Below are 72089 nucleotides of genomic sequence, written 5' to 3'. Positions count from 1 at the left end.
ATAAATAAAAAATCGCCTTTTGAACTCTGCTGGATTCCCTGCATTTTTTCACCTTGGTCAATACAAGCTGACATTGGTTCGGCGAGGCAGTGCCACAAATACCCTAACTGCCGGAAGTAACTACAAACACTAATTAATACACTAATTAATAGCCACTGTTTAACTCCACAGCTCGGCTCAGCTTGTTTGTTTTTCCGCCGCTTCTGAGTCAAAGTCTCATATTTGTAGAACATGTAAGACTAACACATATGGTGGAGGAAGCTTAATGTTAATTCGGCATCTGATCCAACTGGTACTGATTGGTATCAGGTGCTCCAGCTGATCCAGCCAAAGGACCAAAAAAACATTGAGTGGTCCATCTCTATTATAGACCAAATTATTGAGGAGCGGTCAGATTTAAGGGTTGGGGCTACTTTTATCTATTTTTAAGTCATTATCTTGGTGAAGTAATAACACTTTTACACAAGTACAGGTTCAGGTTACTCTTTTCAACTCATCACCTTGTCATCGAGGCATCATCATCATGTACTGCAGGGGTCTGCAATTAATTTGGCAGCGGGCCACAAAAAAAAATGTGTTTTGGAAAATGAAGTGTAATGGGATGGAGTGCTACAGATTAGGGTTGTTGAACCCAATTGCAGAACAGTTGATCTCAAAGCAGGTAAACCAAAGAAGAAAGGAAAAAAAAAAAAACACACACACAGCGCTCCTTACATGGGATCCAACCTGTGTCGTCAGGTTCAATATACTACCACTGCCACAGCTAGTGAATTGAGACATGGCTGGGAAAAAATGCCCTTATAAGGAGATAGGGAGCCCAAGAACGGGTGGAAAAACGAGAACAGGCGGAAACTAAAGTCACGCCGAGCGCAACAGAGAGACAGGAACAGGTGAGGCATGTAAACAAAAGCTCACCAGAGAAGCATTTTATATATTTTTTTTATTTTATTATCGTTCATTATAGTTCAAACAACCTCTCAAGGCCAGATTGCCGACCCCTGATGTACTGGATGAGGTGAGTTTAGGACAGAGCATGCATGTAAATACGCAGGAACGTCTCTGTCCACAACTGGAACTGCGAGACCCTGCTCCAGGGCAGAACACAATGCTGTTGCCACTGATGGAGACAGCAAAATCAGTCTGACCTAGACATGACATTAGCTCAGCGTAGAGACTAGTGCTGCCTCACGTAGGTCTCTGCCAGATCCACGCCTGCTTAGGAAAGCTGGCACTCGTCCAGAAGCCGGGCCCGCTGTGTTGTTACATAAAAGGAGCTGCGGAGTTGGGCTACTTTTGAGAAGATTATGATGCTAACAGGGTGGCGATGATTACAGCTATTTACGTCACCTCAGATATGGGTTTGGGGGCCAACGGCTTAGGCTGCGGAATAGAATCATTATTACACATCATTATTCATTATTACAGAGGGTTATTACACATCATCATCATCATCATCACTAATGTCACTTCAGTTTGCTCTCCGAGAAGCCTGGGACGTCACAGATGTCTGTCTGCATTGAAAGCCAGCGCAAGCAGGGCTATGCCAACACAACAGTACCAGTATTGACAATGGCATTGTGTAATAAAGCACTGCTGGGAAAAAGGTCACAGTTACAGTGATCTCAATTGTCTCTCTCGTTTTCAATCTCTCTCTGTATCTTTATCTCTGTCTGTGCGTCTTTTTTTCTCTTTCTTTTCCTACCATAGTTACGAAGCAAAGCTAATAAACCTACTGCTGATGATGTGGCTGAACCTAACGTGATGTTGTAGGAAGTCCACAGCTGTGTCTAACTAGGTCTTAAATGCAAATACATGATCATATTTGCAAATGCATAGAAACCGGACCTTAACCACTGGGCAACAAACCCATCTGAGGTGACGTAAAGAGAGGAAATCATCACAATCACCCCATTAGCATCGTAATCTTCTTGAAAGTTGCATTACCCTGTGGACTGCTTTACGCATCAACCCAGCAGGCCCAGCTTTTGGACGAGTTCCAGCTTTTCTAGGCAGGCGTGGAGCCGGCGGAGGCCTACGTGAGGCAGCACTAGTCTCCACTCTCCCCCAAGGCAGGCCGCTAAGCTAATGTCATGCCTTTGCTAGTGGATGTTGCATATAATAATGGAGAAGAGCATGCTTCAGCTCAAGAAATGTGAATGAAATATATTAATATAGTCTGTTCAAAGATGAGTCAGATTAAGATATGAGAACTACATTTTGGCACTGCAGCCACGTCCTGTGATGTCGTTTGGCCATTTTATTAGAAACACAGAGCAGTTATACAGTGATACAAGCCTTTCCATTTTGTTTATAGGGAAGATATACCCAAAATATGAATGAATGAAGATACACTTACAGTATATGGCATATATAACATAGAATAATATATATAGCATACTCTTAACCAGAAATGACTGTCCATCTGGAGGACTGCATAGGGGCACTGAGGAGGACCTGATATCTGGAGTCCATTTCAGGGCGTATATTGACACACACACACACTCATGCACCAGGACAATTCAGAGTATCCCATTTTTCTGGCCAAATTAGAGTGTCCAATTAACCAGCATTACATGTTTTAGACAGTACAGGGACTTGATGGAGACTTGAACCCAAGACCCCAATGCTGGGAGGTGAACGTGTTAGCCACTAGGCCACCATGCCACCCATATTGGGCCTGTTACCTATAATGAGGTTGTTAACCTATGTGAAGTACTACACTACAGAGTCATACTCACAAATGTCACTTAAACAGTTACTGTGCAAAGCAGAAACTTTATATTAACCATGTCCAGGATCAGCTTTATCTTGTCTGGGCTTTATCTTATCTTGTCATGAGGCAGGGTTATCACACAGTGGAAATGTGTATTGTGGTCAGACTAATCAGTATTCCTGTATTTTTTTTTCTTTTTGGAAAAAAATGGGCTCAGAATAAAACTTTTTTTTTTTTTGCAATTAAAAAACACATAGTTAAACCAGTTAATAAAGTATATTTTAAATACCCTAAAACTAAGCTACAGCATGATGACCAAAGACATACAGTTTTCCAGAACGGCCTCCTCAGAGTTATATCCAAATGTTGGCTTAAAAAAAAAAACAGGCTCATGAGTTCTGCCAGCATTGCTGCAGAGCTTAAAGATGCAGGAGGTCAGTAAATGTTTTTCTTCTTTATTTTGTGTGATGGGGTAGTTGTTAGTTGAGCTTGATAACATCTAAAAAGAAAAAGCAGCAAAAAATGTATGCAAATTGGATATGGGTCTGTACAGACAGGTACAGATGGACAATTATGGAAACTAGTTGGTTAAACTACAAGTTTAAGAATGTTACTTTAAATGTTGGTTTCCCAGACAGGGTTTAAGCCTTGTCGCACTCTTTTTTCCTTTCAATGGAAAATCTCCATTTAAAATGGTAGGAAAACCACCCCTTAAAGTATTTCCTTACATATCATATTAACAAGAACACTTCAATGAATAGCTTTAAGCTTTGGCGGCAGTTTGCATTGTTCTCGTGGAGAAGAATAAAACACAAAACACAAAGAGTTCAGAATTCATTGTGCTTCTTCCTTCAGCAGTTACATAATCAGTGAAGACAATGAGCCAAGTACTGGTTCCAGACCCATTCAGACCCAGGCCATAACACATGCACCAAAAGTTTGCATCTGTCCACAAGACCTTTCAGCATTACAGGCTATTTTTTTGATAGTTAGTAGTAGTTTTAGTAGTATCACTTTTTTCCTAGTATCACTTTTTAGTAGTATTATAGTAGTATGTCTAAAGCACTTTATGCCTATTTTAACAGATTCAGCTACTGGCAGCATTGAGATGTATAAAAAATACTGAAAGAATTTAGTTAGAATTTGCAGTGTGGAGCTATTTTAACTGTGAAGCATGAATATCACATATCAAAACAAAAAATCATTATACTATAATATCTGAGAGTATATAAAACTAATCACAGAAATGCATGCTTCTTATTGTTTTTGGACCACCACTAATCAGCTTGTTTAGAAGTATGTGGAGGCTGCCATCAGGTAGGAGACTGAGGAGTCTCGGGGCGAGGACCAGCAGACTGCAAGACAGCCCCATCCATCAGGCTGTGAGGATGCTGAACTCTCTTCCTGCTTTACCCCCATGCCAATCCTGCCCCCAGCACACACTCACTCAGCATCCTGAACCCCCCCTGAACGATTTAGACATGCATGAATTATTTGAGTAGAAACTTAACAGTGTGCAGCACAGAGGCAAACAAAAACATTACGGAGGGCACTGTGACCTGCGGTGACCCAGTGACATGCGTCACACCTGTACATCCTATAGGGAATTTCCTCTATTCTGCCCTTTTGATTTATTTTCTGGGAACTGTTTGTATCCTGACATCCTCATAAGGACCAGAAAGCACAGAAAGCACAGACACATGACCGGAGCTTCAAAATCACGGGCTGCGTCACACTCCGGCCCTTGTGTGAGAGATTTTGGGAACATGGAGTCTCCAGGACAGCGGGGAGCGAACAAACAGAGTCTATTTCTTCCTGAATAATGCCAGTGTAACACAATTATCCTGCCCCTGCACTCAAGGCAAAACTCCTGATAATCCTTTTGCGTCAGCAAACTTTGTAGGGCTGTTTTTGAGGTGATTCACAGGCATGAAGTGAAGCTGAAGGAGAAGGCCGCCCCCTGTAGGCTGGAATGAGCACTGCCTGATTCATTGTCTAATGAATGAATCAGGGAACATACTGGGTTTGTACATCTTAGTTTCATACATAATTAGGTATTTATGATTTTTCATACTGTTTTGGTCTGGAATCTATTATTAAAATGGATTTCAACCAAAATCTGTTTGCTCACAAGTTATTTTAATAAAAATACAATTATAATTTTTTTTTCACAAATAAACACACCAAACACACCAGAACAATCTAATTTCAAGGTTTTAAGTGGTTAAAGTGCATAGCATCTACTGCTTTGGAATTAGTGATAATGTGTGTTTGGAATAACTTCTAACATTTTTATAATTGTAAAGAGTAACAAATCAGCACATAAACAATGCATCACAGTAAAAGTATTAAACTCATTCAAAATATGTAGTGAAGTAAAAGTGGAAATAGGAGTAAAAATAATACTCCAGAAGATACAGATACAACATTATAGGACTTAAATACAGTAGTGGAGCAGTTCTACTTCCTTACTATATATCTCTGATTATCACCATGCTGGTAAAGCTGGTTTAACAAGTTTAGCAACCAGAATCACACTAATAAAACCCTAGTTTTATACAGTATATTCAGGTTAACACTGTCCAAAACAAACTGTTAAAGCTGTGTCCCCCTGTGATCCAGCCTGGCTTGACTCGTTTCAACTGAACTCTGAAAAGTTGGCAGCCCTGAACTGCAGGATGACCCGTAGAGAATGTTATGTTATTACAGGACTCAATTAGATGCTTTCCAGAGAAAATGTTAAATTACAGTAATTCAGTGAATATTAAACAGTAATAATAGCTCCCGAGTCGCTTGCCTCCACCTCGAGGGGAGCTGTGACTGATCAATGAACTAAAACTCATTAAAACACTTCTCTCCAACAGCACTCAGCTAAGACCTTCTCTCCTACTCTGCAGAACAAGCGGTCGTTCCCTTTTTATAGCTGTTTGATGAAAAGAAGTTTAGTTACAGTGTCTTTTTAACAGGATTGGGGTCAGTTGCTTCCTTTGTTATATCACAGCCTAATTAAAGTACTATGAGCAGCACTGATGTGTCTAAATAGTGACGTTATTAATGATTTCTAACAATGCTAATCATGGCGTCTTTTTTTTTTACAGAGAAGATGTCAGGGATCACAGCAGGGAGGACGCGAGGCAGACCTAAATGCAGGTTTACAAATTTATTTACAAGAAAACAAACAATAAACCAAAACTAAAATCGAAACAAGATACAAGAACAGACAACTACTAGAATTAACACTGAATAAACTAAGAAAACAGGAAAACAAAGGAACAGCAACCTGACTGACGTATAACACGCACAAGACCAGACAACCTAACACTGAAAACACAGCGGCTTAAATACACATGAAGGGAACAGAAAACAGGAAACTCCTAGGGGCAGGTAATAAGGGGCGGAGCAACAAATAAACACAGGTGGGAGCACTGAAGACATGGGCGTAGACATGGAGAGACACAGTAAGCCCATGGCTAGGACAACAAAAAAAAGAGGGGAAAAATGGAGGCTGACAGGGGACATAAAATTATAAAACAAGGACGTGACATAAAATCCTAACTTTCAGCAAAAAGTAATGTAGCTGAGTGTGAAAGAGGTTCAGACCTTCCACACCAATCATTTTAATATTTAAAAAACTAAGGTTTTGAATCTGCTTTTTTCACTAATAGCAGTGTTTTCTAAAATATCCCAGTCCACACAGAAACGCAATACTACGGAGCCCCTGAAGGGACATAAAGTAGTTAACGTTAGCTAACCTAGCTACCTAGCTAACAACTATATTTACTGTGAAACATCTACTTAGCAAGGCAGGTTATTGTATGTAGCTGAAGTTGTCTGTCAGTTTAAACTATAGCTTGCTAGCTAACATTATCTGGTGCTCACCACTTAGTATGTGGTGCTCACCACGCAGTATCTGGTGCTCACCACTCAGTATCTGGTGCTCACAACTTAGTATGTGGTGCTTTGTACCACTTAGTATGAGGTGGTTATCATTTAGTATGTGGTTCTCACCACTTATATATGGTGGTCACCAATTAATATGTGGTGCTTATCACTTGATATGTGGTGCTCACCACTTAATATGTGGTGCTCATCACTAAGTATGTGGTGCTCACCACTTCGTATGTGATGCTCACCACTTAGTATGAGGTACTTATCACTTAGTATGTGGTGCTCACCACTAATATGTGGTGCTTATCACTTAGTATGTGGTACTCACCACTTTGTATGTGGTGCTCACCACTTAGTATGAGGTGGTTATCATTTAGTATGTGGTGCTCACCACTTATATGTGATGGTCACCAATTAATATGTGGTGCTTATCACTTGATATGTGGTGCTCACCACTTAATATGTGGTGCTCATCACTAAGTATCTGGTGCTCACCACTTTTTCATGTAAAAAAAAATATTACACAACATGTCCCTTTAGGGGCTCCATATCACCTTTGCTGTGTTTGCTTATGACTAAATTTCCAAATCACTTTTGAGATCTTTTTTTGAGATTTTTATTTATTTTTTTAACCCATTGAATTAATAATGTCAACATGTCAATCATATCTTCACTGCTTTGTTTCAGATTCATTAAGAAACTATATGTGTGCAATACATATGGATCATCCTACAGAAGTGGTAAATATATTTTTTGTTGATGTGGATATGAGGTTAGCTCTTTTCTGTCTGTGGTTTGAAAATGTAAATGTTAATAGGTTAATGCCTGCCTGCCCCTCCATGCCACAACACACAGACACACACACACAAACACACACACACACACACAGAGACACTTTCCTTCGATGCTAGAGAGTGGTGTGCTGGCAATGACGTTAGTAAAAGGGGGATATTTACCGCAGTCGTTTGTTTCTCTTTCTCTCCCTCCCTCTCCCATTTTCCCTTCTCCCTGCCATGCCCTGCAGCGCCGCATATTTAGTTATTCCCATGAAATACAATCTTTAACTTCTCTATGTTTAATGCAGTGATAGATAGCACAATACTGGTTATTGTATACGTCAGTAACTCTGTATTTTCGTTGTTTTTTTTTTTAATAAAACAGCTAAAGAGTTAAAATACAGTATTTATAGAATTTACAGTGTTCTGACAATGATCGGGGCCTTCTGCTACCCACCTCAGACCCGCTGCCCACCGTCCAGCTACTGCCAACTGCCTTGAACTAGTTGCCACCATTACTCCATTACCAAATATGATTAATAATATTGTTATTACTTTGGCTTCATTATTCTTAATATTCAGCTTCCCTGAAATATTTGTATTTGGTTTTCCAAATCTACCACAAAGAGGGTGAGCATATGTCGTAATTAAGCACTGGCTGAATTAATAAAATAGTAATTTATAGACATTTATGTGGACATTAATGCAAAACTAAAACTGACTCTTGCACAGCAACATTTTTTTAAATATGAAGGCAGTAAACACAGCACATAAAAGTATACTGTTTGTGATAGCAGAGTTACACAAAAGAAAAGATGGTGCCATGTTCGATGTACACTGTTTTAGTGTTGATCTATTTGCCAAGAGAACACCAAGAGAAATCACTTGTTTTGATTAGAGCATTTTATTCAGCTAAATATTGCAGAAAAGATGTCAAAAACAGACTTTCAAAACGTTTAAAATTTACTTTTAATGTCACAAATGTAATCAACGGTCCTTCTTCAATTGTTACCAATAATTAATCGTTAGTTCTGACCAAAGGAGGATGGGTCCCCCTTTACAGTCGTGTTTCCTGCGCTGTTTTCTTCCTCCAGCTCAGAATGAGTTTTTTTTCTTGCTCACCAGGCTTTAGTCTTTATATTTTGTGGTGTTGTGATGGTTTCTGTGATTTATACATTTGATGAGGATTGATTTGATGTTTTAAAAAAAAAAAAAAAAAGCTTATCAGTCATTTTACCCCAGCCTGTTACAGCTTGAACATGGTTTATATATACTTATATACTAATTTATTGTTACCTTACTTACTTCTTCTTATCTTTCTTTTTGTAATTCCGACCTAATATGTGCTCCCTCTCTCTCTCTCTCTTTTTCTCTCTCCCTGTCTAACTTGCTTTATTCTCTGTGGCTCTCTGGGTCTCTCCCACTCTGCATGCTGCTGCTCAGTGATAACTCGTATATCGTCATCCGGAGCTCCGGCTGATGGCTGGGGGAGGAGAGAGGAGGTAAGAGTGCAGGGAAAAGCCTCCTCTATGATTTATGGCTTTCGTAGGAATGACACAAAAGAGTCAAATTAGATCTAAAACCGTATCACTTCACTAAATTTACGCACTAAATGCGCAAAGGTTTGTGGGCACTCTGTCTAATGAATGCATTCTACTCCTGAAGTACTTAAAAGTTGCAACCATTGCTGACACAGAGCTGCAAATGCACACACACACATACACACTCAGCTTGTCTAGTCCATGTAGAGAAGTACTGCCAATAGAAAAAGACTCTCTGGAGCAGATAAACATGAAAACATGAGCCAGTTGGCATTATGTCTAATACCAGGCATTGGCTATTGGGCTGTGGAGCAGTGTACAGGGGTTGGACAATGAAAATGAAACACCTGGTTTTAGACCACAATAATTTATTGTCCCGACTGACAGTTCTGGTGGAAACAGGAGAGTTGAGGTGCACATTGAATTCTGCCATGATTTGATCAGCCGTGGTTTTATGTTTTTTGGATACAATCCGGGTTAGCACCCGAACATCCCTTTTAGACAGCTCTCTCTTACAGTGTCCACAGTTAATCCTGTTGGATGTGGTTGGTCCTTCTCGTGGTATGCTGGCATTACCCTGGATACCGTGGCTCTTGATACATCAAAAAGACTTGTTGTCTTGGTCACAGATGCGCCAGCAAGATGTGCACCAACAATTTGTCCTCTTTTGAACTCTGGTATGTCACCCATAATGTTGTGTGCATTGCAATATTTAGAGCAAAACTGTGCTCTTACCCTGCTAATTGAACCTTCACACTCTGCTCTTACTGGTGCAATGTGCAATTAATGAAGATTGGCCACCAGGCTGCTCCAATTTAGCCATGAAACCTCCCACACTAAAATGACAGGTGTTTCAGTTTCGTTGTCCAACCCCTGTAATTTACCTTAATCAAATCCTCACAGCAATTCTCCAAATTCTAGTAAAAAAGCTTTTCCTGGACAGCAACTTCAGTTCATCATTGCATGATCTCCACACATTGCTTTGGAATTCTGGATCTGACTGCATTATACAATTATTGTAATCAGACCTGGCAACTGGAAAGTCCACTAAAACACTGAACTCACTGTCATGTCAGTGAAACCAGTTTAAAAGTCTTCAACTATATTCTTTAAAATATTTTTCTAGCCTCCAACTGTTTAGTCTGTGCTCACTGCAGCCTCAGCTTTCTGTTCTTGGCTGAAAGAAGACAAACCTCATGTCGGGTGGAAAAACGCAATTTCTCTTTGCAAGGTCATAACTTGGGCTTTATATCATTATAGCAGCAGCAGGTTTAATAAATGCATACAATCTAGGACTTCCACCATAATCGTCCCTACCCCTGCTCAATGCACTTACTTATTTATTGATTGATTCGCTTTTGGTGTGAAACTTGATCAGTTCTCTATTCAACCCAACTATCAAATATATATAAATTGAGCTAATCTGCTGATGAGAAGCAGTTAAGAAGTTCTTCTTGTTAAGAAGAACGAGTGTGATTAATTGCAGTTACAGAATATTGTCATGAAAATTATTATTAAATTAAATTATTATTTTTATTCGATTGAGACCACTTGTACAATCTTGAATACTTACAGATACCTTCATGGTCTGGGAAAAAGCCAAAATCAAGTTTAGCTGCCCTTAACCCTTGTGTGGTGTTCATATTTTTGTTACTCGTTTACTTTGTTACTTGTATTTAATTCAGCAAAATTAAGCAATTTTACATTAAAATGCTTTACACATGCTCGCTTCACCTAAATTGCAAGCAATATAAACAGCTTAAATGGTTAATATTTGCCCTTTACCTTTCTTATGTTACATTTATTTTAAAAAGTGCTACTCTTTTTTTTATTAGTTTTTTAATAAAATGTAAAAGAAAATGAATTAAACTCAAGATATGAGTAGAAAATTTGTTTAGTTTCAAGTTTACAAATGAAGCAATGTTTATTAGCCCTTGGCCAAACATACTGTATGTAATATAAATGTGTGTGTGTAATATAATGTTTATTGAAAATGTGTTTTGTGTTTTTCACAAAAAATGAGCCAATGCCAATGAGTTTTTTTGTATCATTTGATGAAAAATGAAAACGGGTCCCACAGACCCGAACACCACACAAGGGTTAAAGCTGATGTCTGTAAGTTTTGGGATTGAGGGCCCTCTCTGGTGAGAATGGGTAATTACACCGAGCATGCGGAAGAATCATTTTAAAGTGGGTGGGTGTGATGCGGTCTCTCCTTTCAGAGCGAATGAATCCGATTCCAGGTTATGTTCAGTAAAAGAGAGAGAGAGAGCGAGAGAGAGAGAAAGAAACTTCACTCCTTCGTTTCTTTGTTTTTACTCTGGAGTGAATTAACTACTGAGATCTGGGTTTCTACTTCTGAAGTCTCCATTGCTCCACCAGTCACTCGCATTCAGTAAAACTGAGCCAGATCCTCTTTTAGAGGCTGTACGTGTGACGTAAGTACGTAGAGACGCGTGACGTGGACAGAAGCATGGGCAATCTCACACATATTTAGTAGGTCTCTATTTGAGTGAATATTGGAGGTGGAATTGTAATATTATATACCTGTATATAAAAAGAGCTGAGCCGTGAGCTGAGAAGGTGTTGCGTGTCTACTATACAGTAAGTGGACATTCACTCCCTCCTGCTCTGCCTCCTGCTTCTCAGAATCCCCAAGGTTTGAAGGAAATGCTACATTTCCCCCCAGAAGACACACACAGGAAATGTGTTTTTCCTGTAAATGTAGGTGTATACGGGGGTTAGGCGGGGACATGACATTTGCCTGTGTGTGAAAGAAGAGAGAGAGAGTGTGTGTGTGTGAGCTGCACTGGGAGGGGACTTTGTGACCTTTGGTGTGTTGTATCTGAGAGGACGAGTTTGTGGGTGTAAGTCAGTGTGTGTGTGTGTGTGTGTGTGTGTGTGGTGATTAAAGTGTTAACAGTGTTATAATAATCAGGCTTGGGAAACTCATTGTTTACAGCAGTGCTTACAGTTACCGTAATGCTGGGATTACTATAACTCTGACACCAGGATCCGTAACTCTGAGTCATGGTAAACTAATGGTAAACTATACAGTGTATATTAGAAATAAATGTTATTGAAAAAAGCTAGGCAGTATGTGTCTTGTATTATTTACCCTTGTGTGGTGTTCGGGTCTGTGGGACCCGTTTTCATTTTTCATAAAATGAAAAAAAAATAAAACAAATATTTTTTCAAACTGAAACTCATTGGCATTGGCTCATTTTTTGTGAAAAACATATATCAAAACACATTTTCGATAAACACACACTGTACACCCCCCCCCCACACACACATTTATATTACATACAGTATGTTTGGCCAAGGGCTAATAAACATTGCTTCATTTGTAAATTTGAATCTAAACAAATGTTCTACTCATATCTTGAGTTTAATTCATTTTCTTTTACATTTTATTAAAAAAATAATAAAAAAAAGAGTAGCACTTTTTGAAAGAAATGTAACATAAGAAAGGTAAAGGGCAAATAGTAACCATGTAATCTGTTTATATTGCTTGCAATTTAGGTGAAGCAAGCATGTGTAAAGCATTTTAATGTAAAATTGCTTAATTTTGCTGAATTAAATACAAGTAACAAAGTAAACGAGTAACAAAAATATGAACACCACACAAGGGTTAAGCAGTTGCTTTAAAGCGAATAAAATGTTTTTATCTAATTGATTACAAGCTCTTTACAAGAAATTTAAATTGGGCTAAGAAAGTATTTTAAACTGTACTATTCAAATGAGTGAATGAATAAATGACATAGAATAAAAATCTCCCTGTAATGAACATCAGTCAGTGTTGACATCATGCTGTAAATACTGTATATCTCTAATACCTCCAATTTTTTTTATTTTTGAGTTTGATGCACCATCCTGTACATAAAAATGACATGACAAAAAACAATTATAGAAGAAGGTTCTCCCCAAGTATTAAGCCTGGTACCAATATTCCACATTTATCTGCTTCAGAAAGTCATATTCTATTGGAAATACTTTTCATAAAATGTCTGAGTATATATTTATTAGAACAGCTGTTGAGAGAAAATTTTCAACCAGTATATCTACGAGTAAAGCTGGACAATATAACAATATTTTATAAATGTTTATAAAGGTCATAAATGTTCTCATCGTATATATTGAGCATATGATCAGTCTTTAAAAAACACTGACCCAACTGTACATTTCATTATATTTATAAGTGTGAAATTCCTGTTTAATTGTATGATGATGAAAAATCACTGTACTGTATCTGAATAGCATTAAAAAAATACCACTGCTGAGGAATTTTGTCTGCATGTCAAAAACATAATACTACTAAAACTACTAATACTATACTATAAATATTATGATATGTTTTTACTATATTGACAGCTCACTTCATACTGTTCATACTGATAGTGGAATTGTATTGTATTAACCAAAAGCAAGAAATATGTTATGTTATGAGATTCATATCATCCAGCCCCGTCTACCAGTGTGTTGTAGCAATTTAATGATCTAATTAAATGTATTTTCTGTGACGGCTCTCAGCTCCAGTTCGGAAAGACTGCATAGAAACTTAAACCAAACAACCTTTGTATCTGACTGATTAACTGCATTTGCGGTGAAGACTAGCTAACACATTATTAATCATCACATTTTTAAAGTACTGTTTCACTTCATAATTATTTACATAATTTTTTTTTAAATAATTTTTATTTCTAATTTTCTCACATTTTTCTCCAAAACATGTGAAGTCAGCCACCTCCTTTGTTTCAAACATTGCTGAGTAGCATCACAGTGTGTTCGGAGAAAAGTGCAGCATCTCGGTTGCAATACATCAGCTCACAGACGCCTTGTGCTGATCCACATCACCCTAGGAGTGATGAGGGGAAAGAGCGCCATCTACCCACCCAGAAAGGCCAGAAAGGCCAAGGCCAATTGTGCTCTCTCGGAGCTCCGGCAGCTGATGGCAAGCTGCATGACCAGGATTCGAACCAGCGATCTCTCTATCATAGTGGCAGCACTTTAGATTTTCCAGACGATCCCTTTTACAACATTCTTTAGCAATGTTTATTACTGTCATAAGCACTGTTAATTGTGACACTTATTGTAAAGTGTTACCAGAAAACTGCAAATTTACTAACTAACTAAACTATTCCATAATTGGAAAATTGATACAGGCAAACAAAGAGCCTTGTGCTGAATCCACACAGTCCATCTCTCCAAATCTTATTCCCACGAAGCCTCCACTGAGCAGCTCTCCAGCACTTAATGAGGAGCTTCTGCGAGGGCGGCCTGTTTCTAAAAGCCACCACATGTTCACGGCAGCTCCTCCTCCCTCGTGAGAGAACGCAGTTCGCCTGTCTACAGCACACTGTGTTGACAGGCAAAGCCACAACAAGTGTTTCAAATTAGGGCGACTCCCTGCAGCCCTCGGAGAGCTGCAGTGTGTGTCAGATTGAGGGACGTCTCGTCGTATAAGAGAGAGTGCAAAAGTGCTAATCTTAGTGTGCACTCTTAGTGATAACCTCAGTCATCCACAAGGTCATATGATGCACAGACAGTATGTAAAATTAAATCCTGGGGGTGTAAATCACAGGGAATCTCACGATATGATATAATCATGATCTGTTGCTCACGATAAAAAGTATATGACTACACTGTGATACTTAATGTATTGCAAGACAATTCTCTACAATACTTCACATCATCTGTGTTACTGGCAGTGGTATGCAGTTAGGCCCTTCTAACCCTTCAGAGAAGGGGTGACAATAAATGCATGTAAAAAAAAAGACATAATTTTTAATCAGGAAATATATATCATAGCTATTGTAAGTGTAAGAATTTATTTTATAAATTAACTAAAATAAAAAAACAGCAAATAAAGAATTAGAATGTGTTTTTCAGTTGCTACAGGACTCTTATCTGACTGACAGCGGTTTTAACCAATCAAAACTGCTTTTTAAAATGGCTTCTGCCCCCACGTGACTGCGTGACCCTTCTCCTGATTTTGAGAAGGGTGTTGTAATGAATCTATTAGCAAAGTTGAAGGACAATCTAACCAATCAGATTCATGATTTTCACTACGGGGGCGGGGCCATGGCTGTGTAACCCCTTCTCAGCAGCGCTGTCTTGAAGGTGTAACGCGCTGCTTAATCATAAACGGAGCTCATGCTGGATTAATTCAATAGTTTAAAAGCGAACTATCATGGAATTGCGGCTGCAAATGAGACAGATATTGTGTCATATTATATTAAAAAGCCTTTTTAAAGGCTGTCCTTCAATGTGCAACTAAACCACAATAATAGGCTAATAATAGGCTAATAGGCTAAATGCAGACAAAGCAAGTCTCCCTGAAGCTGCGGGAGTCTCCCGCATTTCGGTAGTGGCTCCCTGATGCCCGCGAGTCACATATAATCTCCCGGAATTCAGAACGAGTGCCCTAAACGCGCACACAGGCCACAGACTTTTTTTCTCTAATCGCGTGTGGAAAGGAGAGAGAGAAAACAGAGAGGGTTCTGATTGGCCTGTTCTCTGCAAAGAGTCTGTGAGACAGCCAATCAGTTTTTAGTGTGGGCGGGCAGTGTTTTCCCCCCCTCCTGGACGGGATTTGTTCAGAGAGTGAGAGAAAGCAGATCATGGCGGAGGCAATATTAATAATTATTGTAATATGATATGAAATATTTTTGATGTTGTGCAATTTTTTGTGATTATTAATGATTTTTAAGGCATTAACAACTTATTTAGTAGCCATTAATAAACTAATTGTAAACCATTTATAAACCCTTTATAAAGGTAGTCTAATTTTAAAGTGGTACCGTCACTTTAAATGCGCATTATAGTCTGTAAAATACGCTACTTTAACAAAATCAGAAAAGCCTCTAATAGCCTTTTGCAAATATTTACCTGCCAACTGTAATGTACGGAGGATTACAGTCTTTACCAGCCTTAAGCTATATACCATATACCATATTTGCACTACTGTTATATACTACTTATACTGTCATTCCATCTCAATTACCATCAATATTGCACTGTTGTCTTCCGTCTTACTTATGTTTATTGTGTCTTGTTGTATTGTACATATAGTGTCTCCAATTATTTTATATTATATATCTATTTCTTCTTTTTTTTTTTACTTATATTTATATATCTATTTCTCCCCCACACTACTGCACTGTGTTTTCTGTCTCATGTATGTCTATTTGTGTCCCTGCTGTATTGTACCCATAGTGTCTCCCATTCTCTCTTTTATTATATCTATTATCTGTACCTGCTGTAAAATTGGGAAGGAGAGTAACGTAATTTAGTTCTCTGTATGTCCTGTACATATGCAGTATTGACAATAAAACTACTTGACTTGACTTGACTTGATAAATAAACAGTATTATTTATTATTACTATAAAACCTGTCTAAATAGCTTTTATAACCCAGGTCAGCAGCATGTGGAATGATGGTGATGATGATGATGAAGATAATGATGACAGTGCTGTTGACATCACAGTGTTCTCATGAGGTAGTTACAGGTTTATGGTCACTCCATTAGCTGTGAGTCTGCGTGTGTCAACAGCAGTGGTGTAGCTGCAGTGTATCATTAGCCTGGTCAGCGCTGTGCGGCTGCGGCGCTAATAGGCCGGAAAGACTGATGAAGAGACGCATGGAGCCGAGCTCTTTTACAGTCGTCATGGTTATCCCACCTCTCTCTCTCTCTCTCTCTCTCACTTCAGTCAGAGTCATTGTGCTCACACACACACACACACACACACACACACAGGCCATGTAAAAGGCCAGCTGATGTGTGTCTCTTAGTGCGTCATTCCGTGTCACTGTGGTGCCATTTGAGCAGAAATTCATTAAGTGAAAAGTCGAAGTTCATTAAGTGAGAATTCATATTAAAGATCATATCTAGCAAAGAGACAGAGACGCGCTACTCTGATCTCCTTTATGCAAATCAGCACTGCTCCTCCAGAATAACCTCACCCTGTCATAATTTATGTAGTAACATTAATAGGACACTCGCTACATCAGTGCTGTGCTTTGCCTTGCACCAGAATACGCCACAATTTAGTGGTTTAAAACCAAAATAATATAATTTTAATAATTGCTAATAATTTTTCTGTCTGTTTTATGGGCAAAAGTATTGAGGCACCAATTCATTCTTATTTTTTCTTTTGAAATTAAGGGTCATTGTGCTTTTGTTGGAGTCACTGTTCAACAATATTGTCCAAAGCAAAAGTGCTTTCTACTAGATTTTGAAGCTTTGCTGTGAGGATCTGGTTGTATTCAGCAACAAGCGCAAATGTTAGTGCGATCAGGATGTGGAATCAAGCTCCATCATTGCAGAAAACACAAATCCACTGCTCCTCAGCTCAATACAGGTGGGCTTTTTTCACTCCTCTATCCCATGCCTGCCATTAGTCATGGTGTACATAGGTTCATGTAATCTGCTTCACAGAGTGCTACTCTACCAGGACTAAATAAGCTGTGTGCATGTGTGCATTTGCACATCTGTGTCAGCAATGGGTGCAACTTAAAGTAGCTGAATTCAGAAACTGTTGTGGATAAACAGGACACTGCCAGAATACATTTTGCACATAATACATATGCAGATTTGAGCTTCATATGTACAACATGCAAAGTTGAGTATTGGAGATTTATACACACAACACAAAAACTTTAAAGATTTTAAATCATTTGTAAAATGATTTGTAATGAATAGAAATGCACTTTTCTTTTGAGGAAATAGTTACGACCTAACAGCTGGTATTTGCCTTTTGGCACAAATAGCCTCAATTAGAAGTTACCTATAATTAATTTCCCACTCCTCCATGCAGAATTCTTTCAGCAGTGTGATATTTGTGGGTTTTTATTTTTGCAGACACAGCCTGTTTCAAATCACCCCACCACATCTTGACTTGACCATTCCAGAACTTTCAGTTTCTTTCTTATGAGCCATTCCTTGGTGAATTTACTGGAATGATTTTGTGTCATTGTCATGTTGCATGGTCAAACTTTACTTCAGCTTCAGTTTTGCCTGCCAGGTATATCAAAGAAGCCCTGAACCAGGACCTTTCTACCTTGACCCTGGTTTGCACCAAGCATGTCTTCTGCGCGTGTGTTCAAATCATTTTGGGTAACTTTGGATTCATCAGTCATCAGTAAAGCACATTGTTTCACACTGAAAAAAACGGTGAGCAAAAAAAACTTTCTGCATTTGCTTTTTTTAAGTGAATTAAATTTTAATATCTGCCCTGCGATGGATTGGCGGCCTGTCCAGGGTGTATCCTGCCTTCCGCCCGATGCCTGCTGGGATAGGCTCCAGCCCCCCCCGCCCCCCGCGACCATTCAGGGATTAAGCGGTTGACAATGAGATGAGATGAGATGAAATTTTAATATTGTATGCAGAAATTAAGTAAAGTTTACTAAGTAAGTAAGGAATGATTTAGCAAAAATAAATTTAGTAAAGTTAATTAAAATAAAGGATTGACTGAAGTTCAGTTGACTTATTTACTCTATGTAACATTTAAGTCTTGAAACCGAGTTGAAGTTACTTTATCTGAAATTAAATTTACTTAAAAAAAGCAAATACAGAAAGTTGTGAAACTTTTTAAAGTAAACTTTACGGATCATTTTTTTCAGTGCAGATCCTGGTCTTTAATTGCCTGGGTGTTCACTAGCAAACTTAAGTCTTGCAAGAGTTTCCTCGTAGCACTCCTACCATAAAAATAAAACTTGTTTGGTATTTTTCTGAAGGTAGATGCTCTACTTTCACATCAAATGTGGTAAAATCTAACTGAATGTTCCCTGAGGACGCTGTAGGACTGTTGTAGGAACTTGCTGGGACAGCCTGATCCGGTCATGCTGGCAGGAAAGTTCAATTTAACACCCTTCTAATGAGCGAGTTCAGCTGCCTTAAGTGCACCCATTGTTGACATCAGTGCTGAACTGCGTACACACCGCTCGTATAATAGTGCTAATACGTCAGTACCTGACCTCACTAATACTTCTGTGGCTGAAAGCAATAAAATTCGCACAGCAGTCACAACAAAATTCCAACCGTGATTCCAAGTCACAGCAAATTCCATTATCTAGTGTAGAACCTTCCTAAAGGAGTAGAGGCTTTTAGTGCAGCAAAAGAGGGACAAGCTCCCTTTAAATACCCTCAATTTTAGAAGAAATATTTGTCTATATATGGGTATTGCAGAGTAATATATACAATGATATGATAAAACCACAATTAAAACATATTTAAACACATTACAACATAAAAGCTAACATAAATGCTAAAAACAAAACCATAAAAGCATCATTGTGGCTCGGCACACTGTATTGGATTTAATTGTTTGAGATGATAAAATAAAAAGTTGTTATGCTGCTCCTTCTTGGTGGTATGCTGACATTACCCTGGATACCGTGGCTCTTGATTCATCACAAAGACTTGCTGTCTTGGTCACAGATGCACCAGCAAGACGTGCACCAACAATTTGTCCTCTTTTGAACTCTGGTATGTCTCCCATAATGTTGTGTGCATTGCAGTATTTAGAGCAGAACTGTGCTCTTATCCTGCTAATAGAACCTTCACACTCTGCTCTTACTGGTGCAATGTGCAATTAATGAAGATTGAACACCAGGCTGCTCCAATTTAGCCATGAAACCTCCCACACTAAAATGAGCTTCAGAGCTTTAAAGCATGTGCAAAAAAGTTCAGTCCTATTTCCACTCTGTGATAAACAGGTCTCCCACTTGTCCTGGTGATAAAATGGCTTTAAGTTCCTGGATGAGAACAAAGCAGGGAATTCCCACATTAACGCTCTAGGCCTTGGGCAAGGAGCCTGAAAAGAGGAACAACAGATGACGTTCCAGACCGTCAGGAAGGGGCCGAGATGAAAATTTTCCCTAACAACATGATGCATTCATGCAGAAGAACATGTGTATACAAACACACACACACACACACACACACATATATATATACACACACTCATATACACACTCCATACTGTGTAATCGGTGCGCTTGGGTTTCCTCTCTGTCTCTGCCACAGTCCTCTTACATCATCTCATTCCTTCCTCCTGACCTGCTTACGGATACTCCAACCATCTGTTTGTAATGGACATGATTTTACTGCTCCCGGTCATTGTGTGTGTGTGTGTATGTGTGTGTGTGTGTAGTCATAACACAGAATCAGATGTGTGTGTGTGTATGTGTGTGTCCAGGATGGTCTGAAATGAGGTTAGGGAGTAGACAGGTCAATAGCAGCTCAAAATACTACCACGCAGCACTGTGGCAGCTCCTGTTTAAAAGCTAAAATGTTAGCAATCACAGATGCTAAAACAAACAATGTTCTACATCAGGGGTCACTAATAGGCGTACCGTGGTCCGGGTCCAGACCCAGACGTTGTCCAATCCGGACCTATAAACTATTGGGAAGGATTTAATTTGACAGAGTTCATTTAAAGCGGCGGAACGTTTATTGTCTTTATGGTTTACGTGCTTTACAGTGCAGTAAACTTACAGACCAATCATGTGTGCTTTAAGATCACCAAACGCTCTCCTCTGCCAATCAGATCGGTGCAGATGCGAGCGCTCGGAGCCACACAGCTGAAGCAGGCGGTGAGAAGTCGGAGAATACAGCGAGAAAAGCTAATACAGATGGTGCGCACCATTAAGTAATTAAAAAGAAACAACCGAGACAATAATGCAAAATATTCCACTTTACTCCACCTGATCAGAACTCCTCAGCAAGAAAAAAAAAACCTCCCTCGCTCGCAGGCGCTCTCTCTCTCTCTCTCTTTACTCCCAAAACAACCCTACTTCAACACTACGGCAACCCCCAGGGGACAAAAAGCATTGGCAACTCCCCCCATCAGTTTTACCCACAACATAATAAAGTCTGCTACAGTAATAATATTAAATAAAATAAAACTACTGTTTTTTTTTTAAAAGCTGATACTTTGGCCAAGTTCAGCAAATATTTCTCCATATATTGTATGATTTATCCTTCATGTAATTATTATCATGACAGGCAGGCCTAAATCTAATATAAATAAAATCAAATAGAATAAATATAGCATTTTGAAACAAAGTGAACATACAGATTCACATTATTAGATTTGATATGTTGAGGGTGTTTCCATTTATTTTATGAAAGGTTGATAATGTAATTATTGTGACAGGTCTTTTTAAAACAATAAATATTGTTGAAATATACTAGTATGTGTAATTTGTTTTGTCTTTCAGTTGTAGATAAAACACTGACAAAACTACTATAGGCTTCTTCAGTAAACAGAATAAAACACTGAATTATAACACAAGTTAACATTGGCGACGGTCCGGACCTTTGCCCGATGAAATTTTCTCTAACTGGACCAAACTGAATTCTAATTAAATACCCCTGATCTACATGTTCTGCTACAGCACTGAAGCCCTGCCAAAAAATGTCTCATACATTGGTTAAAAAAGAGGACACTGGAAACATAAAAATGTCTGTTGTGGAAAGAAAAGTCGATAATACACTGCTCACGATAACGATGATATCACGGTATAAGATAATTCTCCAAGATACTTTACAGCATCTGTGTTAATGAAGAGGATAAAATACTAAATACCTAAATTAGCAAATACCAGGATTATGGATTTAATGGTGTCAGATTTACAGAATTGAACAACCGATATCTTTCAGCACAGGTTGACCCAATTCATTTGATTAGCTCCACCATGTAAAGTAATAAAGCAGTAACTTTAGTAAGTCAAATTAAGGGGGGGAGAGTCTTAAAGAGTTTAGTGCGCTTATGTTCCAATCAAAATATCGAACGATACATCGCAATATCGATACATATTGCCCACCTCTGCTTAACTGCCTATAATTCCAAGTCTCCTCCTTTTATTTTGAACGTATTTGCCAGCATATAAAAAAACTACTAAAAGAGTTCCGATATCGCCATGCTTCCCTAATTAAATTTTAAATTATATATACATTTAATTATTTATATGGTTTAGATTATCACAGAGAACAGAAAGGAAACAAAAAAAATTTAAAAAAAACTCTAAACACTACTAACCTTATTGTAACTTTACTAAATTAAGTAATCCCTAGGGCTTTCTCTTCTGATAAACTTTCCCCCCCTCCTTCTACCCCTGTCTAGGATTTATTTTATCCCTTACTTTTCTCTTTCTATTGACTCTACCATGTATCATCTCTTTACCTTTTCATTTTTTCGTTTTTCTGGATACGCTCTGTGATTGCTCCCTCCTGAACTCAGCCGAATGTGCACAGGTGAGCCTAGTCAGCGCTGATTACCGCTGGGGATTCTGGGACTTGGAGTTTTTTTGCACAGACCCTCAGCCAGAGCCGCTAAAGGGAGCCCGCGAATGAGTCTTAAATAAATGGGAGTTAATGGAGCTAAACAGCTAAAATCTCTATTTAAAAACTAATTAACACCCTAACTAATGGTCAGGATATTAGAATTAGGGAAAGTAAATTTATGTATTTTGGAAAAAAGCTAAGAAAACCTACCTACATTTTTTTTTTTGTAAACTGGTTTTAGGCAGTAAAGGCACTAAAAGCACTAATGCTACACTGAGTGCTGGTTTATTGGTGAGCTGATGCTGAAGTTACAGTCAAAGCAGTCAAAACCTTATAACTGGAGTTTAAAACCGTTACAGTGAGAAAACTATTAAACTTTTAACCCAGATTTTGCTTAATTTCTCCATATGAACCCTTTTATTTCAGAATCACCTAGAAAAGAGAATTTAAAGTGTGAATTCTGTGCCTGGTTGCATAAAACGCCTTAAGTCAGGGGTGTCCAAACTTTTTTTTGTTGGGGGCCAGAAAGAGAAATATATTTGAAGTCACGGGCCACACTCCGTAATAAAATAAATAATGAAATATACCACTTTATATAATATTTTGGTCCGTTTTTCTGCGCTAGAAATGCACACTCTCTCCGCTTTTAGACTCTTTGGCCCCTTTCTGACACCTAGCGTTCAAACTTTGAATCTCACATTATAAAAACCTGCTTAACAGCAGGCCAACGTTCATTCTATTGCTAAAATACCTCGCGGGCCGCTCCAAAAAAGGAAACGGGCTGCAAATGGCCCGCGGGCCGTAGTTTGGACAACCCTGCCTTAAGTAAAAATCTCCCTTTAGATTATGCTTTAAAAACCCTTAAAGATAAGTGTGTTGCGGGGGGAAAAAACTTAAGTGTTTTCTAAGGACTTTCTTAATGGAATTGTCATAAATGGAACATTTTTAAGCCCTTAAGTATATAAGTACATAAATACTGCATAAAGCATAATAAGTCCCTTAACTGTCTATTCCTAAAATGTATAAGGAACTAAAACCTCCCCTTAAACCCCAGAATCAAAGAATATAAAATTTATGGAGTGATGCAGTGATTTTGAAGCTGTAATTTTACTTTTTTGCAAAAAAACCCTAACAAATAAAATTAATTATATATTGAGACTATTACACTAAAGAAGAACTGAACAGTGGCCAGAAATTTTTGGAAAATTTAATAACAACTGACAGTTTATTTTTAGATATTTTATTCCTCCATATAAAATGAATTAAGGCTGTTTATTAGTGTTGGTAAATAAGTAAATGTATCTTATAACATTCAACCAAAGTGTTTTTGTGCCCTCTTGTGGCAGAAATCAAGAATCACAAGCATTCATCCTCTTTTATTTAAGCTTTTATTTAAAACTATAGCAAATTAATTACATCAGTCAACAGATCAACCAACGAAAGAGAAAAACAATCAAATGAAGTAAATAATATACAGTAAAGACACTTTGAGACTCACACAAACAATCCTGTCAAATTTGAGCTCTAAGAGCCTCATCCTCTACATCCATCCTTATTTTACAGTCTTATTACAAACATCCTCCTCATACATTCATTTCATTTACATACAAGAATAGTTTTTAAAGATAATAAATGAAAAAAAAGTAAAACATCTAAATATTCAAGGCCTCTGTAGACCAGATCACAGCGCACAAGCGAGGGCTGCTGACCCTCACACTATTTACACACTCGTTCACTATCTCACCAGCTTCCTGCCAGAAAACCTAGCCAAACACACCTGTGCTTTACCACACACTCCCTGACCACCAGCCATATTTACCACAGCCAGCCAGGGTCAACTACAGGCTTGATTTTTTAAATCACGATTGGTTTTTATTGCAGTCAAAAGGGGGCGCTCTAATTCCTAAATGAATGAAGAAATCAATCTTCATTCTAAAAAGCAGAAGCTGGAATATAGCAGCACTAAAATTGAAAAATAAGTTATAATTAACCCAAGATAAAGCAAGCCTTTTTATCAATTCAAATATATACATCTCACAAAATTAGGAATTTGGTACCAATGAACCTGCACAGCTTTCTTTTCTCTGACTGTAAATAAAGCTACTCTAAAACACGTCAACTATCAGCAAACTTAACTTAAACCTAAACTTAATCATTTGGCATAAATCAAAGTAATCCTGACTGAATAAACACTGATTTGATTTTGAACTGCAGCAAAATCATTAAGTTTACATTACACATTCACATGAATGGAAATAAGAAGAACAAAAGTAACCTTATGTTACTAAAATAGCCTCTCGTTCTCTATAATGATCTTCTATGATCTTCAGCTTCTGAAACTAAGATGTATTTTATAAGTAAATGAGATTATCGAGATCGGGGAGCGGTTACATGTCGTCAGGCAGTGAGCATTCAGACAGTGTTCGCTCCCTCCTCTCGCGAGTGGTCACGTAGTTCAGCAGGTCGATGGCCGTGACGATGCCAAATACCATCTGCTTCAGAGTGGATGAGCCATCAGTCATGTCTACAGAGGAAGAGAAAGAGAAACAGAGAGAACAGCAGTTAGAAAGAGCTATACTGCTAAACCAGACAACTACAAGAATCATCTGAAGGTTTAAAAAGACCATTAATTGTTAAAATGTCTGTATGTGTTTTTTCTTTGTTGTAGCACAAAAGTGTGAACTATGCAGCTCTGGAAAAAAATAAACAACCACTGAAAAATAATGAGTTTCTTTGATTTTACCTAATTGAAAACCTCTGGAATATAATCAAGAGGAAGATGGATGATCACAAGCCATCAAACCAAGCTGAACTGCTTGAATTTTCGCACCAGGAGTAAAGCAGCATAAAGTTATCCAAAAGCAGTGTGTAAGACTGGTGGAGGAGAACATGATGCCAAGATGCATGAAAACTGTGATTAAAAACCAGGGTTATTCCACCAAATATTGATTTCTGAACTCTTAAAACTTTATGAATATGAACTTGTTTTCTTTGCATTATTAGAGGTGTGAAAGCTCTGCATTTTTTTTTGTTATTTCAGCCATTTCTTATTTTCTGCAAATAAATGCTCTAAATGACAATTTTTTTATTTGGAATTTGGGAGAAATGCATTTTACATTTCATTTTCATTTTACCCAAACATAAACCTATAAATAGCTAAATCAGAGAAACTGATTCAGAAACTGAAGTGGTCTCTTAATTTGTTCCAATATATAAACTGTTTTCAGGCAAGAAATGTGTGTAAACATTCAGCGCTCGTTTGACTCGTTTAATGCTAATGCTGATCCAGCAGTGCTAGCCGGGGTTGGCAGCATGTTTTGTCTAAACCTTTACACCATTTGGAAATAAGTTCAACTTCTACCAAGTTATTTACAGCAACAGATACTTTGAACAGGGGTGCCCACACTGCAGTATGTCTTGAAACATATTTAATAACCCTTCTACCCAGGAGAAAAATGCTTAGGAGGCTTGATTACAAGTCTATCAAATAACAGGACTTCATAGTTCATTTTCTAAATAAACAAAAGGTGCTCAACCCACAGCAATCTGTTCCAGAGCTGCCACAGTGTGCCAGGTGCAGAGGCTGGCAGCGACACAATGCAAACACCATGGAAAGATCTGGAGGTCTGAACACGACACGGGTCGCATTAATCCAATGAGAAAAGAGTGCAAAGTTCATGAGATTGGATCTAGGGGTGCTGCAGTGACCCTGGGCCGGCTGCCACTCACCTGCAGCTTCCCAAAGCATTTCACCATAAATATATATATATATATGCGTATATATACACACATATGCAGCGTGCATTTATTCTGGAATTATCTGCCAGGGAAACTGTATTCACCACCCTGTATTTTTGTTACAGGGGTTCCCAAATCTTTTGCAAATCACAGCCCACAGAAAACAGACCTCAGAAATGGTCATATTTGTTTGGTTGAATGTCTCAACACTGAAAAGTGCCAACCACCCACCTAGCAGTTCCATCACAGCCCACTGGAGGGCCCTCAAAAACAACAACAACTTGGATCTAGGAACTGGATACAGCACAGTTACCAATAGGAGCACAGTTACCATAACATGAGTGCAAATTCTATAGATTGAGGTCACACAGTGTCGAATATAGGTAAATCCATTTGAGATTATGTTCAGGTAATTGTGTAAATAATATATAATTAAAAAAATAATAAAATCAGCCTTATAGCTACAGAAAAGGTAAAGAAGCAATTTTTGACACAATTATTTAGGGTTGGAAATGTGCAAAATGTGATTATTTTTTGACAAAATATTTATATATTTTTCCATTATTAAAAAATATATTTTTGCATATTCAATTGACTGAAACTGCAAATCATACAAAAGAGCATAATCAAGTTGAAGGTAGCAGAGAGCCAAGTGAAAATGTAGTTAAAAAAATAAAAAATAAAAAAATAATAATAATAATAAATAAATAAAAATTGAGGGTGGATTTACTTACATTGGATTTGTTCGTGCACCACCAGAGCGAAATGATCCGTCTCCAGGATCCGGGAGAGTTTGCCCAGGTTATCAGTGAGACGTACCTACAGACACAAACACAACAGATATATGGTCTCTTTTCAGAGTAACACTTCAGGTCTTTAGTATGGGTTTGAGTGTTTTATGGTTGATTTTAATCCCTTAATCCTGGTCTGGGAAACGAAACAGTAAAAAAGGCAAAACATCAGATACAGCTAACCTCAGATTTTATAATTCTGCTTAAAAAAAGACCTTCTAACTGTGCTTAATTAGGGCCCCATTTTACACCCTGCACATTGTGATGCTCATTGCTATCTTACACCAAGCTAACCATCTACTTTCACACCATTCACCTGCAGTGTTTAAACAGCAACGGAGCTTGTGAATATATTTATGCTGATGGTAAATTGCTGGCGTATTGCTATCTTGGCAACGGAGAACACAGGTGTACCACTGACTGAATACAACCTAGTCAGACATCAACAGGTAGTGAAATGTCAACACACTGTAATGCACAAATCCAAAATGTATACCAGTTGGCAGCAATGCAAACTTTTACATCAGGAATAAACTATGCAAAATTGTGATCCTGTAAATTAGCTGCTTGTGCACCTTAACAACATGTACAAGCAGGTCTGTTTCTTCTGCTGAGAACCACTGGACAAGTCCAGGTAGCTGCGCCATTAAAACACCTTTTGCATGTTTCGAGTCGTGCAAGGTGTACTTTTCCTGCCGTTACGATAGCAAAGACACACTGAAACGCTTTAAATCAAGTTGCATAGTGAGCAGATGATGTCTACCATATAGCTCGCTAAAATAAGACCATAGGTATGTAGGTCTGTAGGGACAGGCATTAAAAGAAACAAGCCAGAAATAACACAGCCAATCAGAGCCTTTTTTATTCTGCTTTAGATGATGTCATCACGATCACAAAGAAAAAGTAGAAACATTTGTGAAGTCACTGCCCACGGCTACATAATAGATGCAAAATCTATCCTGAACTGAGGCAGAATTACAGTTCCAGAAGAAATGAACTGCAAAAGTGTAATCAGCTTTTATATGGTCACTTCTTTTTTACAAATTCAATTGCTGCAAAATCAAATCAAAACATTCTATTAAACAAGCAAGTTTTGATAAAAATATATAGTGTCTTTAAAAAACTATGCAAGAAAATGTAGAGTGTATTTTAAAGGTTATTTGAATTTAGTTCTAAGTTAAGTTAAATGGTGGGAAATTCAAAAGTAAATTCAGGCAGTTGAAAAAAATTCTCAGGAGAATTTGAACTTTCTGGACCTGTTTTTAAATTCTAGGTTAAGATAAAGGCATGAGTTTAGGGTTTAGGGAGAGATAAAATTTTTATAGCTGTGTAGACGCTTATCTTAAAACAGTGTTTCAGTTCAGCAGAGTGCAGAACACTCCTGAGATCAGCTTCCTGCTCTTTTGGGGGTGTGAACGTCACACGTGACATGTGAGTGGGTGTGTGTGGGGGTGTGTGTGAGTGGGTGCGTGGGCACGTGGCATGGGCAGATATGGGCAGGAAAACACATGCAGGGAGGGTGTGTCTGGCTGCATGCCCAAACGTCAGCGAGTCACTGCATGTTGATCTTGTGGGAGTTATATTGGAGTGTGAGATGTAAGCAGAGAAGTGCATTACAGTACATACATATATATATAAACATACATACATATACACTAGGGGTGTCACGATTCTCTAAATCCTCGATTCGATTTCATTTTCGATTTGAGGGTCACGATTCGATTCGATTCTCGATTTTCTTGTTTTTTTTTCTTGTTATTATTTTATGCCTCATAAAATTTAAATAATATATTTATTATTATTATTATTATTATTATTATTATTATTATTATTATAAATATTATAAATATTATTATTATTATTTATTAAGATATATATGGTAATGCCATCTAGTGACTTTTTTTGGTAGCAACAGTGTGCACTATTAAAACAAGCAGTTTATCAGAGCTGTGTGTGGATGGCTGGTGAAACTGCTCATTACATGAAGCTGCAGTTCTTCATCAAACCACTAGCAGCAGCAGCACAAGCCCCGCTCTCTTCACTCAGTCACTACTTCAGTACAGCCCAGCCACGGGCTACAGAGCTCAGCCAGTCCGTTTTTACTGTTTCTGTAAACAAATAAAGGTTTTAACCCCACTAACCGGATAATACAGCTCACTACAGTTCATCTTTCAGCCCAAGCAGCTAACAGCAGCAGGTTAGAACAGCCGACACGGAGGCACTGCTCGGATTACATTATAAACAGGTCAGTTAGCGCGCTGCTAACCTCAGGATGTTTATAACTACGGAGTTTAGTGGACACACCACGGCCACCAGGTAAGTCTTTTAAAGGCTACTGAAGACTATTCCCAGGGGTTACAAGAGGTTATTGAAAGCATTATTGGGGGGCAGAAATCAGTACAGGCTGGTTAGATAAGTGATGTGGGTATTGTCTTATAAATATTTACACATAACTTATATCTCTCCTGAAAAGCTTTTATTTTAGTCAGAAACACGCTTGTGTTTACTTTATCTGAGAGAAAGATGTTTTTTTAATTCAATGGAAAGCAACAGGTGTAGTCAATTATAAGTTTAAGATTTTTAATCCACCTCACTGTGATCTATAGTCAGTGTTCTCACACTGACACACGCATTTCAGCGAGTTCACACGCTCTCACCTGCGCGCACCCACCCCTCCGTTAGATACAGATACAAAACCTGCGCGCCCAACCCCCGCCCCCCCTCCCCCGTTGGACAGATAAAAACAGTGATCACACTCCCGCCGACTGCGCTCATGCAGTGGCAATCTCTATTTAAATGAATAGGATGCGCTGTGTTGGTGCCGCGCCATTTGCGTAGCGCGCTGCGCTATTTGCGTAGCGCGCGCGGGAGGGATCGTCGATCCTCTTTTTGACTTCGATACTCGAGATCGTGACCTCATTTCGATTCGATTTCGATAAAATATCGAGATCGTGACACCCCTAATATACACACATATAAACATACACACTGTGCGTTTTCCTGCATTTTTACCTGTTTGAACTGCTTGTAGAGAACCTTGATGACGGGATCAGATGGACTGACCTTCCCGGCGAGGACAGACGAGAGCATGTTGCCCAGTGTGACCATACCCAGAATCACTCTGCAGAGAAACACACAGACACACAGTTAACCCAGCTTTTCCCTTTGGACTCAAACAGAACCTGTGTGTGTGTGTGTGGGTGAAGACTGCTGATTCAGCTTAATTCACTTGCAGAAGATCTGGATCAGTTCAGTTTCTAAATAAATAAATGTTCAGATTTTAGCACAGCTTGTTTAGCTTCAGCTTTCCATATTAATTATTAGTTTTTAGCATTTAAACAGTAAAACTATCACAGGGGATGTTTAGATATTTTGTTAGATACAACAATTTAGAGAGCAAAAAGCAAATAAATATATTTTTAAAATAATTATTTTAATTTATAGTCATACAGATCTGTTCAGGGATTTTATTGATTTTCATTCCCTAATTCTTAATGCTTTCTTAGTTCCTTAGTGTGTTTTGAGGACACAGACTATTTTTTTTTTTTGGTGCATTTTTTTACAGAAACAAGATCGGCAACCATTAGGGATGCAAAGAACTGGACGTTTTTGGCTAAAACCAAAACTGAACAAAATTAAATGTTTGGCTGAAGGCAGAATAGTAAATAATTATTTTTTACAGGTTTTTGTTAAAAAATTACCTTTTCCCCACCACTGCATAAATTACATTACATTAATAGCCTAAATGTATTTTGAGTATTCCTAAATTGTTTGAGTTTATTTTATTGCTTTTCATTGAACATTAACATTTCAGCAGACCTTAAATTATGTAAATTATTCAGTCTTTTCACTTATTTGGATAAAAAAAAAATGCTTTTGCCATTTATGGACAAATAATTTTTTTTCATTATTTTATTTAAATCATATTGGGTGCTTCCATAGTGACAAACCAAGCCCAGTGTTCATTAGCAACCTTACTCTAGCATCTACCATTCTACACTAAAGAAGAAAAATGCTGCATAAAATACAACATATTATATTTTGACCAATCATCTGCTTCTAGGGTTCTCAGTGATGCATCAAAAACTTTAGATTTAGGAGGTAGCAGAAGAGTGAAGGGGGGGGCGTGTTCATTTGATTGATAAAACCTGATCTGATTTTCTGTATGATTGATATTAATAACGTACCCAGCCTCGTCCACTACAGGAGCCTGATCAAAAGCCTTCTCCTTCAGGATCTTAATGGTGTTTTTGATGTTGACGGAGGGCAGAACAGTCAGAGGGGCAGACAGACGGAGCTCCTGAAGAGTCAGATTCCACCACCTAGAGAGACAGAGGGGGAGAAATGAGGGGGTAAGATGGCACGTCTCGCACGTTAGGGTTGGTGTACGGTACATTCTTTTCATTCACAGGCTTACGCCCACACGCTGTGCACCCGTATCTATGTTTAGAGCTGCCTCACCGGCCAGTAAAGCACTAATTTGGATAGAGGAGTTAAGATTTACAGTATGAAACTCCAGAAGCAGTAGACAGTCCATTGCTCTGGTAAACAGGTCTTGGTGCGCAATGCCCACTAATCATTTTATATTTAGCAACTAATCATAAAGACTTTTTGAGAAAAGTAAAAAAAAAAAATCAGAGCCCACAGTTACCAAGTCTACCAGGGAAATCATCTTATTTGTTCCCCTACAAATTGTATGTGTTTATGTCGATACCATGGCCATTTACTTTTTACCAACATGGCATTTACATCCAACAAATGAAAATCTATTTTTATCTAACCTTAGGATACCACAGCAGCCACCTTTGGAACCAGTTGGGAGATCATTGCAATTGCAAAGCAGTCACCCAGCAACCACCTAGAAACACCTTAGCAACCACCTAATGAAACCTACTTTTATCCAACCTTAGGATACCACAGCAGCCACCTTCGGACCCACCGTAGGAACCACATAGAATACCACAGCAACCACCTGAGATATGGTAACCATGCCATCATACCAGCAACAACCTTAGCAACCTGTTGTGATATCATTGCAATTGCAAAAGCAGTCACTTAGCAACTGTCTAAGTTGTTGCCATCACCACATTAGAAACCACCTGGGATGAGAAAACCACTACAAAGCAGTCACCTAGCAACACCTTAAGCATTCCCCTAAGGTACCACAGCAACCTAAGCAACCAGTTGGGATATCATTGCAATTGCAAAGCAGTTACTTAGCAACCACCTTGGACACCGGCCAAGCGACTGCCTAAGGTGTTGCCAACACAACTTTAGAAACCACCTAGGATTAGAAAGCAACTGCAAAGCAGTCATCAAGCAGCACCCTAGCATCCACCTAGGGGACCACAGCAACCACCCATCAACACCTTAGCAAACACCTACGATCAGTTAGCTGATACACACCAGAGCATAATATTCTCATTTCATTTTTTTTTTATTTTACATTTATTATAGAAATATTCATTTAAAATAAACATTTTATTTTTGTCCATTTTTTTGGACTCAACCACACATTTGTTTAGTCTGAAAATAACCTTTAGCTGCTTTACAATGTTCTCACAAATAGACAGTAGCATTATTAGACCCTTTAGAGCAGGGGTATTCAAGAAAACTGTGAGGAGGTCCAGTTCAAATAAATTTCCTCAAGCAAAGGTCCGCAACATCGTCTATTTGCAGTATGACGATATCGAAATAAATTGTGTTAAAAAATAATACAGGTTAAAATCATTTTAAAGAAGTTTATTAGCACTGAAACACAGGATAACATTGTGTGGCTGCAGTTTAAATAAAAAATAACTAAATTATGTATTCAAAAACAAAGAAAGTGCATAAGAAAAAATAGCAGCTTCAGTTTCCTTTTGATTGAACAATCTCAATATTTCTCCTCAACAAAACAACTCTCAAAACATCTGAACTATTTCTCTTACAGATATCTCTTTCCCCAATTTCCCCTGCTCAGTGTGAGAATTGAGCTTTGGCTTGCCCTGCCAACATTTTAAATCTGGGCTTGAAGGAGGTCAGGGCTATTCTCATGCACATGTGCAGATGCTCATTGGTGAGCTTGGAACGATATTTTGTTTTGATTATGTTCATTGTAGAGAACGCTGCCTCACAGCTGTATGTGGAGCCGAACATGGTCAAGATAAACAGGGCCACTTTTTTCAGATCTGGGAAAGCTGTCTCAGAAACCATCTGGAGCCAGAAGGTGGTAGATTCGGTTCTTGCAAACTGCTCTTTCAGGGCCACATCTGCCTGGAGGTCAATCATTTGCATCTGGAGATGTCCAGTGTTTGCCCACTTGAAGTGATGTGTGACATCATTTGTGAATGCTCTGACATCAGTGATGAGAAATGGATTCTGTATGAAGAGGGTGAGCTCCTCTCCAATGCTGAAGCTATCAAAGCGTTTGCTAAAGTTTTCAATCAACTTGTCAACAAATTCAACAAAAGAGGAGACATCTCTATGGCCCTGCACCTGTTCTTTCACTTTTGGGAAGTGTGTGTAGTCTCCCTGCAGATCTTCTTTGAACACCTGAAGTTTTCGTTGAAATGAGCGGACAGCTGTCATCAGATCACAAACGGAATTATTCTTTCCCTGCAGCTGCAAATTAAACCCATTCAGGTGTGACATGATATCAGCCAAAAAAAGCAATGATACCCATGTTTTTCTCGTCATTTAGAAAGACAGAAAAGTTGGCTGCTTTCTGACTTTCCAGTTTTTCTAAGAAAGCTGTTACTTCACGTCTAATTGACCAAAATCGCTCTAGCACCCTGCCTTTGCTGAGCCATCTAACATTTTTGTGTAGCAAAAGATCATCAGAGTTTGCATCAGTCTCTTTGAGAAATTCCCTGAGCATGCGATGCTGACAAGAAGAAGATGCCCTGAGAAAGTTTATGATTTTCATCATGGTCTTCATCACCTCAGCATACTCATCTGACAGGGCGGAGCAAAGGACAGCCTGATGAATAATGCAGTGGTAAGAGATCAGGTCAGCGTTGTCTTCTTTCAACCTTGCCACAGCTCCCTTTCCTCTCCCTATCATGGCAGGGGCTCCATCAGTGGTTATTGATATCACTTTTTTTGGCTCTATTCCTCGCTTTGATAGCATTTCCTTAATGGCCAGGTAGATGTCTTCTCCTTTGGTAGTGGTCTGCAGGGGAGTCACGCCTAAGAGGTCTTCACAGAACTCATTTTTCTCCCTGTTTAAGAATCTTATGTAAACCAATAGCTGAGCATTGTCAGACACATCAGTAGATTCATCCACAGCCAGACCTACACACGGTGCCTTACAAATAGCTTCTTCCAGTTGGGACAGTGAATCTTGAGCTACACTGTAAACCCAGAAGTTGTTTGAACTCAAATAAATTAAGTCTGTTTTACACAAAATTGGAGATTTCTAAACAATACTCAACTTTTTTGAGTTGTGGGCACATATATACATTAAAACTGAGATCTTTGAGTTGAACCAACTTATAATAACTGAGTTTAGTCTGTTGCCATTAACAGCTTCTTTTCCATTGGCTTCTGTCACAATCTATTTGCATACTGGGTGTGTCCAACAGTTACTGACACTCACCATCAGTGTGTAGTGATTCACCCGGGGCTACCTTAGGTAAACTTGTAGATCACAGATTATTATTAAATACTTGCTCTCTGTGTTGTAGGCTGTAGAACAAGCATCATTTACTGAGCTGCAGTAACTCTGTGTTTTTGCGGTGCTCTCAGTACTTTTAGTTGTTTACTGTTTTCTTTCATCTACTTTTCTATGTGTATTTAAAACAAATAGTTGAATGAAACCGGAAAGAAGACTAAATACAAGTTCAGGAAAATATTAATTTTAAATATGTTTGTGTATGTATTTGTTAAGTTCACTGTACTTAAAAAATATTTTACATGAACTTAAAATTTATTAGGTAATCGGTTACGACAAAAGTTTTGAGTTCAGTCAACTTATCGGGTTTTACAGTGTAGTATCTCACTTCTCCTTGTGGCTGTGCAGGCTGACAGGGGTATTTTCTCTATTTTGTCACAGAGCTCATCTTTTTCTTTACCATCAAGTAACGCCTCTGCTATTTCAGTCATGCACTCTTTGACAACACTTGTATCTGTAAAGGGCTTTTTGTGTTTCCCTAAAACCCAAGCAACACGGAGGGAACATTCATTAGCACGCTGTTGTGCGCTGAAAGCACGGCTTAATACCCTGGTGGACTGATCATATTGGGCAGTGAGACTTCGAATTTTCTGCGTCCAGAGTTCAGACTTAGGGGGGTATGATTGGTCAAATGCTTTGTGCTTAGTCTCATAGAGACGCTTGACATTGGTACTTTTAATAAGTGCCACGGTTTCGGAGCATATGAGGCACACTGGTTTCGTGCTCGCGGGTGGAAGAATGAACATGTATGCATCAGTCCATTCCGTGTTGAACGATCGATTTTCGGCGTCTACTTTTCTCTTTTTTGAAAGCGCCATAGTGTTTGCACCTCTTCTGACTGTAATTCACGTCCTGTCTTCCTGTAACATCTCCCTGCGTTTCTCACTTCAATCGCTTTTCGCTCGCCTTTCACCTTCTCTTCCTTATATCACACTGCGTGGATGTCTGTGCCTGCTACAAACCTCGGCTTCGGTTTGCTCATACAACTCGCTCTGAGTTCAAGCTGGTGATTTGATTCGCTAATTGAACCACGTGGTTAGTATGACTCGCACGCGATTGGTTTGTAGCTTCCAATCCTTGCTCAGTGCAGTGCTGGAAAAAACACTTGTGTCAGATAGTTAGAAAATAAACGCTCCGGTTTAAAATTAATTCTCCCGTCAAAATTAAAAAATATTTTAACAATTTATTCCGGGTCCGGAAGGGATGGCATATGGGTCCGTATCCGGACCGAGGTCCGCTGGTTGCGGACCACGGCTTTAGAGTTTGGCCCAACCATGCAAGTAAAAATTTTTATACTTTCAGCACAAATAAAGTTATATTTCTAAATTAATTTGCATATCTGATAAGCCCATGTTGTCAATATGGCTCCATTCGCTAAATTAAAAGGAAAATACTAATAAGAAAATATTATGCTTGAGGTCGGCTTTTTTTTTTTTAAGGTAATTTTCTTGATTTGTGAAAATAGAGAAAGAAAAAAAAAGGAATCTCACCATGGTTTGTTCACCATCAGGTCCTCTTCTCCGAGAAAGCCCTTTTCACACATCCACTTGTCGCTGAGGAATTTGGACCTGTGGAAGGATTTACATACTTTATGATCAGAGTTTTTTTTTTTTTTTTTGCTTTAAAGTCAGTCACCATCTTCAGGTCTCCATAAATAATCTGCTATTTATGTTGTTTAAGTTACAGTGATAAAACAGTATATTTATATTTAACTGTAGGTGTTAAATATCAGTTTCTGAAGCTGAAGCTGTGTGAAAGGCAGCGAGGTCTCCTGAGGACAGGGATCAGATCACATAACACAGCTGGAGCTTGAGAAGAGTCGGCTTACATGTAGTTGCGGACGGAGTCGGGCAGAATGACCACGCAGCGCTGACCCTCCTTCAGCTCCTTAGCCACGGTCACCGCTGCAGCCATAGCTGAACCTGAACTACCACCTACAGACACACACACAGAAACATATATTTAAAGACACGATGGTCCTATTTGTAAAAATATGATATTTATTAGTTTCACATCAGAAAATAGCAATTATTTCAAATGTAAAGTTTATTTATTTTTAAGCTTAATAGATGAATAATAATCTTGCAGGTTAAAGAGTTAATAACTTGTATTTTTGTAAAAAATGTAAAATTCATTATATAGATGTATTAAACACAGAGTGATCTATGTTAAGCATTTTTTTAATTATTATTGATGATTATGTCTTACAGCCAATTAAAAACTGAAAACTCAGAAAATTAGAATATTATATAAGACCTATTGGTAGTTTTGGCAGTGTGGGCAGTGTGACAAGTCCTGCTGGAAAATGAAATCCACATATCCATAAAAGTTGTTTTTTATCACCAGTACAGGACATGTCTCTCGAAACCATCACTGATTGGTGGAAACTTCACACTAGACTTCAAGCAGTTTGGACTGTGTGTCCCTCCACTCTTCCTCCAGACTCTGCTCCCTTGATTTTTTTTAAATGAAATGTAAAATGTACTGATGATCAGTGATGGTTTGGAGAGACATGTCATCTGCTGGTGTTGATCCACTGTGTTTTATTATCAAGTCTAAAGTCAGTGCAGTTTTGTTTTCCCACAAAATCTTACAGCACTTCATGCTTCCCTCTGCTACTGACAACTTTTATGGAGATGCAGATTTCATTTTCTAGCAGGACTTGGCACACTGCCCACACTGCTAAAAAAGTACCAATTGGTCTTATATAATATTCTAATTTTCTGAGATGCTGATTTTTGGGATTTTACTGGCAGTAAGCCATAATCAATCATTAACACTAAAAGAAAAAAAAACGCTTCAAATAGATCACTCTGTGTGTAATACATCTTTTTAAATTTACGAGCTTCACATTTTGAACTGAATTACTGAAATTGAAAATACAAGGAAATTAAACAAAAAACAAGGAATTATAAATAAATAAATAATTATTTAAATAAATAATAAAAGGGCTTAATAACTTATCCTGCATAAGCGTTTGACCTTATTAATGCTTTTATTAATGCCTGTGGGAAGAACACACATGTACTACTCTATCCACTAATTGCTCATCTATTCCCTGTATGCATGTCAAAATGCACAGCTCTGATTGGCTGAGTCAAGCCAAAGGTCCAAAAGGACTTCATACCGCACAGCAAGCCTTCATCTCGGATCAGCATACGGGACATAGCGAAGGACTCGTCATCATTGGACTTGTACCAGCTGTCTACCACCTGCAAACAAGTAAAAAAATCAGAACGTAAAAAAAACCTTTTTAAAAAAAAAAAAAAGAGTTAATATCCTCCCTGTTAAATAATTATTACACAATTAACCCTAATCCAACTCAACATCTTACTGCTGATCCAGACATAAACAACAAGCTATCAAAGGAAGCCTTACATAAGAGGAGACCTGATAAAAGAGACTACATCAATAAACGCGGCATGCTAATTTGCATACCACACAGATAAGCATTTCCATGACATGGAGATAACATGGCTGATATACACAATAGCACAGAGAGTAAAATGCTGATCAGGGACGAGCTCTTATTTAAAATATAGCCCAAATTATTACATTTAAACATAGATTGCAGATTGCAGAGCACATTTAATATTCACAGACCCAGACGGCTTAAACTCACAGATCTGTCCAGTACTGTAGGGATGAAGTCGTATCCGATGCCCTCCACCTCATAGGCCGTCTTATTGGTCTTATTGAGATCCTCTGGTTCTGCCAGGGTCGAGCCCTCAGGGTCCACTCCAACAATCTAACACACACAAAACACACACAAAACACACACAAAACACACACAAAACACACACAAAACACACACAAAACACACACAAACTTTGAACATGGTTCAGAATAAGATTTTTTTTTCTTTTTGCCAATGTAACATTTATTATTTTATTTTCATTTAAATATCAACTATTAATGAGTATATATAACATATAATCACAGAATGTATCTATGTTTAAAATGACAGACACCACTAATAAATCCTTAATACATTATGGGTTAATGCAGAAGGCCAATTAGCCAATTCCTCTTCATATAAACTAGCAATGTCCCCAATGGCTGGTGACGGCAAGTAGCAGGACAATGATTAGTCATAATGATTAGAATATTATTATTATTATTATTATTATTATTATTATTATTATTATTATTAAGATTTTAAAAATTTGGTTTTTAACTAAGTGGGTGTGGTCTGTTTAACATCGCTGTTACCCAGTAGGGTCTATCTATCTATCTATCTATCTATCTATCTATCTAATCGTACACAATAATATCGCCAACATTTTTGAATATCGTAAACGATATTATACCCTGAAATATCATATTACCTACCTCTATCATACTGTTCTCATTTCCCATTATATATCTATATCTAGAGACTATATCTGTCCAGTATCATTAATTTTCCTTTAATCCTGGAAATATAAAGATATTTGAAGTATATTATTAGAATTATTAGTGAATTCTGAATTCTGTTATAAATCTGATACAATTCTTGTCATTTTTATGTCTATATATGCAAAAATAGAATTTAATTTAAATTTTTTTGCAGTAGTGTATTCTTGATTTTTTTTTAATTCAGTGTTTTGTCATATCGCAAAGTGATATTATTTTAGGGCCATATTGCCCACCCCTATAACTCAGCTGTTCTTATGTAGATTTTAAATATATTTATATATTGGGAGTGGACTGATGCAATCAGCAGTCTGCGAATCACAGCTGATTAATCCACAGCTGTGCTGTATAATGACTCTAATTTGAACATGTTAATTGACAGAGTTGGTCTGATGAACAGGTTTGATCCCAACCTTGATGTTGGGGCATTTTTCCTTCAGCTTGCGGGCGATGCCAGTGATCGTGCCACCTGTGCCAGCTCCGGCCACCAGCATGTCTATTTTACCTGTAGGAACAGATTGATAAAAAAAATGTTTAAAAAGAGTTACAAAAGTAAAGAGCAAAAAAAAAGTGAAAGAAAGAATTTCAGCTGTGCTTTAGGGTCACAGGAGTAGCCCTATCTAAAACTGTTTGTCAACAATGTGTTAAAAAAATGTTTTAAAAAAGATTAGCTGTGTCCAGATTGGTGAGTAGAGCTGTAAATGATTATAAAGTTATTCCATTTTTTTGAGACATTACCATCACACTGCTCCAGGATCTCCTCAGCGGTGCCATCGTAGTGGGCCAGAGGGTTGCTGGGATTGCGGTACTGATCCAGAATATGAGCGTTGGGGATTTCGTTCTTCAGACGCCAGGCCACGCCTACATGAGACTCGGGCGAATCAAAGCGAGCTGAGGTCGGGGTTCGAACGATCTCAGCGCCCAGAGCTCGCAGGACATCGACCTGCATATACACACAAATACAAATTACATATATACACACCTGGCGTACACATCCACCTTTTCTGTGTTCAGCTGAACATTCAGGGTTTAATATCAGAATCCTCACACACTCACTTTCTCCATACTCATTTTCTCAGGCATGACGATGATGCAGCGGTAACCCTTCACAGCTGCTGCCAGAGCAAGGCCAATACCTGAGAACACAAACAAAAGAAAGATTTTCCGATTTTCACTAAATCTATAGCATTAGCGGCTAACCGCTAACAGAATAACCCTGAGCATTCTGGTAAGCCAGGGTGATATTAGCTAGAGGTTTGTCCTATGTAGTTTGTTTTAATATGGTAAACACACAGGCTACAGTCCGATATACTCCTCTCTGAACGGCGATAGGGCTAGCACTGTGGTAAGCGGGGAATGCTAATCCTGCTCCAGCTGTGCTACAGGCCAAAAATACCTCTGAACAGTAAAAGAGCTAGCGCTGCGGTAAGCAGGTAATGCTAATACTGCTCCAGCAGTGCTACAGGCCAAAAATACCTCTGAATGGCCAAAGAGCTAGCACTTAGAGTGGTTAGCAGCTAATGCTAATCATACTGGAGAAACTTCACTGAAAAAAAAATACGATAAATGGGAAAAGGTTTCACATTGCACAGGCTAAATGACCATGACACCACCAATAAATAGTTTTATTCTACTCAATTTTCTTCTTAATTTGGAAGACAAATTAGTCAATTCCTCTTTATATGAACTCCCACATCACTAGCAACGCAGAATGCACAGGCTAAAAGACCATTATTTCACACTGTTACAGCTAAAATTCAAAATCATATTAACACTCCATTTAATGCCCTAATTAACTTATAACTTGAGTTATAGTACAGTCTATGATTTTGTATATCAGTCAAATTGCCCTTTCCTGTCAAAGAAGAAGGTTCTTGATCATGCAGAGACACTGATCATACCCTATAACTACCTGAATGCTAACCACTATAACCCTTATAACCCTGAACATGAACTCTTACTCAAAAATACTCCACAGAGCAGCGGGTATGACCCTTACGCCTGGAACGCACCTCCAGTGTTGACACACGGCAAACTCTTATGCCTATATCAGTCAGAAAAGAAGACTACCTGCCATTTTTTTTTATCTAATGCAAACACACACACACACACACACACACACACACACTCACCTGTGTTTCCGGAGGTAGGCTCGATGATTGTGTCTCCAGGTTTGAGAATTCCAGCTTCTTCCGCGTCCTCAACCATACGCAGACTGATGCGATCCTTCACGCTGCCCCCGGCGTTAAAGAATTCACATTTAGCCACTGCAAACACACATACATCAACCACCATTACAAATCAGTCCTCATCTGGCCACACTGGGAAGAGCTGAAGAGCCTGATGGCTCTGGGAACAAAGGATCTCCTCAGTCTGTCTGTAGAGAAGCCCTGCGACAGTTTAGAATAGCGGTTTCCCAATCAATTAGCCACTAATTATCATGAATCAGCATTAGGGCACAGATATCTACAACTGGCACTATTGCTTATCTCTTGCAAATCTGTCATATTCCGTCTTTTTAATACTTTCTTTTTTTTTTTTACTACAAAATTATTTGTGTTCCTTTTAGGCCGGTCACAATAATGACATTATTGACTCAACGTACCATAAACAGACATGACTTCAATAATATTTTGTGTTTATGTGTATGTTTGTTTGTATGCTTTTTTTTTTATTAGTTATGCAATACCAGACAAATGCTTCAATAACTGCAACTTCATACACAGTGTGGAATGAAGTAGGAAAAGAAAAAATGTATACTATACATCTTTAATTAATTTAATTGTGTTGTTTTTAAAAGGATATAATTTCTTTGTTATGCTATAATATTACCATTATGTCAGTGGCTTTAACATTGTTTAAAAAAAATTACAAATCACATAATTTATCACAATCATTTCTGGAACGATGTATCATCCACAAAAAAAATTATCGTGACAGGCCTAGATCCTGTATGGCTTTACAATGACTCATCCATCTGAGCCACTGATAATTCAGTGTTTAACCTCACTCACAAGATAACACCTTATACAAATATACAAATGTGGGTGTTCTTATGCTAGCCCTCCAGGTAACACTTATAATATTAATTTACGTACTGATACGTCCCGTAACTTTTGGCATGTCAGTGCATTAGAAACTATAATTTGTTTAGTATTCATTTTTGTCAAAGGTCAAAATATAAAAAACAGGCCCAAATGAACACTAGCATGATCAGCGGTAAAATTATAAAAAACTAATTAACATAAAATTAAAGACCACTTACACCTTCTCACACACACAGTTAACTGGAACTCATTCCAAAGCTGTTTCACTGTTCAGACAGTGAAAGTAATCCGTTTCACATGAGCTTTCTAGAAATATCGCACGGCTGAGTTTGAGCTTCGTTAAGCAGTTCACAATCATATGGCTTTGACCTCCACACGCTTAAATAAACGGCTTGTTAAATGAAAGAGGAGCTTAAGCAGAAGCCTGTGGCCCGTCTGACCCGTTCGGCTGAACCCGCTCACCCTCAGACTGCTGGAACGGGCACCAGACAAACAGCAGCCATGGTGAGAGAGTTCAGGAAAATATAAAATTGGTATTACTCAGATATGAAGTAGATTACATAAAAATTGGCTTTTTTAAAACCTTTCAGACCCTGTATCCATTACAATTTTCTTTTATTTTAGGTGTTTTGTTGTGTATTTGAGAGCTGTTGTCCATCAGAATGGGCCACGAATGAAAAAGATTATGAATAAACAAGATTATAAACCAATAAAACAGTAACTTGGCCCTGTTACAATACTGCACTGGAAAAACAGTAGTGATGGAGCCAGCTATTTTTTTACAAAGCTATTGTGATTAAGAACACTTTTTAAATCAAGCTTTTACTGTTTATGAACATGTTTTTATAAAATACTTTAGATAATTGGATTTGTGTGCTATATATTTTTTATAGTAGAATATTAGAGTTTATATTTTCTGTGCATTACAGACAGAAAACAGCTTTCTAACATTGTTTTCTTTGCAAAAAACATCACTAGAGATAATTCAAGTCTAAGGGTTAAAAGGATATACCATATTTGTGTTGTATTTTAATAATTCCCCTAAGCACTGCTGTCATTTTAGCGTGGGTTATGACATAAAAGCCTTTTTTTTTGCATGCATGCATGCATGCATTGGCAAGACATCAAGGTCAGTGTCAGAAACGAACCTTTGGTGCTCTTTTGGACCACCAGATTTGTTTTTATTACTTATTTTTGTGGAGGTTTTTGGAGACTGTTTGACATGTACAGACGATTAAAACTGAGTACAATCTAGATATGCCAAACACACATTTGTCAGAACATACATCCTTAACCCATTATCGATTTTCAGCTCCACTGACCATATAGTCTCTAGACTTTCCCCCTAGGGGATCATAAAGTATCTATCTATCTCTCTATCTATCTATCTATCTCTCTATCTAGTTGGTGTGAATTTGATGATTAAAAGAATAAATAAGTTTTTTTCACATGGACATATATGTAAAAGCTTTTTATACCAAGTCCCATCAAGGAAACAGAACTTAGAAACTACATCAAGCCCACTCTAAATACTGAGGAACACTGGTAACTAAGAATTCCCAGTTCCTAGCCCCTTGTGACCACGCAAATCCAGCTTGGTGCCGACTTGCTCCTTAGCAGTTCTCCTGAGGATTAGAAGTGCTGCCAACTTCTGATTTCTTATCTCACCAACCCTGCCAAACCAGTCTCATATTTCACTGATCTTTCCACAAGTTGACTAAAGGTTTCCAGATCCCCATTAAAAACAACAGAGGAGGGTTAAAGGGAAAGAGCTTATGTGTGGGAGCACAAACAGCTCAGTAAGCCAGTTCAGATAAAGCTCGTCTTTGTGCAAGAGAGTAATTTTGGGTTCATTGGTTTCCTTGTATTTGGTAACAACGTGGTTGGTCCAGAATGTTCTATACTGGTACACAAATACGACCCAGTACCATTTCCAGTTCATCGATTTCCACAAAAACAATGATCAACTATGCTTAGTTTTAAGGTTTTATTTATAAAAGCATAAAGACCAGGATGATTTGGGATAAATAAGTTCTTGTATGACTGGGATGTGATGCCAGAAGTGAGCACAATCGGTCAGTGTGGAGGATAATTTCCCTTAATCTGAGAAAAATCAGGGTTCAATCCCCTGTTCAGGCAGCAATTAGATAGCAGGTTTAAGTATATCTGTTAGTGTTCATAATTTGGCAGGATGGTGATGCATGTTGAGAGTTAATAAGGACCACTTAACCTCTGAACACAAAATATAAAAAAAGAAACCTTCTCTTCACTTCTATATTTTAATTTCTCCACATCATTAACCTGCGGCCTGGAAATGTCCCTAACCTTATTTTAATTAATACATAAAAGACTGATTAAAGAACCTTTGCCAGCTCAGATTTTAGTAAAAAGCAAAATTTAAGGAAGAAACCTTATACATATATATCTATGGTCCACAAAACATTGTTCTAAACACCCCCAACCCAACAATGGACAGTTTGAAGTATACACATCAAAATATATTTTTAAATAAAGTAAAACACATACAGCCTCTGACCCCTGGCCTTTTTTTTTTTTTTTTTTCTTTTCTTTTTTTTTTTTTTTAAATATGGCTTTTTTTGTCATTTTTACACACCTGCTATATCAGGTATAACGTCTATTAAGCACATGTTGCAGCAAGTGAATCAATTAATGAGGAACCTTTTGCTTCATTCCAGTTCAACACCTGATGAGTCTTTATCATCTACCAGTTTATGAGATATAAAGTTAATGATTTTAATCCCTGCTCTGAAACATACAAATCAAACGTGTGTGAAGTTTCATACTCACAGATCTCACACTTCAGCCCGAAGGTTTTTGGGATTTTGTTGATGCGCACCATCGGCGTGTCTCCAATTTTCCTCAGGATGTTGGGCAGAATGTGGGGGGCTTTTGTTCTGGTTAAAGATAAAGCACATTACTGTTACATGTCTTGAGGTGATATTTAAAATATATAAAACATCCAAAAGACTTGGGGCTGCTTCACAAATGAGCATTTTACAGGATTGTTCAAGTTAAATTCATTGTTCTACATATAAGTCTTGTTTTGTGGTCTTTATTTATATATTGTTTACCAACCCTACTTTTTCAACCCTGTATTGTTATGATTTGTGTTATATATTTATTAATGTTTAATGTAATCATCGCTGGGTAAACTTTGTATTGTATGGTTTTCTCTCACACTTGAGTGCATGCCTAATGTTTCACTGTGAGCTCGACCTGATTGTCACTGGTAGATGATGAATTCATTATTATTCCTCGGTACAAGTTATACTAGGATCTGAAAACTCGTCTGCCGGCCTTGGAGAGTCATTAGGCCACAAAACACAGACGTTTTTGCAACACTCTGCTACATGTGAATACAAGTAGCACCCCCCTCCTGTGGTGTTACAAGATCCTCTATTGGTACTACTGGTTGTACATTCACACACTGATTGGCCAGAAATGATGGGGGGGGCGAATTTTAACCCCACCATTAAAATTCGAACCAGTCAAGTAACATATTGAAATAGTTAATCTTTCGTAGCAGCTAAAGTAACATTTTGCATACACACATAGCATATTATTATTATTCTGTGTAGAGTATGAACAAAGTGGAGGTTTTTCAAATAAAATAAACTCAGAGATAAACTGAGATTAGTGTGCAGCACACTCTGAGAAAGACACCTTACGCAATACCTGAATCACATGCGTATGAATATGTTTCACAGCGGAAGTGTATGTCTGGCTAAAGGCTACATCAATAAAAAAAAAATAGCAACACCCGCCTAGAAACATCTGCTCAGTAATGTTCGGTTAGGTTCAGTCACCATGACTCGGCAACCTATTTGGCAAGTCAGAGGAAGCGCTGCAATGGCATATCTCTATTTACAGCAGAGGAAACACTGCTAAACATCTTTGGGAAATGTGACTCAGTTGTGCACTTTCCAAACAAAGGCTCAGGTTACAACCTTTAACATGTTCACACAGGACACTGTGTCTCAGAGAGCTTATCTCAAGAATTTTATGTCTGGGAGTGGTTTCACAATAGCGTTTCATTCAGAGTTTGATTAAGACTACACAAAAAATATATATTTTCTCAATCTTTTAAAAATGGATATCAAAGGATTCAGACCAAAGACGTTCAGACATTGTTAGTCATTTTGGTGTGAAAGATGCCATAAACTAGGGTCTGGACCAAAGAGATAAAGCTGGCTTTGGTCAAGGTGAAATAATCATGACTCCAGTAAATTGCAGTGAGAAAGCACAGACGCTGAGGCAGGCTATCGTTGCCTAATAAACAATAGAAAAAGAAAAAGAGGGCTCTGAGTGGTCCAGTGGGCTAAGGGCTTCCACTATGATCAGGAGATCGCCAGTTCGAATCCTGTTTATGTAGTTTGCCATCAGCTAACGAAGCCCTGAAAGAGCACATTTGGCCTGGCTCTCTCCCCACATAACTCCAAAGGGTGATGTCGATCAGCACAGGACGTCTGTGAGCTGATGTATCGGAACCGAGCAGTTGCAGTTTCCTCAGAGTGCACTGTAATGCTACTTGGTAAAGCTGCATCAGCAGTTGGAAAACTTCACATGTATCGGAGGAGGCATGTGCAAGTCTTCACCCTGCTGGTGTTGGGGCATCACTAGTTATAGGCGAAATCTTAATAAGTGGGTTGGGTTATTGGCCGGGTAAATTGGGGAGAAAATGGAGAGAGGAGGGTAAGGGCACAGCAAATGATGCTGATGATTTCTATATCTACTGTAACTGTAGATTTACTTTTATTTATAAACAGAATTAAAAGGAATCCAAAATGTAATTCATTACATTACAAGTAAATGCACAAATTAGTATTGTGCGGTAATTAAGCAGTTTAAGTTAGACAAACTGGGGAGCAAGTCTCAGGGACTTAAGAGTGCCTATTAAAAAAAAAAGAACAAAAAAAAATATATCAATACTTGACGCTACATATACATATATTTGATCGTTTTTGTTTGTAATACACTTTAGCAATATCAACATTTTGTCCCACTCCTATGCATGTGTGAACTTGCCCAACTGACTGCATAATCCTGTCCAATGCATGCCCATCTACAACCCAGTAGGTGATAGTGTTTATAGTTGCTAAACTGCAGTGTAAAACCACAACTAACCGTTACGTTGTATAGATTTGGTCCAAACTCATAAACCTTGGTTCAGACTTTCAGGTGTGAAAATGTATACAAATACACAGAAAAAGAAAGGTACAATTTACAATTTACAGCTTTTACTCACCGTATGGAATGGTTATGTGGGGAATCCACATTTGGCCCATCAAGCTTCCAAGTGCATCTGCTGGCCAGATCTGGACGGATCCACATCCTCTCCATCACATCCTCTATCTGCTCTCCGTTCTCCACTTTCTTGCTTTTGTGAGCTGAACCGTTCTCTGCGTGGTGACCGTTCCCTTCCTTCTTGTGAGTCGGGCCGTTGGACGTCACCTTGAAACTGTCTTTCCCGTTCTGTGTGGTCTTCCCTTTCAACTCAGCCTCCCCACTCAGGAGCGCCATCTTTTCCATATGGGGGCAGACAGGAGCCAGAGCAGAGGTGTCTGAATCAGAGGGGACTGAAGGCATGGCTCACCTGTGGGGAAGAGAAGATACAAAATAATGGATTCAAATGTAGAGTTTACATCTCCCAGAATAAGCATTATGGCCTACTTGGAATTTTGCCATAGGGAAGCAGCTCAGGAACCTGCAGGGCTTCAGCAGGAGAGTAAGAAACAGGTTTTTGACCTCATCTTCAAAGAGTTCTTTCAGAACTAGTCTTGCTTTAAATGTTATAAACCCTTATTATATTCATTCTGGAAATCAAATGCACATTTTAGAATCAATTTAGCACTGGCTAGACACTAACTCCATTTCAACGGTGTCAAGCACCATAAATTGAATCAAATCCTATCAAATCCACTTTAAATTAAATTTAATTATACAAACTAAAAAAAATAAGTAAAGTGACACATTTTGACAAAAACACTCCATAGTCCTGACTATTGAATTATTTTTACCTTGCCACCAATCTAAATTTTGCCTTGAAGTTCTCTGTTGAAAAACACCCCGGTCAGGTGAAGCTGCTCAAGCGTGTTAAGAACTGGACCAGCCTATGGTATATAGCTGGTCTACAAGCATGACCAAACTGAAATGCTGAACAACAAGAATTACAAAACATGACCATGCTGGTCGAGAACTGGTTAATCAGCCAAGTGTATAAATATAGGGTATGGTTGGAAAGATTTTTTCAAACAAAGACCAGTAAAAAAAAAAAGTCTTGATCTGGATATTTCAACAGGGATGTATTTCTTTAGATAAACACCATAACCAGCAAAGGGGTTAACACGGTGTCGCTTACAGTTGCAAGGTTGTTGCTAGGTGATGGCAATGCTATAACCAGCTGGAAAGCCATTGCAATGTGGCTTGCATGATTTTCTAGGGGGTGACAAGACAAGACAACCTTGATAGCCCATAGCTCTAATCACTGAACCACCAAAGTGTTTGCTATGCTGATGCTAAGTCATCATGAAAGACAATTGTGTGAAACCGAGTGGAACCAAGACATTGCTTTTGTCTGTGGCCCTCACTAGTCTTTAAAATCTAATTTGAAAAAAAAGGTTAAAACAGGCATTCCAACATGGAATTCAGCATAAAATTTTAATCAAATCACCTAGACAGACTGGGAGTCTGAGGCCACTTAGCTAGTGTCTGGAAGTATAATGAATATAAGAGGTCTTCAGTTGGCCTGTTAAGCTTTATTACATTAGAGTAACTGCAATTAAACTTAGCTACCAAAATTCTTCAACAGCAGAATCAGAGAACTTGATACACTTCATTACCTTCCCCTTAAACACTCCTGTGGTGCAGTATTGTGAACTTCAGCTTCCACCTGTTTGAATACAGAGCTGTATTATCCAGGTACTTACATAACCAGGACAAACCAGGACAGGTCAGAAAACAAAGATGCTGCAGCCAAGCCAAAAGCACCCGACACACCTACCAGAATACAGCAACTCTGACACACTCAACCCCCAAACATCCCACACAAACCACCGCAATCTCAGCTGTGCTTCAGCAGGAACTGAGACAGTAACCAAAGGGCACAGAGCCAAATCAGACAAGACTGCTCAGCCTATAACTGTAAAAACACTAATAAAAACCATCACAGCATGATGACTGCACACAAACTTTTAAAAGTAGCTGCATTTGTGCGTGAATCTTTAACCTGAGGAATTTTATCATATTGCTCAAACTATTTGATTAAAAGGAAAAACTCTAAAACACTAAATTCTCAGGGTCAATTACTGGAAAGAGATTAAAACTACTACAGTAGAGAATATTTGCCTTTCAGTGGAAAATCTCCATTTAAAATTCTGTGTACTCAAGACTAGGCATAATCCCCATCTGATAAACTGACCCTTAAGGGTTTGTGATGGAGGCCAACATTGTTGATCAGATATTTGTAGATCAGGCATGCTTAATTTTTAACAAAACCTCAGAGAAACATTATTTTCCTAACATAGTGTTTTAATTGCATAAATGTGATTATGATCAAATTATTGGGGCATGTATTATTCTGATTATTCAAGAGGTCATGTAAAGAGCATACTCTTCTGGAACAACATTACTAAGAAACCAAATGAACAAAGCTGCATTTTAGCACTGTCATCAGATTTTTCAGAACATAAAAAACATACTATGATTTTGTTTGGTTTGGTCAAACCAAAGACATGCAATCAAAATATAAAGCTCATCATCTTTGCTGCAACGTTGAAGAAGCTGAGACAAGGGCAGCATTGCATAGCATTACCAGCCATAAAAAAAAAATTAAATCCATATTTGCCAGTAAAGCAGGTCCTTGTTTTAACTAGACATCTCATGACAAAGATTACTCACTACAAAGTAGAAATTCAAATGATAGTCTGATTTCATAAAGGCTCTGGTGGCAGAATGCAATCATATTCTCACAGCAATGATCCAACAGCTCTCCTCAAAGATTATAAGTATAAGACAGACATCCTTTCAACAGCCTTGAATTTGGAAGAAACCACAGTATATGTGAACAGGTGGCCTCATTCTATAAACACCAGAGCACGGCACTGAAATAAAATAAGCACAGATGATCTTTGCTATTATATAAATCTTTAATAGCACACGTACTGATAAGTATGACTGTCATCAGCCCTAATCTGAACTGTAAAGTCTGCTGGTTTATCAGTGTCTGAGACTCAATAACCACAGACTTCCTGTGGAATTGCTCCTGTCTCATCCAGCAGATAACAATACTAAAAACGCCTCTCAGAATAACAATTATAAATAGCTAACAAAAGAAATATTTTTGCCTATTTAAGCAACTTCATGCATAAATGTTTAATCATGTTCATATTTTTTTTTTTTTTACAAAATCTTGTAACTTGTTCAAAATTATTTAACCCCCAGTGCAGTAAAGTATATAAAGCAAGTTTAAAATTAATTTTTAATCTTGTTCACAATTATATCAAATAAGGACTTGTAATTTAGGTTACATCTGTCTATTATACAACAATATATTTCCAATATACCAATAAATGTCCTTTTTGTGATTGACAAAATTATTCAATCCCTTAAAGATTACCACTCTCAAAAACAGATCAATCAAATGTTTCATAGAAAGCACCTGTAGATGTGAACAGAACCATAACGAGCACCAATTAAGCAGATTTAAAAGAACTTAATGGTGTCTTTGTAAAAAAAAGTCTAGCGAGGAGGCAACCACTCTTCACTAGCAAGGATATGGATATAAAAATATAGTAGCCATCGCCTCTTTTTAAACTGCTTTCAATGTAGCATGGCCAAGTAGCCTCGGAGAAAAGCGCAGCGACTCGGTTCTAATACATCAGCTCACAGACGCCTTGTGCTGATCAACATCGCCCTAGGAGTGATGATGGGAAAGAGCGCCATCTACCCACCCAGAGAGCAATGCTCATTGTGCTCTCTCGGGGCTCCGGCAGCTGATGGCAAGCTGCATGACCTTGGTTTCAAGCAGCGCTTAGCTCGCTCAACAGTATTTGAGTATTTCACTAAACATGCTAGTCAAAGTACCTTTACTTCAGTGTTTTAATGTACATAAATATATCTGACTTACAAAAGCCTCCAATGTATCCTAAAATAACCCATGACCTGAATAAATACAGCGATTAGAGCCAAATTATTATTGATGGCAAAGTCTGTATTTATTAATCATTTACCAGGTTAACCATTCCATCCCACAAACACCACCAGCTCAACCAAACCACCTTGCTGTGTTTCCTCTGAGAAGCACACAGCTGTCCTCGGCTCCTCCTCACTCACAGGCTTCAAAAGCTGCCAAGAGGAATCTCTTATGTAATGTGATATGAGCTTACTGAAATAATACCTGCTCCAATCGTGTACACAGCAGGAGGAGCGTCACAATGCACACAGTGAACACAGTGACACTTTGCCAAACCACATCTGTTATTAGTGAAGGTGCACAGATACGTGATTCATGGGCAATAACAATAACCCATAGTTAGTATTGTTAAGGAAGATTTCAACACTAAAGATTCAATTACAAGCAAAAACAAGGACACTAATGGTGCTCTATCCAAACGGTTACCTAAGAACAACTTCTGGTCAAATAAAACAAATAAATAATAATAATAATAATAAAAAAAAGTCCCAAAAGTCCCAAAGCCTATGCTGCAGCTGAGATTGGCTGCATTTCTCGGTCCTAAAGTCACTGAAGACTGTTATAACTCGAAAGACCCTTTATATAAAGCCAGGATCAGAAACTGAGGTATCCTTCTTGGCTCTAATTTACCCCCAATACTCTGCACACATACAATGCAATTGAGGAAAAAAAAGCTACTGGAGCCTACTGTGACATTTCAGAAATACAGCTCTGGCAAAAATTAAGAGGCCACTTCAGTTTCTGAATCAGTTTCTCTCATTTTACTACTAATAGGTATATGTTTGGAATAACACTGGTTTTTAATCACAGTTTTCATGCATCTTGGCATGTTCTCCTCTGCCAGTCTTACACACTGCTTTTGGATAACTTGATGCCTTTACTCCTGGTGCAAAAATTCAAGCAGTTCATCTTGGTTTGATGGTTTGTGATCATCCATCTTCCTCTTGATTATATTCCAGAGGTTTTCAATTTGGTAAAATCAAAGAAACTCATCAATTTTTAAGTGGTCTCTTATTTTTTCCAGCACTGTATACAGTGCATGTAATAAAGCATGAATCAATATTTGTGTTCCATTATTATAAAGTTGGAGACTATGCCAAATGGCAGCTTTTTTGGGTAACATAGTCTAACACTCCTCTTTTTGATTTTATATTCAATTATGTATTCATAAAACAATAAAAGTGCCTTTTCAGACTAGGTAAAAATATGACCATGTGAACTCTGTTGAGCCATATGAATGTCACAGTATACATTTCACTGCTTAATTCAGTAGATACTGTATTAACTACCTTAAGGTGAAATATAACCTTATGGTGGAATAACATGGAACATTCTCTAAGTTGCACAACTATGTTCAGAATAAATTAACATGAGGAATCCTAGCTGACTTTCTTTTTTTCACCCACGTACAGAAATTATACAGAAATTATGCAGAATCGTGTTTTTTTTTTTTTTTTTTACTGTAGTGTGAACTGAATAGTGAATACTGTGTACTGTTACATCCGCAGTCACCCTAAATCCTCACTAAACTATTTTTTATGTGTACCCTTAATGAGGTGTCTTCTTAGGACATGTCCTTTACCTCAACTACAGCTTAGTTTTTGAACCGCAGCTCCAATTTATAATAGAGATCTGCAAGTGTACCATAATAAACCCTTTCTACTTTTTGTATATTCAGCAGCATTTAAGGTGGAATAGTGAGTTCCTGTGTTTTAGTGATGTGCTGTAGACCCATTAGATGTTTAAATCAGTAGACATAAATTTGACTGCTGTCTCACAATCAAATCTAAATATTTCAGTGTGTATAATCAAATCTGCCCCTTTTTTAAAATGGTAAAGAACCTTTACCTCAAATCTACTTTTTAAAGCAGCTGTTTTTATCCAGAGGCACATTTAATGAGGGCTGATTCTGTTCTGAAGAGGGGTATGAGCAGTGGCGGACTTAGCAATTTGGGGGCTCAAGGCGAATTTAGCTAGGGGGCCCATCAACATTAATATGCAAGAAATAGGGTTGTGCCGATGGATGATATCATCGTCCATCCTCATTTATGACCCAACATTGTGATGGATGGTAACCATCGCGATGCCACGCCCACTGTTTTGTTTTTCCAGAAACATGCACTAACCTTCTTTAGGTCTCCTTCACCTAAAACTTTAGCAGGGATTGTACGGAAAAAGATCAAATCAGGTATATAACTTAAATAAATTAGAGTCAGGGATGAAAAAATACCCTACTGCTACAAATATGCCTAATTGGCATATTATTCTATTATTTATTATTATTTATTATTATTCTATTATTATTATTCTATTATTATTTATATCTAGGTTACAGCTTGTCTTCTTGTCTTCGTACAGCTTTTCTACATGTCTGTATTAATTTTAAACATTTCATGTCATTCATGCTGGTTGTGCCAGGAAACTTGCTCATTGTCAGCCAGTGTTGGGCACGGTACTTTGAAAATAAATTATGTAAATTCTATTATTAATAGAAAAATAACAAACGAAAATAAACCCAAAATGTTGACAAAAATATAATCTAACGAATTTCAAAACATAGAAACGAAAAACTTTAAAATGGTATTAATATAATATAACAACTGGATCAAACAGTTTAGCGTCAGTCATAAGGAACGCGCGCGTCAGTCAAAAGGAAAGCGCGCGCATTGCGATAAAAAAAAAAAAAAAACGTTTTAATAAATAAGGTCCTATCAAGTGAATTAAAATATATGGTATTAAAAGGTATTAAATTCACATGTTTATTGAAATTTAATCAAGAGAAATCAGGCAAAATGTGCTGCGCTGCTCTCTCTCTCCCTCCCTCCCTCCCTCCCTCCCTCCCTCCCGCAGCACGGAGCTAAATTCAGCCGAGGCTAAAAATAATATAACAACTAAAATTAAGATGAGTGAGGACCTGTAAAGTAATAAAATATTGTCAAATATAAAGGATAGGTAGAGGTTTTGGTGAGCTGTTTCAATTATTTGAAACTGAAACTAACTGAAACTGATATTATTCTGTGCACTTTTATATAGCTTTTGATTGTGTTTTAAATTTAAATTTTATATTAATTACTTTTTATTCATTTTAAATATTTTTAGTATTTTATTGATAAAAAAAAGCTTATCAGTTTTGGAAGAGCATCTGTTTTTAGTAGGGGTGTCACGATCTCGATATTTTATCGAAATCGAATCGAAATGAGGTCATGGTCTCGAGTATCGAAGTCAAAAAGAGGATCGACGATCCCTCCCGCGCGCGCTACGCAAATAGCGCAGCGCGCTACGCAAATGGCGCGGCACCAACACAGCGCATCCTATTCATTTAAATAGAGAGCCGCTGCATGAGCGCAGCCCCGCCCTCAGTTCTGCTGTGTGAGAGACAGCTGCCTCTCAATCACGGAGGAGAAACTGAAAACGGATTTATAGAAATATAGACAGGGCTCTCAAGTTTTGAGTGTCGGCGGGAGTGTGATCACTGTTTTTTATCTGTCCAACGGGGGAGGGGGGGCGGGGGATGGGCGCGCAGGTTTTGTATCTGTATCTAACGGAGGGGTGGGTGCGCGCAGGTGAGAGCGTGTGAACTCGCTGAAATGCGTGTGTCAGTGTGACTTGAGAACACTGACTATAGATCACAGTGAGGTGGATTAAAAATCTTAAACTTATAATTGACTACACCTGTTGCTTTCCATTGAATTAAAAAAACATATTTCTCTCAGATAAAGTAAACACAAGCGTGTTTCTGACTAAAATAAAAGCTTTTCAGGAGAGATATAAGTTATGTGTAAATATTTATAAGACAATACCTGACAAAATCTGTTTTAATGACGTTAATAAACATCACTGTGACAGCGCTAGTCACAGTTTCACCACATCACTTATCTAACCAGCCTGTACTGATTTCTGCCCCCCAATAATGCTTTCAATAACCTCTAATAGCCTTTAATAGTCTTCAGTAGCCTTTAAAAGACTTACCTGGCGGCCGTGGTGTGTCCACTAAACTCCGTAGTTATAAACATCCTGAGGTTAGCAGCGCGCTAACTGACCTGTTTATAATGTAATCCGAGCAGTGACTCCGTGTCGGCTGTTCTAACCTGCTGCTGTTAGCTGCTTGGGCTGAAAGATGAACTGTAGTGAGCTGTATTATCCGGTTAGTGGGGTTAAAACCTTTATTTGTTTACAGAAACAGTAAAAACGGACTGGCTGAGCCCTGTAGCCCGTGGCTGGGCTGTACTGAAGTAGTGACTGAGTGAAGAGAGCGGGGCTTGTGCTGCTGCAGCTCCGACTAGTGGTTTGATGAAGAACTGCAGCTTCATGTAAGTGAGCAGTTTCACCAGCCATCCACACACAGCTCTGATAAACTGCTTGTTTTAATAGTGCACACTGTTGCTACCAAAAAAAGTTACTAGATGGCATTACCATATATATCTTAATAAATAATAATAATAATATTTATAATATTTATAATAATAATAATAATAATAAATATATTATTTAAATTTTATGAGGCATAAAATAATAACAAGAAAAAAAAAACAAGAAAATCGAGAATCGAATCGAATCGTGACCCTCAAATCGAAAATGAAATCGAATCGAGGATTTAGAGAATCGTGACACCCCTAGTTTTTAGTTTAGCCTCTTCCTTCTTTTTTTCTTTTTGTAGCAAGTGGCCCTTCATGGCTTGGCTCACAACCCACTTGTACACTTAATTTCACCTTAATTCCGCTGGTTCGTGGTTCACGGCATGGCCACATGGCATGAATGGAATATTCCATTTTAACGTGAAAGAGAGGGGGTGTGGACTGAACTGTATTTCTTTGTAATTTATTGTGTTGTCTTTGTTTCCATTTTAAACATACAAGAATCACCATTTCTGAACGCACATCTGTGAATTACTGTCCAAAGGGCCCCAATTACCAGCTGTAGGCCTATGGGAAGTTTGCAGCTAGTCAGGGGGCCCCTACAGTGGGCTGCAGTGGGAGGGGCCCAAAGCAGTTGCCTAGCAATGCCTCTATGCAAAGACCGCCTCTGGGTATGAGGGGGGCAGGTGCTGTGGTTTGGGAGGCAACTGAAGCCATTTTACTGTTAATGTAAATCTTCCACACAGCCGAGGGCAACTATAAGAAAAGTACCAGAGGTTCAGTTCCCTGTTCAATTTTCCGTTGTCTTGCATCATGTCTAAACACGTCCACACATGGCAGTACTGCTCACATCCTTCACAATAAGGAAGATAAACCAGACTGAACTGAGCAGTTAATCACAGAGTCACTCTACTCACTGTTATTGTTCTTAACTTGGAGAAAAGGGTAAGGTAAATTTTTCCTCTTGGGAACGTAGGTTTTCTTATTAATAATAATAATAATAATAATAATAATAATAATAATAATAATAATAATAATTCAGGCAAACCAAAGGATCTTAACTATGCTGCTGCTTTTTAGTCCATTAACTATATTTTCTATACTCATTACACATACATATATTTAGATACCATAAGACCCTATTTTTAAAGTTAATCTTTTTTTTGGAAAGCGTAATGATACATATATTAGTGAGAATGTGTGTCCAAACTCTTGACTGGTAATGTAGCTAGCTAATGATTTAAAATGCGAAAAAGACAAGAGAGCATTTGTCTATTAATATTACGTAATATTTCGCAATAACAAAAAAGGCAGATATACTACATTAATCAATAACATACTGGCAATGCATAGGCTTTTTATCCATTTTAACTATGCTGCTGCCTTCAAGTCCATAGACTGTATTTTCTAAACTCATTAAACATAAATATATACACATTTTTGAGTGATCAAAATTATAAAAGTGGTATAAAAGTGGTAAAATTAGCAACACAGATGCACTCAGCTGTAGCTAGCTAATTATTTACAATTATTATTTTTCTTTTAATATTAAAACAGGTAATATTTGGCAATATCTCTTTTTATATCAGTAACGCATTGGCAATACATAAACTATGTAACTAATTAAACATATATTTATACTCAAACGTTTGGCCAATATAAAAGAAAATATGTATTTTAATATATATATATTTTTAATTTTCTGTCACGAAGGCCATATTTTGCCATCATAACAACATTTAAAAATTAAAGATGTAAAATAATATTAACATTCTGACAATACGTAAAGGACCTTCAACTATTTCAATTCTGCTGCTGCTTTCTAGCCGATCCTATACACATTAAATATACTTACATTTATACACAATTAAACTTAATGTTTTGGGTTCATTCGTTTTTTTAGGAGATGCGATGAGTTATAGAGGACTGAAAATGTAATTTAGCGGATGTTTCATCAGAATCTGAGTTTTTACTGCATTTTTACTCTGGATGATGCAATCTGCGCAGCCTGCCTGTATTACACTGACGCTGGCTAACCTAGAGATGCTGGAGCTGATTCACACAGTGCTGAGCGTGACTGGGCGATTCTGCTGTTTAAACTGGATTATAGCGTTACTGTGAGCGAAATATGACGATTATAAACGCTGGATAAATTAAATATACCAGTATAAAGAGAGCCAGCACAGACAGACACACACACGCCATGTGAGTGTCTCAGTACCGGCGTGATGCTGAAAGACGCAGAGCGCGCGCAGATTCGCTGGAATTTAAGCAGAATTTAGTCAATTCTAGGCTAAAAAACGGAAGTCTCGCTCACCTGAAGGCTGGATAAAGGTGTCTGAAGCAGAAACGCGAGGTCCGGTATCAGAGCTGACCTACCCGGGCGCTGAGCTGAACACACACAGGGGGAATGAGCGCGCGAGCCCGGCTTTACCAGCTGCTCACATGCGTTAAAGAGCCGAACAGGCGACCAATCAGCGCTGATTGGCTGCGGCGAGGGTGTCTGCTGCTCTCAGCCAATCACAGAGCGGCATTTTTGCCGAGCCTTCACAAAACAAAAACGTGCACGCCCCTTGAGCTGATCTGAGAGCTCACTGCTTTACACTGAAACATCTCAAAATCAGGGGTACAATTTTCTGCATTTTAGATACTTATACTAAAGTCATCCAAAGTATGAAGAAAAACATGAAATTGTTTAGTAAACAGACAAAACGTGTTAAACAAAGCAGACTGTTTTATATTTTATTAAAATTAGCACCTCTTGCTTAGAGGACAGCTTTGCACATCTTGGCTGGATTTTCTCAATCAGATTTATGAGGTAGAGTCACCTGGATTTCAGGCTTTCAGTTACAGTTCTCAATTGCCAATTGCCAATGTCTCTGTAAAAAAACAAAACTCAATTTTTAAACTACATTCACAAAACTTCTGACTCTGCCTGCAAAACCAAACTACTGCCTCAAAATAGTTCAAACAGTGATCAAAAGCAAACTATGTTGTCAGACCCCCAAAAGGAAAAAACACAACAATCAGATCAAAGTCTTTAGAATTAATCTTTACTGTTCACAAAAATGCAGTTTCAAAACAAAACCCCTGTTTAGCACAAATATACACTACCGTTCAAAAGTTTGGGGTCACTCAAACAATTTTGTGTTTTCCATGAAAAGTCACACTTATTCACCACCATACATTGTGAAATGAATAGAAAATAGAGTCAAGACATTGACAAGGTTAGAAATAATGATTTGTATTTGAAATAACATTGTTTTTACATCAAACTTTGCTTTCATCAAAGAATCCTCCATTTGCAGCAATTACAGCATTGCACACCTTTGGCATTCTAGCTGTTAATTTGTTGAGGTAAGCTGGAGAAATTGCACCCCACGCTTCTAGAAGCAGCTCCCACAAGTTGGATTGGTTGGATGGGCACTTCTGGCGTACCATACGGTCAAGCTGCTCCCACAACAGCTCAATGGGGTTCAGATCTGGTGACTGCGCTGGCCACTCCATTACCAATAGAATACCAGCTGCCTGCTTCTGCTGTAAATAGTTCTTGCACAATTTGGAGGTGTGTTTAGGGTCATTGTCCTGTTGTAGGACGAAATTGGCTCCGATCAGGCGCTGTCCACTGGGTATGGCATGGCGTTGCAAAATGGAGTGATAGCCTTCCTTATTCAGAATCCCTTTTACCCTGTACAAATCTCCCACCTTACCAGCACCAAAGCAACCCCAGACCATCACATTACCTCCACCATGCTTAACAGATGGCGTCAGGCATTCTTCCAGCATCTTTTCATTTGTTCTGCGTCTCACAAACGTTCTTCTTTGTGATCCAAACACCTCAAACTTGGATTCATCCGTCCACAACACTTTTTTCCAGTCTTCCTCTGTCCAATGTCTGTGTTCTTTTGACCATCTTAATCTTTTCCTTTTATTAGCCAGTCTCAGATATGGCTTTTTCTTTGCCACTCTGCCCTGAAGCCCAAAATCCCGCAGCCGCCTCTTCACTGTAGATGTTGACACTGGTGTTTTGCGGGTACTATTTAATGAAGATGCAAGTTGGGGACCTGTGAGGCGTCTGTTTCTCAAACTAGAGACTCTAATGTAGTTATCTTCTTGCTTAGTTGTGCAACGCGGCCTCCCACTTCTTTTTCTACTCTGGTTAGAGCCTGTTTGTGCTGTCCTCTGAAGGGAGTAGTACACACCGTTGTAGGAAATCTTCAATTTCTTAGCAATGTCTCACATGGAATAGCCTTCATTTCTAAGAACAAGAATAGACTGTCGATTTTCAGATGAAAGTTCTCTTTTTCTGGCCATTTTGAGCATTTAATTGACCCCAGAAATGTGATGCTCCAGAAACTCAATTTGCTCAAAGGAAGGTCAGTTTTGTAGCTTCTGTAATGAGCTAGACTGTTTTCAGGTGTGTGAACATGATTGCACAAGGGTTTTCTAATCATCAATTAGCCTTCTGAGCCAATGAGCAAACACATTGTACCATTAGAACACTGGAGTGATAGTTGCTGGAAATGGGCCTCTATACACCTATGTAGATATTGCACCAAAACCAGACATTTGCAGCTAGAATAGTCATTTACCACATTAGCAATGTACAGAGTGTATTTGTTTAAAGTTAGGACTAGTTTAAAGTTATCTTCATTGAAAAGTACAGTGCTTTTCCTTCAAAAATAAGGACGTTTCAATGTGACCGCAAACTTTTGAACGGTAGTGTATATAATTCTATAAAAGAAAGAATTCTACAAAAATATCATGCAGTAATAGGCCTACAAGTATACTGGAAAATTACTGTAATGAAACACCTTTGTATTGAATCATAATGAAAACATGTACATAATGAAAACAAAAAAACAATTACCTGTTCTCCTCTCTGAATCTTCAGACTATGATAGACACAGTGAACCTGTTTAGGTTGGGCTGAACTCGAAGTCTTCACTCAGTGTTAAACCATGGACAAGAACATGGTCTGTGAAAGTTGCCTGTATTTCATCTGAAATAATTGTTCTCTCTCATACATCCTCTTCCTCTGCCTCTCTGATTGTTTCTGTCCATGGTGAAACCTCAACAACCAGAGCTCCTTGTACTGGATTATAATGCTTTATTCACATCATTTAGCCACAAGTGTTGTCAGTTTTGAATTGCTGTGTTTAAATTAAGACACCTGTGCTTTCACAGAGTTTCACTTTTGCTGCCTGTGCTTATCAATATGTAACCCAAGTGCATCATAGTGCAAAATGTGTTTTAGTGTGTTAAATATGATTAAAATTGTGTCTTAACAGGTGAAAAGTGCTTAAGGTTGTGCCAAAAGGGTGACCATTTCAATAAATGGGTTCAGGGCATTGAGCATTTGGTTCAGACAGGTTTTAGTGTTTTATCAATTGAGAAAAACTGTAACAGCTGTGCTGAACTTGTCAAGGGTTAATTAGTGAATGTCTTGCCTTCTTATAATGAGTTTGAGAGCATCAGTTGTGTTGTGAAGAGGAAAAGTTGTACCCGCTTCTTCACAATTCCAGCCCAATGAATCTTGGCATTGTCATCTTGGAGTATGCCTGTACCACCAGGGTATAAAAAATCCATTGATGTTGATCCGTTATATTTTTAGGTCAAACTGAAGAAATCAACTCAAAAACAAACCCTACCAATATAAGCAATGCAGGTTTGACCACACTCAGAGACTCCAATATTTGACCATCCCTGGGTTCCACTAGACTTTCCCCATCACTAATGAAACTTTTTATGTAAAATTCACACAGCATAAGGTTGAAATGTTGACTTGGTTTAGTTTCTTGCCCAAGGAAAGCGCAAGGAAGAAATAATAATATAAGAATAAAAAAATAAAAATATATTTTTACTACCCATCAATATACTAAATAAGTCGAGATGGCTTACAGTAAAAGGCCTTTTACTGCCTACAGTAAAAGAGTAAAAGGCCTTTCTTTACTGTAAGTCCAGTCCTTTTCACTAAATGGAAAAGCACCATTTGGGCAACTTAATCCTAAAAGTGCTCCATGGGGAACGCATGTCTATTCGGGTGCTTTTACTGTTTACAATTAGTTTAATCTCTTCAATTATGTCAGCAAAATCAGCTGGAAAAATACAAATGAAGATACAAAAAAAAAAAAGAAATCATGAAATAATTTATGATGTAATTAAATATAAATACATGAAGTCATTTAGACTAGTTAAAAAGGTGAAATGGTTGATTGTAATTAGTCCCTCTTGATTGTAAAAAAAAAAAATCTCACAGCAATGACACTGTAACTCTTACAAAAAGTCAAGGTCAATCAGAGAAGCTTATGTACTTGTTGTATCTGAATTTAACAATTTAACATTTGTCTTTTACAAAACATGATCTTATGATACAAACGGCCCTGTGGATTCCTATTTTACATTCAGTCAACAGTCTATTTTAAGAACACATCTACACTTGACTGTGTAATCTTTTTCCTATGTTTATTTTTGGAGCAGAATTTCATTTTAAGGCTACAATACTATATAACCGCATACGAATATAATTTGAATTTGGAATATTGTATTGAATATTGCTTGATATTGTATCAGAATTTATTGATAACCAGACCAAAAGAAACCATCTAAATAATGCTTGTAATAAAAACATGGACTTCTACTGAAACTCAGGTTTCTCATGTAAAGTTATAAAAAGAAACAACCAATGTGCATCCAATGTAAAAAATAAAAATAAAAAAGGAGAATTAAATATTTGCACATTTTCACACCAGACCACTTTAATTATGAAGAACATTTAAAAAAAAGAGGTGAAATTTCTTAAAAAGAGGTTTAAATTCATATTACATGAGTGCATGACAGGAATATAATGTTACTGTCACAATGTTTTTTCTTGCATTTTAAATTTGACAAAAAGAATCTGCTTGTTTTTAATATTGCCATTAATAAATGGACCAAAAGAAATGCAACGGATTGTTTCACAAGACTTCCAGTGAACTTTTTTTTTTTTTTTTTTTGGAGAACATTTCGTTTGCACTTTTTAGAGACTGATTTGTTTTTTTTTTGCAAGACAGAAAACACAATATGCGGATCAGCAAACTTTCAGATAATGAGTTCGATACTACAGTACTAGAGAAGGTTTTTATTCAGAAACAAAATAACGTCTGTGTAAAAGGATACAGGACAAATACGCAAGGGGAGGGCTACCAAAAATGGGAGAAAAAAAAGAAGAAGAAGAAAAAAGTAAAAGTCAACTGATGTAAAAACAAGTAACATGTGTTACATTTTTTGCCATTAGGGCTGAAGACAACCACTGGAGGGCAGAGTTTGAGCGTGGAGAAGAGATGGATGGTTTTAAAATCTGCCGGAGCGTTCTCTATCCCGGGACCTCCGTCGCTCGCGGTCTCGTCCACCACCTCCTCCTCCTCCTCCTCCTCCTCGGTTGCGTTCACGGGAGCGGGAGCGCCTCTCACGAGAACGAGAGCGGGAGCGATGCCTGAAGGACAGGACAGAAATCAGTTTAATTTAGAATCTTGGTCACACACAAAAACACAAGCAGCTTTGTTACCTATATAAAAGGGACATTCTTTATATCCTCAATTCTCTAAATTCTTAATTCAATTTAATTCCAATTTTAGGGTCACGATTCGATTCTCGATTTTCTTTTTTTTTTTTTTTTTTTACAGCAGAGAGGCAGTTGGCAGTTTTAGATTAGTCTATGGCCAGTCATTGGTTTGATTTATCACATTTACAATATCTTATTTCAAAAGGTGGGCTTGATATAAGTGATGCAAAGTGATACAAGTGATCTGTAATACACCACATTAGGCACTAATGGTCAAATGTAAATAATTTAATTAAGATATATATGTAATGCCATCTAGTGAAAATAATATGTATAACAATTAGAGCCTTAACAAACTGAACTCTATCCTACTATAACAGTTTAACATGAAAAATAAGACTTAAGGCTTTTTCGGTCTCTGAGAATGACAATTTTTTTTCTTTAACAAAGATATATTATTAACTTTATCTGAGAGAAAGACCAAAATACCAAAACTATTAACATATTTGAGGCTAGACAAAACAACTGTTATTTTTATGTTTTCAAGTTTTTCTTTCAGAAGATGAGCAGTCACAATTTCCTATAACATACTTAGTAATTGTTTTGTTTAATATAGATACGTCAAACTATCAAAATATAGTGCACAACTGGTTTTGAGGCCTAAATGGTTAGCTATCCTCACTATTAGGAAGTACAAATGGAAGGCTAAAATAGTCATTCGTTTCAGCCCTACATCACAGTAAGACATCAGTCATATGGCTAAATTAAAATAGCAAATATTCTGACTGTTGTCGGGCTGCATGGCCACTGCAGTGAACGCTTACTGATTTTGTTGATTTGTGCATTAAACCCATGTAACCACACACAAGAGACACAAGCCTTCAGTTAAAGTTAACAGAGTCAGAACTAAAGTATTAGAAACACACCTCTTCCTTCTGCGTCCATAAAGCTCTCTCCTGAGTTCTCGCGAGATTGGTTTTAGATGCATGAAATTGCAGAAGCCACCTCGAGTGCACTCTCTAGAGGTGAACAGAAGAACTGCAGTTAGTCAAAGACTCAAAAAAAGAGACACAACAAAGACATTTCTCTTCTTGGGCCACACTGTGTGAAGACACTAAAAATAAAATCATGCTCTGTTGATTGAATAGTGTTACATCTGGATGTTTTTTAAATAAATTAAGTAAAGCAGTAGTGCATGATTATGCATCAGTAAACCAATGAAGATCATTTAATTTGACCACCAACACTAAGAGGGACAGCTTTGTGTTGAGTAGTCACTTTGTGAGTACAAGTGTTTATTTACTACTATTACTATAGGCATTAAATGTACCCATTATTTCAGATCTAATTTAACACAGTGACTATGTACCACACACAATCTATATGTAGACCACCACAATCTAAGCTTACAGATGATGTGAGCCAGAATTTCACAAATAGGTATACTGTAAACAGTACTGAATTTTTCACCACTCACCCCATTTCATACTGCCTGCAGCAGGCCTCCCTAAAGTCCGTGACTGGAGAAAGCTCAGCATGGATGGGCTGCCCGTTAAACCAGCGGTTATTCAGGTTCAGCACGGCCTTCTCAGCATCCTCCTCACGACGAAACTGTGGACAGGCAAACAATGATTATTATTATTATTATTATTATTATGACAATGCCTTTTAGCCTTTTGCTTTTCTGTATTTGTTTTGGTGCTATATTGGTGCTTTTTCACCAATGTGGATCCAGTACCGCTCTGGTTTGAGAACTGAACTTTAAACTGTTCAGTAGGTTTCCACCAACAAAAGTAGGTTCTGGAACCAGCAACATTCGTACACAGCCGAAGAACCGAAGAATACTAGGTTCTTCAGTGCAAACCGTGACGTCACCTGTGGGCATATCTGTTGACGTATAGTGTGAATTTTGATGCTTTCACTAAAACTGGTGGAAACGTGGACTGGTTCGCTGAAAAGCACCAAGGTTCTTAGAAACTGGTACAAGGACCAGTGTTTTTTTGCTGGAAAAGTGCTCAGAGACTAATTTATAACAAATGAATTTATTTATTTATTTATTTATTTATTAAATAGTTGCACAGACAGATCATTAACTGATAATGGTTCTGTGATAGGGCAAAGAGCATTAAAACTGCAGACACATCATGGTTAGATTAGTTAATTAACAATCAATAGACCCCAACATAACGAAATGCAGCCCAAAAACACCAAATTAAGTTAAATGGAAGAGTAAAAATAAAAATGTTCTGCTTGGTCACTCCAGGTGTAAATGTTTTGCTCATTTAACTCTTCCAAATATCATATGTTCCCTTTTGGTTTCGTGCTTCACTCACCTTCACATAGACGTTCCCGACCAGATGATCTCCAAGATTATCACACACGTTCATCTCCTCCACCTCGCCATACTTCTCCTCCATCTCTGTGAAGACCTCCTAAAATATTAAGCATTTAAAACAGTGATAATAAACAAAGACTGTAAACAACTGCATAAGCCACTTAATGCAAGTTACACAACAGACTCTATGCTAATTTCATGCAAAAGTATAACTGGCTTTTTAGCTAGACACCATATTTAGCCAGGTAAAATAAAGTAAAATCATTAGTCACCAGTAGTTTACTGCCTGAGATCGACAAACAGCTAGCAGTAAACAGTAGGCCAACTGAATCTGTAAATTAATGCAGTAGTAAATAGCTAAATATCATATCTTCCTACATAAACAAACAATGCAATTTTGTTCATAACCAACACAACTAAACAGCTCACCTCAAAGAACTCATCATAGTGCTCCTGCATCTCCACATCACTAACTGCATCTGCAGGAAAAGAGAAAACAGCATGTTTAAATATCAGCTGATACCCAAAACACATGGTACTGAATCAAAAGCTATTAAACCTTATCATATTTTATTACCAAACATAACTCGTTTACATTTTTTTAAATGTACTTAAATTAGTTTGGTTTAGATTTTTATAGCAGTGTAATATTTTATCATTTTGGCTCTAAATGTGTGTCAATACTGACTAAACACAATACACAATATTAGCCCCAGGATTTTAAATATTGTCTAAAAACAGTTGTGAAGCACACCATCTCACAAGAATTTCAAAACTTAACGATTGAAAGTGATTAAAAGAGGAAAAAAAAGGAAAAATCTGTGCATGAGTTCTGTATAAAGCAAGTGACATTTTCCTTTAGGCTTTAGCTTTGTTTGTAATAGGCACTTTTCTGGCATCTCTGTCACACAACCCATTTCAACAGTTGAACATGGATGAAAGTATGAGCAGCAATTAAAGGCAGTGATACTTAAGCTGCATTGCAAAGATTTTTTTACTAAACTTTTCACTATTATATTTATTTTCACCTGATAAACGAACGAATGAATGAATGAATGAATGAATGATTAAATACATACTTAATCCATCAGCAGACTGGGCAGTGTTTTGAGGGTTACGGTATATGTTCAGGAGGGCGATCGTCTGTAAGACACACACGAAAACACATGAAACGCTCATTAAAGACAGATTCATCTACATTGTTCTCCAGTAACATCTACTTTGAAGCAGTGTGCTTAATGGATATTTTATGGGAAAGATGACAATATTTTATACACACAATAAAACGTTCTAATCAATCACGGACATCAATGCTTTGAGAAGTCTAATCAACTGCATTTCATTACAAAGGGTATAATTAATTAGCCCTGTTAAGCTGAGTGCAACATTTTTACAAAAATCAATGTACTAAGTATTGTAGTCTGCAGAAAGATATGGTGCATTTTGTCTGCCCATCAAAATGTCACAAACTTTCAAATATTGTATTTTCTTTAATCGTGTGCTTAAAGGGATAGTTCGGTATTTTTGACATGAGTCTGTATGGCATCATCATAACCAGTGTCGTGCATCCACACTGACTTACCCCCCACAGCGTCCTGTGAGCCGAGTTCTTGTCCAGTTTAGGTCAAAGCGAAAGTAGTCCGGCATGTTTGCTGGGGTCAGGAAAATAACTCCTTTTTCTTCCCAAAGCAGTACGTGTTCAAAAGAGTGATTTATTTACATCACAAAAAACTAACCCTGCAAAAGTCACGCCTCGTAAATCACTTGGGTCCTACTTTCTCTCGTTCCATATCAATGCGCGCAGCGCTGCAACCTGACAGCTAGCCTACGTGTTTGGGTCGCTTTGTTTACTTCTCGCCTCGAGAACATGTCTGACTACGAGAGTGACGAGGAAAACATTGATCACCGCTCAGAGCCACGGGGATATCTTTATGAACCTGAGTATACAGATGTTGAACTTCGCCAAATGGAATTAGATCGGGCAGAAAGAGAGAGGGTGGACAGAGAAGTGGTGGAAGATGAAACTGGATCCACTGCTGGAGCTGCGATACCCAGGGTGGCCGACAAATCCTGGTGCACTTGTTTCAAGTGCGAAATAATGCAGACCGAGGTGGAATGCTACTGTTGCCACGAGTGGGACTGAAGTGCGCACTGCAAACACGAAGCTTTTTTATTTTTTCCACTTTTGTGTCCACATGGATGCCCAGCGCTAGTACCCAAAGTTTCCTCAGAGCAACATCAGTCACAGGAAAACGATGAAAACTCTGCGGAGAATCAGCCACATCTTTGTTGCTACAGCCTGGATAGTCACAAGTCTGCACCATTTTAACACACACACACACACACCTAGCTATATATATATATATATATATATGTGTTTACAAAGCTTATAAAAGCCAATAGACTTCTCCCTAAAGTTAGCTCGTTTGCGTTGCTAGTCTGAACACAGCTGCTAAGCACTGCCAAAACACAGAACAAGTTGACGCGTGCGCAGCTCGCTGTCAGAATGACGCGCACTGATACGAAATGAGAGAAAGTAGGACCCAAGTGATTTACGAGGCGTGACTTTTGCAGGGTTAGTTTTTTGTGATGTAAATAAATCACTCTTTTGAACACGTACTGCTTTGGGAAGAAAAAGGAGTTATTTTCCTGACCCCAGCAAACATGCCGGACTACTTTCGCTTTGACCTAAACTGGACAAGAACTCGGCTCACAGGACGCTGTGGGGGGTAAGTCAGTGTGGATGCACGACACTGGTTATGATGATGCCATACAGACTCATGTCAAAAATACCGAACTATCCCTTTAAGTCCTTATCACACCACCCACCAATTATATAAAGTGTAACAAGCCTTTGCAACAAATAACACATTTAAATAAGCAAGGTAAAACTAGTATAAAAATTTAATTATATTATAACACTGTCTGTACTTCTACCACCAGCAAAAAATGAGGACAAAGTAAATTTGCAAGAGTGGACCTTACCTGGCTGAAGGTGGGCTTGTTGTGGAGTCTGGAGCACCTGTCTCCATGGCGACATGCTCCGATTTTAAAGTAGAAAGAGCAGTTTACTCTGTGGAATAACATACAACAATGCAGTTAATGAGAAATTGTATTATGAAACAAACATACAAAACATGCACACTTCTCGTCTGTTTTATACAATTCCTTCCCTCCAAAAGACCAAGATTCCTGTAGCATGATCTCCCCCTATGAGAAAATCATTATGACTTTTGCTAGTTTGTTTGTTTGTGTTGAGTGAGTGGTAGTAACTACAGTTGTGATGTACTGTCTGTATTGTGGTAGTGTGTACATTTGTCTTTATTGTCTGCATGTATATATATATATATATATATATATATATATATATATATATATATATATATATATATATATATATATATATATATATATATTTTTTTTTTTTAGCAGTCTCAGTTGGGTTTAAGTCAGGGGATTGTGGAGGACTAACACTGTTTTATTTACTTTAATATTTTTATTTGTCTTTAATATTAATCTACAAAAATAAAATAAAGAAAAACACTGAATGAAAAGGTGTGTCCAAACTTTTGGCTGGTAATGTCATTTTCAACATATTATAGTTTTGATTATTAAAATTAAGTAACTTCACATACATTTTTTATAATTATTATTATTGTAATTTTATATTAGTTTATTGTCTTCAGATTTTACTATCTGTAAACTTGAAAACATTCAATAGAGGTGTATTTTTTTTTTTAAAGCAAAAGAATCAGGAATTAGGCCTCATACATTTAGCACTGGACAAAACGGCCAACATTCATATGACTTGATAAAACACAGTGGATCAACACCAGCAGATGACATGGCTCTTCAAACCATCACTGATTGTGGAAACATCAAACTAGACCTCAAGCAGTTTGGACTGTGTCTCTCCACTCTTCCTCCTGACTCTGATCTCTTGATTTACATATAAAATGTAAAATTTACTGATGATCAGTGATGGTTTGGAAAGCCGTGTCATCTGCTGGTGTTGATCCACTGTGTTTTATTATCAAGGCTAAAGTCAGTGCCGTTTTGTTTTCCCACAAAATCTTAAAGCACTTCATGATTCCCTCTGCTGACATTTTTTTTATGGAGATGCAGATTTCATTTTCCAGCAGGATATGGCACACTGCCCACACTGACAAAAAAGTCCCAATTGGTCTTATATTATATTCAGATTTTTGGGTTCTGATTGGCTGGGTTTTTATATGCTTACAATAGATCACTTATTGTGTAATACATCTATATAATTAATTTTACATGTTCAACTGAATTACTACAATAAAGTAACTTTCCATTGATATTCTATTTTTTAAGATGTTGTCTGGGAAGAAATCAACTTAGGCTCCTGTGTTTATTCAGATAACTTAGCAGCAGAGTAAAGGGGGCAGGACACACACACCATGGTGTACACGTTAGCTAGCTAGCATAGCTTCCAACATCAGTGATAATATAATACTGGTAGCAAACATTAACAAAATTCCCCAGTTAACCTACGTATATTAGCTACAAAAATAGCTACCACAGCACTAACATAAAGACTGAAAAAAATAACTAGTATAGCTCTCAAGCTAATAGCCAATTTATCTAGCTTAGCTTAGCTAACTAGCTAAACATGTTTCCCCCATTCAATCCAAGAGACACGCTAGCTAGTTAGCTAGCTAGGTTTGCTAAAGGTAAAATGATACTAATAATCTTTATATTAAACAAATATAACTATAAAAAGCGAGAGAAACCGCACACTATTTCGCTTTAAAGAGCAACAAATATAGCTAGCTAGCTACAAAACAAAATATCAGAAACCCGGTAACGATAGCTAGCATGCTACGCTGTCGACAATGCTAAGCTAATGCTAGTTAGCTATAACGCTAACTTCATTAGGCCGGTGTTCTGTCCGGTATTGCTACCCATCGATATGTGCTTCTTTACGGCACTGCGCATGCGCCAACCAACATTTTTTAAATTATGTTTCCATGTTTTTCATGATATTCCCAATACGTTTTTATTGGGAGCATTAAACACGGCTTGAAATGTTTTTAGAAAAATGTAAATAGCAGTTTAAAAAAAATGGAAAGATAATAACAGATAACAATGAACTATAAAAAAATACGGTTAATAGTCACGAATATGACCATAACTTTTTAACTTTACCTGATTCAGTTAAACTTCGAGACTGTATCAAGCTTGATTCGAAAATATTAAGTTGGGTACAAAACTTTATACAAAATGTTTTTTTTTCTATTAAGTATAGAGAAAATTATATGTTTTTAATCCATTTTATAACTGATTCTTTCAGTTATTTTCAGATTTGTCCTTTTTTGTCTTGGAACAGAAATCTGGTGTTATAATCCAACTTGCAAAATGGTAAAATCAGAAAATAAAGAATATATATATATATATATATATATATATATATATATATATATATATATATATATATATATATCTTTTACTTTTCCTGAAATTACGATTGTGAGGGGCAAAGATAAAATTAAAACAAAAATGGTAAAATGGTAAAATTAATAAAAAATTACTGTACAATGCACTACCTTACATTCGTTTTTGCATCGATTTTTTCACGTAGCCTCAAAAGGTCAAAAAATTAAAATAGCATTACACTGACTACAGACTAAAGTAGTGTCTAATATTACTGCATTTTCACCTTTTTAAAAACACTAACGGTACCAGGGTAGCACTGTGTGACAAGGTAGCACAACTCGACACAACACCAGTCTGCGATCAACGTGATTTACCAAAAGGTCACACTTCATCATTTTATATACAAATGACTAAAAAATTACTTGCATTTAAAGCAAAACTTGCACCCGCATATCCCCTGAATACCTAGGAAATGTATCAATTACTGCAGGTACGCTAGCAAGATAGTAACTTAAATTTAAGCGCTGAAGCTAACGTGCTAACCTGCTAACTAGCTGAGGAAACTAGCTGAGCCAGTTAGCTTAGCAACTCCACACAGCAGCGCTGCCTGTAGCTACAGTAAATTAGCTATCTGTATATATTTAACTGATTAATAAAGCTTCATTCCCACTCATCATCTTTTTAAAGTGAGCTCTGGCGCTTATAAACCACCAAAAAATCACTAAAAGGCTTTACTTACTTATCTTTCTCTGTACCGAAGATAGAAGCCAAATACTCGGCCATGTTCAACAAAAACCGCACACGGCGCGGGTCCTCCTGCAGCCAGTCAGCGGATCAGAGTCTCAGCATGATCCGGAGACAGCGCCGCCCGCAGGCCGCCGGTATTATACCCTCCGCCCCGCTCATTTACAGCACAATGCGCTGCTGTACAACACCGGCTCTCTATTCATAAACACACACATATTCAGTACGCTAAACGTGGCCTTTAGACAGTAAATTAATAGATTTTTCATTGGTTTAGTAAATAAACTAATGTTTATACGTGTTCTGTTTATACCGGTACTGTCAGCCCCCCATCTCATCTATCTGGTTCCCTCTTATATAGCACTATTGTCTTGTACCGCTTGTATATCTCCTATATAATTCTATATCTGTGATCTTGTTTAGTGTTCAGTTAATTAATTATTGCATTTTTTATTTATTTTTTAAGTTTGTTTATTTTATTTAGATTTACTTTAGTCAACTATCTCTTTATTTTATTTTTTATTTTTGCTGTCAAAACAATTCTCTATATGTCCTGTACACATGCAGTATTGACAATAAAACGACTTGACTTGACAAAAACAGAATAAAACAGTCAGCTTTATGGAGTGGCTTTTAGTTAACAGCTGTGCTGAACTCGTCAAG

The 72089-nt window shown here is 37.8% G+C and overlaps 2 protein-coding genes across 2 annotated transcripts; both read right to left on the bottom strand.

The window, feature by feature from the left end:
• Window positions 1-23579: 23579 nt before the first annotated feature.
• On the bottom strand, window positions 23580-57859 carry cbsb (cystathionine beta-synthase b). The gene is made up of 15 exons (XM_022680100.2): window positions 57719-57859; window positions 47102-47449; window positions 44644-44750; window positions 40921-41055; window positions 39845-39924; window positions 39527-39731; window positions 39202-39293; window positions 38016-38141; window positions 37521-37605; window positions 36222-36327; window positions 35884-35961; window positions 30927-31061; window positions 29752-29860; window positions 26683-26767; window positions 23580-24734 (listed from the first exon to the last, which is right to left on the bottom strand). Exons 2-15 carry the CDS (start codon window positions 47440-47442, stop codon window positions 24598-24600), a joined length of 1821 nt encoding a protein of 606 aa, XP_022535821.2. The 5' UTR covers window positions 47443-47449; window positions 57719-57859; the 3' UTR covers window positions 23580-24597.
• A 4647-nt stretch (window positions 57860-62506) lies between these two features.
• Window positions 62507-71548, bottom strand: u2af1 (U2 small nuclear RNA auxiliary factor 1). The gene is made up of 8 exons (XM_007253220.3): window positions 71422-71548; window positions 68265-68352; window positions 66359-66422; window positions 65709-65758; window positions 65278-65376; window positions 64422-64555; window positions 63871-63963; window positions 62507-62875 (listed from the first exon to the last, which is right to left on the bottom strand). Exons 1-8 carry the CDS (start codon window positions 71463-71465, stop codon window positions 62734-62736), a joined length of 714 nt encoding a protein of 237 aa, XP_007253282.2. The 5' UTR covers window positions 71466-71548; the 3' UTR covers window positions 62507-62733.
• Between the last annotated feature and the right edge of the window lie 541 nt (window positions 71549-72089).

The sequence above is a fragment of the Astyanax mexicanus genome, chromosome 11 (genome assembly GCF_023375975.1).
Source record: "Astyanax mexicanus isolate ESR-SI-001 chromosome 11, AstMex3_surface, whole genome shotgun sequence".
In the NCBI taxonomy this organism is placed as follows: domain Eukaryota; kingdom Metazoa; phylum Chordata; class Actinopteri; order Characiformes; family Acestrorhamphidae; genus Astyanax; species Astyanax mexicanus.
This window is presented reverse-complemented; position numbering and strand designations above follow the sequence as displayed.

Excerpts from the sequence above, each read along its gene's own strand:
- u2af1 (XM_007253220.3), bottom strand. The coding sequence starts at position 71,465 with ATGGCCGAGTATTTGGCTTCTATCTTCGGTACAGAGAAAGATAA. Across the intron at positions 66,423-68,264 it reads ACAAGCCCACCTTCAGCCAG|ACGATCGCCCTCCTGAACAT; the intron begins GTAAGGTCCACT and ends TGTGTCTTACAG. Across the intron at positions 65,759-66,358 it reads CCAGTCTGCTGATGGATTAA|ATGCAGTTAGTGATGTGGAG; the intron begins GTATGTATTTAA and ends CTTTTCCTGCAG.
- cbsb (XM_022680100.2), bottom strand. The coding sequence starts at position 47,442 with ATGCCTTCAGTCCCCTCTGATTCAGACACCTCTGCTCTGGCTCCTGTC. Across the intron at positions 44,751-47,101 it reads CCACATAACCATTCCATACG|AACAAAAGCCCCCCACATTC; the intron begins GTGAGTAAAAGC and ends ATCTTTAACCAG. Across the intron at positions 39,294-39,526 it reads GATCCTGGAGCAGTGTGATG|GTAAAATAGACATGCTGGTG; the intron begins GTAATGTCTCAA and ends CTGTTCCTACAG.